The 67,659-nt window shown below is 32.2% G+C and overlaps 2 protein-coding genes across 9 annotated transcripts; one reads left to right on the forward strand and one right to left on the reverse strand.

Annotated features, from left to right (window-relative positions):
• Window positions 1-4,238: 4,238 nt before the first annotated feature.
• Window positions 4,239-17,871, forward strand: LOC134715760 (amiloride-sensitive sodium channel subunit alpha-like). The gene is made up of 9 exons (XM_063578184.1): window positions 4,239-5,445; window positions 10,112-10,176; window positions 11,066-11,229; window positions 14,142-14,198; window positions 15,022-15,124; window positions 15,403-15,475; window positions 15,644-15,830; window positions 16,353-16,477; window positions 17,099-17,871. Exons 1-9 carry the CDS (start codon window positions 4,655-4,657, stop codon window positions 17,646-17,648), a joined length of 2,115 nt encoding a protein of 704 aa, XP_063434254.1. The 5' UTR covers window positions 4,239-4,654; the 3' UTR covers window positions 17,649-17,871.
• Window positions 17,872-20,742: 2,871 nt separating this feature from the next.
• On the reverse strand, window positions 20,743-54,903 carry LOC134715757 (ubiquitin-associated protein 2-like). 8 transcript variants are annotated; one of them, XM_063578177.1, is made up of 26 exons: window positions 54,775-54,903; window positions 49,710-49,865; window positions 49,315-49,401; window positions 48,559-48,672; window positions 47,482-47,824; window positions 47,153-47,177; window positions 46,568-46,689; window positions 45,970-46,022; window positions 45,211-45,237; window positions 43,488-43,573; window positions 42,436-42,541; window positions 38,115-38,540; window positions 37,310-37,464; window positions 36,100-36,301; window positions 35,747-35,852; window positions 33,033-34,420; window positions 32,193-32,361; window positions 31,494-31,579; window positions 31,070-31,135; window positions 30,376-30,490; window positions 27,626-27,810; window positions 26,906-27,008; window positions 26,200-26,289; window positions 24,553-24,632; window positions 23,526-23,654; window positions 20,743-22,208 (listed from the first exon to the last, which is right to left on the reverse strand). In XM_063578177.1, the coding sequence occupies exons 2-26, from the start codon at window positions 49,821-49,823 to the stop codon at window positions 22,101-22,103; spliced, it is 4,485 nt and encodes a 1,494-aa protein (XP_063434247.1). In that variant the 5' UTR covers window positions 49,824-49,865; window positions 54,775-54,903; the 3' UTR covers window positions 20,743-22,100. The 8 variants fall into 8 exon arrangements, with proteins under 8 accessions (XP_063434247.1, XP_063434246.1, XP_063434249.1 ...); XM_063578176.1 differs by having other exon boundaries at window positions 32,199-32,361; window positions 36,091-36,301; XM_063578179.1 differs by having other exon boundaries at window positions 23,526-23,651; window positions 26,212-26,289; window positions 36,091-36,301.
• Between the last annotated feature and the right edge of the window lie 12,756 nt (window positions 54,904-67,659).

Genomic DNA, 67,659 nt, shown 5'->3' on the forward strand with positions numbered 1-67,659 from the left:
TATAGAAATTTGGCCACCTTCTTCAGTGCTGTAGAACAACCCTTGCAACAGTTTTTGCTGTGTCGGATGAATAAATTCGCAACTACTCCATTAGATAATGGACCTGGGACGTTGATTCCTGTGCCTCATGTAAAGAGAATGCTATTTTACTTGTAGGTAATTAAGAACCATTGCAACACCTCTTTGATGGATCTGTAGGTGACCTGTCGGTGCCAGGCTAAACTTCAGTCCCGATTCAATATATTCCCATTTTGTTTTCTGGTGGCAATCCAGTCTGATTAAATTCAAACCTCTCAGCGCTCCCGTTTTCGGATATGTCGCGTGCCCCACGGGAGCGCTGAGAGGTTTGATTTTAATCAGACTGATGTCAATCCAAATCATCATCCTGTCAACCCGGTCAGAATCTGTTTTAGTGCATATCTATTTTATAACTAAAATAATTTTCAATTTGTTCTCGTCAAGAACATATATGGAATATTTGCCACTGGGCTTAAGCAAACAGCACTCATTCCACCAGTTTAAGTGAAAGTGAAGGCTATTGAATGAAATCAGTATTTCTTTTCGTTCGAAATTGTCAATTTCATGTGAGCATTCAAGTCGAAATACATTTTAGTTAATCCTTCACCTGTTTTTGGCTTAATCTTTATCAGATAGGCTCGAAACCAAAAGTTTGAAATGTTGAATATTACAATTAAAACTGCTTATCATTGCTTTTCACATTATTTCAGTTCTACAAGACACCTAAACAATGCTATAATTGTTCTTTATGAACTCTCTCGTCCACGAGAAGACAAAACTGTCATGTTAAAAAAATGCTTTACGATTATAATCTTTTGTTTTCACTTTTAGTCTTTTCATAGTCTATAGATGTTTTGTATTTAAGAAATTTGAAACTCTCATTATGTCCTATTAGTGAATGGTATTCAATTTCAGATATTCTGCCAAGCGATTTCATGATAAACTTTATTGTTATGGTGTATATACAATTTAGGGATCGACCCGTTTTTCCTGATAATTCTATATAAATACACTCAGAAACAAAAGAAATAATGCACCTTAATTTTAATGGATATACCTCAAGAAGACGAATACGAAGTGTATACTATGAATGCCATTATGGCTATGAAATGTAAAACTGATAGGGGTCAGAATGTCTTTCCAAGTCAAGTTTATTCATAAAAAGATGCTGAAACATTTCATTCGTCTTCAATTTAATGCTTGATCTTTTGATCACAAGCCCAGTAGTCAGCACTTTTTGTGCTGACATGAATTGTCATATGTGATATGGTTATATCTACATTTAGTATACATGTCTCTGGTTATATTTATAAATTTACTGTTTACAATTTTTTTGAAATACTAAGGCTTTTCTACCTCAGACATAGATTACCTTAGCTGTATTTGGCTAAACTTTTAGGAATTTTGGTTCTCAATGTTCTTCAACTTCGTACCTTATTTGGCATTTTTAACTTTTTTGGATTCGAGCGTCACTGATGAGTAGACGAAACGCGCGTCTGGCGTATATATTAAATTTAGTCCTGGTATCTGTGATGAGTTTATTGAATACATAAACAAAACAATTGTTTCATATTAGAAAAAAAATGTTTTCGTTTACAAACACAAACAAGAAATGAAAAGTTTTAATTGATTAGTTGTTGAAAGTTTCCTCAGCGGAAGCCATTACGTCACGGATAAAAACTGAAAGGTGACAATTTGAATTGAATAAATTGTGCAACAGACTGACAGACCAACAACTGACTGCCAACTTCTCTCAAATGATAGATTTGCCAAAAAAGGCAAAACAACATATGGGCCAGACATGGTACCTGTTTAAAATTTGTTACAACATTATAAGAGGGGGCAAGGGGTTTAACTGTTATGCTGTTATGAGGCAATTTAATTCTTTGTTATCTGTTATTGAAAAGATATTTGCTGTTAGCTGTTATTGTCTTATTCTTTGTTAGCTGTTATTGGGCTATTGTTTTTTTTTTGTTATCTGTTATTGTGATAATGTATTTGCTGTTAACTGTTATTGAAAATTGGAATGTTAGCCTTTTTTTTTGACAGTCAATATTCGTTATAAATTAAAGATCATTAGACATTGGGGTCTACCACTACTAATATGTTTGTCCCGTATTCAGAGAAGTATTCCATTAACACACACACCCATCACAGAAGTGAGGTCCAGGACAATTCAAGTATATCTTATGATTATCCTTTGTAATAAATTCCAATTTTTTAAGAATGTGTATTTAGAATTCTCTTATTTTTTTGTATTAGAATAATGTTCCTTGTTTCCCGTACGAACATATTAAACTAAAACAATTCTAGTTAATTGACAAAAAGGAAAACATATGGCAAGGAATTTCCGACAAGGATCTCAATTAAGGACTAGGTCCTAACAACCACTTAACCTTTTATATAATATAGTACATAGACTCAGCTCTGTGATTCTTTTCAAAGCAGAACCAAATGCATTGTACAATGAAAGTCCCAACCATGTACATTGTACTTGGGTCCGAAGCTGCACATAACTCATTACAAACAAAGATTTATTTCGTTTCAAGCAATTGTTTCCCTACTAAACTATGTATTCTACTTACTAGTACACTTGGTTCAATCAAAACCTCAGCTGATAAAAAATTGTTCAAATAAAGCCTTTGAAAATAGTGGAATAAATTTCTTTTGGAGTGTCAAAATTCGTTCGAAGTACTTGATGCCTTGCATGCTTATAATTGTTGCTTTTGATTTTCTACCCTATATACATGTACCACTTTGCCTCATAGTCTTATTAAGAAAAGTTCACACACCTCATTAAACATGTTAAATGATCATTTAGAAAAAGTCAGAATATTCAAACTCTTGAAGGGAGCATCAGTCGATATATATAAACAATACACCAACGTTTCATGAGAACTGCTGAAAGCATTTTTGAGTTATTTTTGAAAACTAGAAAATACCACCTTTTTCTAATGAATAAAATTCCTTAACTCAATAACATAAAATCTAAAATTAATAAAAATCGAAAGGGAGTTTACAACAATAGATATAAACATTTCAGCAAAGTTTCATGAAAACTGCTGAAAACATTTTTGTGTTAATGTCTGAAAACAAAACTGGAAATGCCCCCTTTTTAATTAATAAAACCCGTTAACTCGGAAACGTAAAATCTAAAATTTATAAACACTGAAAATGACCTCATGTTAATAGATCAGATATAAACAATTCACCTGCTTTGTGAAAGCATTTTTAAGATATTATCAGAAAACTGGGGGAAAAAACCCAATTCTATTGAATAAAAACCGATTACCTAGGAACTTAAAATCTAAAATTTACAAAAAAAAAGGGGGGAGCTCACGTCAATAGATATAAACAATTTCCCAACGTTTAATGGAAATTGGTTAAAGAGTGTTTGAGATAATGTCCGACATGTTGACAACAGACGGACGACAGTATAACATAATACGTTCCGTAAACGAGCGTATAAAAAATATTTTAAAATATTGAGTGGTAATTTAAACACATTCTAGATACATACATTAATACCAAAAACATTGTCATAGAAAATGGAATGCATTACAAAGGATTATATCTGTAATAAGAAATGCTGATTTGTCAAAGACTGAATTATTTTAATATTTCATTAACTGTTATCTGTTTTTGTCCATTTGAATTCCTTGTTATCTGTTATAAGCCAAATCAATTTGCTGTTTTGCTGTTATTGGGACCCCCCTTGCCCCCTCTTATAAATGTAAAACGATGTCTGCTTAATATATTTGACTTTTCTGATTCACAATTCGTTCGAAAAAGAGAGACATTCAACGTCATAACGGTCGAAAATGACAACAAAAAAACGAAAAACGACTAAAGACAAACAACAGTAAACGAATCAAAACATAGAAAAACTACCTAATCTACACGACACGAACTCCACCAAAAAACCGAATATTTTCCTTTTTCAACTACCTTTTCTGTTGGTTTTTATTTTGGAAAAGGATGGGTATATATAACCACCTTGTAACCGATTTTTGTATTTTAAACCTCGTGAAAAAATAACTTTATGTGTCGTTTCTTTTTATGTCTAGTATATCAATAACATTTTGTTTTGTTTTTAACTATTCTATTAGCCATTCACAAATTATCAATAAAATCTTCATGCATATCAACCCATTTAAATTTATGAAATAGTGTGTTGAGAAATGTAAAAATCCGTTAATGAATACTACATCCTCTTTTGTATTGATTTTAGGGTGGAGGTCCTACGTTTTAAAAGTCTAAACTTCAACTGATCTATATTAATTTGAATTCGATTTAATCGGTATGATTGCATAAAAGGATAATGTTTTAACGCACACCTTTAGGGATAACAGTCATATTAATACCTGCGGCCACGTCCAGTTATCTTTTTTAAATATTATATCATTTGATTTATTGAATACATTTGAAACTAACAATCCGTGGAGTATACTAACCAGATTTATTATTCGACTACACAATGCTTCATAATTTCAAAAGCTAACAATTAGTTATGAAGTAATTCCGAGTTCAGTTGGAGTTAAAATCTTAGACGGATTAGTAAAATCCAATATTTGTTCACTTAAACCATTTATTCCGTAATATAAGATTTAAAAAAATATCTACAACTTCATAAAATATGGATGAAGAAGGCAGCAATTGGCAGGATAGATGTGAAAGATACTTCACTTCTTTAACGGACAGTGACAAACAAAGACAACGGGACAAGGAAAGGAAAGACAAAATGGATGAAGACTGTTGGAAAAAATTAACTGATAAGACGGATAAAAGTAAGAGAAAAAAGAAAGTTCAGTATTGGTTCCGTGCTTTGGATATTCATGGATTACATTTTGCTGGTTCTGTTCGGAACAGTTTAGAATGTGTTGTGTGGGTCTTATTGACAATAATTGCATGTGGTGCACTCTCGTTTCTTCTTTATTTGACTGTGAACGGTTATTTGAACCAAAATAATTATTTGGAACTAAAAATGTCTTCAATGACTTATAAAAAGCATCCGCCTACATTTGTAACTGTGTGTAATTTGAATTTATTTAGAAAATCTAGTCTGTTAGCGAATCAAGACAGATTTTCAAAACTTGTTAATATTAATTCAGGGGTTTTTAGTCCCAAACCCGTAACCTCTACGGAGCAGCTGATGAAAAACTCCGATATTTGGTCCATACTGAAAAACTCGTTAGGGTCTGGAGTCCTTTCCTATTCATCACAGTTAGACCAAGATTTTCTTCCATACTCAGGGATGATAACATCTGATGACTGGGAAAGTTTATATGGAGCTAGTATGAAATATGGCTTTGAAGTATGGGCAGAAGCTGTAAGACCCACGATGTCAGAATTAAAACTTCTAGGACACAAACAATCTGATATGATAGTAGAATGTTTTACAGGTACCGGTGGACTTTGTCAACTAAGGTAATTTCATCTTTAAAAAAAAATATATGTACACTTTTTTAAGAGTTTATTTAATCATCGAAACATGTATTTACAGTTTTTTTTAATACATGCACATTTGTACCCCGATGGGGTTGAAGGCATACATAATAAAGCAACACAATACATCATACAAAAATAACAAAAAAACAAAACATTATATACTAAGTACATATATGTAACTGTCATGCAGTTGCTGAGTCCACCCTCTTCAGTGACTATGACTTTTTAACAAATGGAGCAGCATACTGCATAATTGACTGACACGAAAGAAATAAAACCAATATATTCAGAAAATTAGTTGGGGATATATTTTCCTTCTCGTTATTTACACGAAAATTAAAATTTCTCACTTAACGAACCATGAATAAGAAGCTGCTGTATGATTGCCAACGAAACAACTTCCATGTGTTCTAACGTTTTGGCAATTGAAAGTCGAAATGGTACTTTGCTATTTTGGTCTATTTGCGGTTGCGGATGCAATGACTGAGTTAGCAAGCTTTCTGCTTAATTCTTGCCTTTCGGTCGGTTTTGATAGTAATCAAAATTGAAAATATAGCAGAGCTTTCAATTTTTTTAATATGTTATATCTTGTGTGTCTTATCAAAACAATTATTTAATACCGAGAAACACTTATTCTGCGTCATGTCTTTACCCATATGAGGTGAATAATTACGCAATTTGATAAAAGTTGTTCTAAATTGTGTCAGAAATAATTGAATAGTATTTTTTCTGGATATGTTTATATACTGAAATTCACCTTTCTTATCGATGTTAAAGCAACAGATATTAAAAGATGCCTTGGATATTGATTTCATACTAAAAATCCAATTACTTTAGTTTGTAATTCAATCTTAAGTTACATTTTATGAAGTGTTCAATGAAAAACTTTAAATTTTATCGTCATTTGTTTTACGAGTATGTTCTGGGAGTATGTTACCTCCTACTGCGATTATGGCCCCCTAACTTTCTAAGGTGTTTACAAATGATTCATTATAAAGGTCATTCTTATTCACGACTTTAAAATTTCTTGTTTCCAAGAATCAGCTCAGATCAAGACTTTTGGTAGCTGTTGGGCAATAAATTATTGTACATTGTTAGGTAATATTTGTACGTATTAAAATTACCTGGAGGATGAAAGGATTAAAATATAAAAATTTGTTATATTTATTACAGATATATTTCATTTATCATATCTTGATCATGACTTGTTTGTTATTGCCGACGGGTATTCATGATTATTCTTAACAAATAACTTATTTATAAAACAAGTTTTCTATACTCTTCTTTTATCAACAAAATCATCATTATAAACCAAATTAACATTTCAACAAAGAATGTATATGTCAAATCATTAACAACAAGAATGTGTCCATAGTACACGAATGCCCCACTCGCACTAACATTTTCTATGTTCAGTGGACCGTAAAATTGGGGTCAAAACTTTAATTTGGAATTAAAATTAGAAAGATCATATCATAAGGAACATGTGTACTAAGTTTCAAGTTGATGTAACTTTAACTTCATCAAAAAATACCTTGACCAAAAACTTTAACCTGAACTTTGCACTATCATTTTCTATGTTCAGTGGACCATGTAATTGGGATAAAAACTATAATTTGGCAGTAAAACTAGAAAGATCATATCATGGGGAACATGTGTACTAAGTTTCAAGTTGATTGGACTTCAACTTCTTCAAAAACTACCTTGACCAAAAACTTTAACCTGAAGCGAACGGACGCACAGACGAACGGACACACAGACGAACGGACACACAGACGAACGGACGCACAGACCAGAAAACATAATGCCCCTCTACTATCGTAGGTGGGGCATAAAAATGTTCTGGTTCCTAAATTGATGAAAACCAATATTCTGTTTTTGAAGCAGGGAACAACAAAAAAATATTCTGAATCCAGATTTTTCCCGAAACCTTATCATTGCTTATAGGTTTAAATTTTGATTGTTAGCGTTTGTTTTTAAGCAACTAAAAAATATAACTCGGTTCACTATCTTCGAGCAGATCTCTTTGTTGTTTCCAGTTCATTGTTGAAATTGGTTCTGTCAAAATAAATGTGAAGAAATGAACAGATGTAAATATTTTATTAGTTTTAACTGAGACTATCTTTGTTTAAATTTAATGCACATTTATAATAATACGCTCATATCGAATTTCACTGATATGCATACCTCATACTTAAGCAAAAAGTGGTGTATTGCATGAATGCCACCTTTTTAATTATAACGCAAGAGAACCTTTAGATTTTAAAGTTCCCACGAATTATTTGAAATTTATAGATAAATAGTATACAGTTTAAGAAAAACCTGATCAACATCATTAAGTGATTTCTTTGTATGCAAATACAATGACATTAATTCTATTTAGTATTTACATGTGGACAACTCTTTTATCGATGAATTTGCATTTCTAGTCTAAAGTTCTAAAGAGAAAAAGTCTGTAAGTCATTTGATTACTCTTGCAACTCAGATACGATGTTTAATTCAACCATACACGTTAATAATTCTATCGAATGATGGCCACTTAGAGGTCATTACACTATGAATGTTGACGCTACGATGATCACGTATATTCTGGTGTACTCTGTTAACGGTAAACGGATATTTTCGACCATCATATCAACATTCATACCCCGTGACAAATTTTCAGATACAATACCGTTACCTCTATTCTTATTCAACCCAAAGTAACCACAGGTGAATCTAACCCAAATAAGTCAGCTGTTATAATTCGCATTGGCGGATCCAGGGGTGGGGGGTGGGGGGGGGGGGGGTCCGGGGGATAGAACCCCCTTTTTTTGGCCGATCAATGCATTTAAATGGGGACATATAGTTGGAACCCCCCTTTTTCCTGGGTTGGGACCCCCTCCCCTTTTTTTAAATGGCTGGCTCCGCCCGTGATTCGCTAATCTACGCTAATTTCTGCATTAGCGAGAAGTAGAGTAGACCAAGGGGAGGGACTGGATTATTCGGATAACTACAATTAATGGTACTATTTCTAATTATCATCTAACGCCTTCCTAGTATACCATTGTAACACATTACAAAGCAGAACGTCTTGTAGACAAGTGTCCTTTGTGCTTTTATTTGAAAGGGTGAAATTAAATCACGATTGTGTTCAAATTAATGACATATTAAATTTTAAGTACAACATGCACTTATGTACTCAGTAATTCAAGATCTGTAATATTATTAATCGCCAACCGTTTAAATGATAGTTATATAACTGTTTGAAGTTAATCTGTCTGATATCGCCTTGACGCATTTCTATTGAAAATGCATACTGCGATTTCACCACCATTCAGTGAAATATTAAACTATCTGCATATTACATATTTTATCAAAAGGTTGAGTTACATCAATTTAACAATAATGGTTTGTTTTGTAAATTTATCTATTTAAATCAATCAATTTTCACATTTATTTTCAATCGTGCATAGTCATTGTTCAAAGAGCATTTGCTTTCTTTTTTTAAATTGCATTGTCAATTTAAATATAAAATATAGCGAACAAATCTTCAGTTCAGTGCCTTTATTGTCTTCAGAAATATATCCCATGATCAGAATGGTGAAAATTTAACACAACATTGCATTTCACTTTACATGTTTGTCAAACAATCATCAAAGTTATTAATATTGGAATGCTTTGTGAAAATATCAATTAGATCAATTTCAATATCATACTTTTTAAACATTAAGCACTCCATTTAATTTTCATTTGATATTGTCGTAAAAAACATTATTCTTAATAGAGTGGTAAAGGGTTATTTTCGTGCAATGTGTTTTGCCACTTTTATTTCACGTGCAGCCGTGAAAAGGGCTCGTTATTCACTGTGTTTCGTGAAATCGGTACAAAGATCAACGTACAAGAAATTTTTAATTGTCGCTCATCGTGAAATGGCAATTTTATTTCGCGTTCTTCTGTGCAGATACAAATGTACTACCACCACCCCTTTGCGCCCCTCTTAATAAGCAACATTAATGAAAATTATCAAGGGTCTGGATGTAGGGTACAGAATAGAGAATAATGGGACATACCACTGAAATATGGCCAAACAATAATGAATGGTGAAAAACACTTACAGGAACAAAATAAAGAATAGAGAATAATGGTGTGCTCTAAAAATAGATGAATAGATCATAATAATGAGTAGAAATAGAAAATATTCAGAAAATGATATACACATTCGAGGGGGACTCATTTTTTAGGGGGGGGGGCTGATCCCGGATCCCGCTTATTATTAGCGATAACCCCGCTTCTTGTTGCCATCATAGCGTATGTAATTTCCCGTGTCCTGCCGGACTTCGTTTCCCGTTTTCACGTGTCACGTTTAAAAAATCGTCCAATCCCGCGTCGATCTTAGACCCCAATGAGACCCACATTCGAGAATACAGATATAGGGACCTTGTCCTGAACCTCGTAAATTATAGACCCATACAAGGTAAACTAAGTGCAGTCATTGTTTTTCATTAATTCCCTGCTTGCAATGTGAAGATTTTTTGTACGAAAGTATTGTATGAAATTCACGGCTCAAAGAGTAAGCGATGTTACACTGTTGCGTTACATCTACCGCATGTTTCACCGTTAACATTCTTATTCTTCTTGACCATTGAACTCTTGTTTCTTTCAGTGTAACAGAGGACACTCGAACAAACCTTGGGAACTGTGCTACCTTTAATGTTTCTGATAACATAGGTATGAACATTGTTTATTCCTTAGAAACAATCTCTTACATTACTTCAATATTTATAAGAAAGCTTTTATTGATATTGATTATTTTAAATGCTTAATGGATATTTATAAGGATGAAAGAATAAAATTAAACTAGTGCATTTAGGTGTTATAGGAACGCCTAACAAGTAGCCTTCTCTATGAGGCTGTGTAAAATTATAAGTTTATTTTGAATTCATATAAATTTGGAGATTTTAGATAAGAATTGTTTAGATATCACATTTTGGCATGTGAATACAATGATGTGAAATTTATCGTAGCCAAAATGTTGTTCTTCATTCTCTTATATGACATATTACCGGAGTTTTACTTGGTGCCACTATATACCTGTGCTTTAATTGCTAAGGCTAATGTTACTAAACCGTTGTGTTATGTGGACTGTTGTACGGAAGCCGCTTATTAGCACACACCTTTTTTCCTTTTTTGCGGTATTTTACAAACTTTTCATAATTTTACATTGGTAAACTTCGTGATATTATTAACAAACTGCATATTAATTTCTCGAACAAAGATTTCGCATTATCATCTTCGCTAGTTCCCTCAACTCATTATCAAACTGGTTGGATATATCTGGTTGAAAACAACGTCGCCTTCCTAAGATTTTAATTACCCCATTCCGACCGTTTCCCTTCTATCCAAAATTTAACCTCGTGTTAGGCTATTTTAAATCCCCACAAAAAACTGAATCTAAGAAGAAACATCGATAAACAGTTTCCTTTCACACAAATATATATCTCTGGTATCGTTAGACAAATTGGTCATCTGACAAAGGGACAGTCGGGGTAATAATCTGCAAGAATATGGAAGAAATGTACCAACTAATTTCATAAAAAAAGTTTTAAATCTTTTACAGATAAAATATCATTGATTTTGAACTCAGAACCATCAGAGTCGATCCCAGTTCTCACTGCTAATCACGGGCTCAGTGTACAAGTGTTTTCTATGGATTCATATTCTCGTAAAAACAAACAACATATTGTTTCTCCTGGAAATCATCTAACTATTGAAAACAAGAAGGTTAGTATTGCAATTGTTCTAAACAGTTATTACACTAAGAAATAAAAAAAAAATAAAAAAAAATTCTTCAGAGAACAATTGAAGGTCTTTCCAAATCGATAATAAGAAAGAAATTAAAGAAAACGATGTTAGAAAATGTCACTCCGCGTTGATGTAATGTGGTAAATCAAACTGATATAAAAAAAATCAGATTAAGAGGTTTATGCAAAAGACTTAATTGTTTTATAATGAACCAGAAAGATTTTTTAGCAAAGGTCAAAATCTTGAACCTCAAATTGATCTTTGACCTTGACCTCAATTTTTAGGTCATAGGTCAGTGATCTCAACTCTTCGACATGAATAGGTTGAAGTTGCGCCTTATTGTTAACAGTTATTAGGCAAACACATCATATCATTGACTTTAACAGTTTCTTTTGAATAACGACAAGCAAAATTCAAAATTTATAACATGAACTTCACCTTTGACCTTGACCTCAATTTCCTTCAAATGGACCAAGGACTTCATATCAAAAGACTGTATCGTCGCTGGGCTTCTAAAATGTCGTATATGACTTTTTTGGCTAAAAATACTTTTTGACACAAATGGTCTGGGCGGGAGGAAATCTATGGTATTAAAAAATTGCATACAGTTAGACCAATCAAAATGTGTGAAATAAGACATATTACAAAATTGCCAATGTCAGTTGTTTGTACAGTTTGCTTCCAAAATGTTGTATGAAAACTTATAAATCGTTGTAGAAAGGCTTTGGTAAAAAATGATTGTACATTTTTTTATTTCTGTGAAAATGATTTATTAAGTTCTTGGATAATCCAGAAATGTCAAAGTTTTTATTTCACTGCTATTTACAAAAATGTTCAAGTTCACATACGACATTTTGGAAGCATGCATTTTGCCAAAATTTTCAAAGCCTGTTTGTGAGATATTTTTTTCTAGAAAAATTTGTGATATACAACATTTTAGAAGCCCAGCGACGGTATGCCTCTACGACTTATAACGTATGAAATTATCCAACATATCACCTATCTTAAATTTTCAAAGGGTAATAACTCCCATAAGAAGTCTTTTGATCACTCCAGTCAAATAAACCAAATCATTCTTAAGAGTAGACGAACAATTTGGTGAAAACAGTTTGTTAAAATATTTTATGGTTTGAGAGATATAGCGATAACAAGAAAAAGGGGACGGCGGGGAGATAACTCCTATAAGAATAAGAGTTCGGTCACACAGGGTGAGTTTTGAAACCCCCATTACTGTACAACATCATTGGTCAAAAATCCATTCGATATGTTGTAAGACAAAAAAGCATCTCAGACGACAGAAGAAACACAAATAATCAGAAGAAAAACAAAAGGTCTTTCCACGAAAAGTGAAAGACCTAAATATTATTATAATGTGCATTGAAGACATTCTTATGTTGGTAAATAAGCAAAACTGTTCAGATATTCAAGGGGCATCAATCCTGTGTTGTACTCTTGCTTTAAAGAATAAAATGCCTACACACAATGATCAAGCTTTTCTTTTAAAGCCATCTACATTTCGAGCAATAGGAAAAGTTTACTCAACTACATTTATAAGCATATTATTTCTAGTATATTCTACGTTTCATGTTTTAAACGGTATGGAAGCAATACCAGACTGAAATTATGTTTAGATTGAGAAAACAGCACAAACGTTGAAATGTTTTGCATACTTTACTGATCATGATTTAGTTTATGCTGAAAGTCTTTAAGATAGAGGTTTGAAGTATCACATAAACTTAACATTATCAAAGATCTATGTAAATGAGGGCACGATCAAAAGAACACTGTCAGACGGACATTTACACTTTGAAATTTTTTAAACACCAACATAAAATTGAACTACTGCATACATAGTACCAAAGAAATAGACTAAACCATGAAAAATTAACATTGACCAAAGAACCCAGAAAGTGAGATCAAGGTAAGACTAACCCTGCCAGACAGACATTTGCATCTTAAAATCATTCCATACACCAAACCATGAAATTGAGGTCAAGGTTAGACGATGTTTGTTAGACAGACAATACCCCTCACATTTATTTCATGCACCTTATATAGTTGACCTATAGTATTGCGTATAGTATCTAAGAAACATACTTAACTAGAAAACTCGACATTACCTAAGTTAGGAACCATGAAAATAAGGTCAAGATCAGATGATACTTTCTAGACAGATAAGAACACCTTAACTCTTTCCAGGAACAAAATGACAAATGAACTATGAAAATGAGGTCACGGTCAGATGATACTTGTCACACAGACATATATATACATTAAAATCACCCCATGCACCAACATAACCTACAGCTTATATTATCTGAAAATAAACTAAATTTTAAAACTCATCGTCAGGTGCGCAATGAAAATGAGGTAAAGGCCATATGAAACCAACAAGACGCACATATTAACCTTACAACCATTCCGTTCTCCAATATAAAGTTGACTCATTGCTTATAGTACCTTAATATCTGACTTTTTACGTAGTGTTCGTTAACCTTTATCCCTGGTCTATGAAATGAAGTCGATGTCAGGCCCAGTGTACCCTGCCTGACGGACATGTAAACCTTGCAAGGGTCCAATTTACCAAATAGTTTTTTCATATTACCAATAATAAGCTAGAGAGAAAAATCACATAACAAAAACTAAATAGTTTTTTAAAGCATCTGTTGAACCATTAAAATGTCAAAGACAATGAAAATATTACAGACGGAAACTTTGTAACATAAGGCATTTATATACAAGGTATGATACATCTAGGTCTGTTTAAAAATAGGATATACCACCGCGGAATTAGCATAACTATCTGTATGTGTCGCATTCGGGGAGTTTTGTCACTGGCGAGGCAAAAAAAATGAACAACCAATAAAATACATATTATATCCTCTTTACAGATTACATCAATTTCAAGGGAAAAAGACTGTATCGAGTCGACAGGGAGACTTAACCAGGTGAGGTTTGTGTTCAGTCTGACAGCAAACCTGCTAGACAAGGCTGTATAGGGAAAATAATACAAGTTGGCAATTTTGTATTCAAATTCGGACTTTGTCTGACTTTTTGTATCATGTTATATGCTCCAAATCTGTAAAACTTTTACCATTTTATTTGAAAGATACCACGTATAATTTGATTCCAATTGCATTACCTTTTTGTCCCTTCTAAACAAAATGGGTACCCAAAATTTGATTCCCAAAAAGAAAGGATTATCAGCAAGGAGGAGATAACAGTAGAACTGTAAAACTGTGAAGAACTTTTTAAAACTTCTTACCAGTATTTGCATCTTCTTTTGAGTTCAAAATTGTGAAGGAACGACCATATTGGACATTGGATATACCCGGATGAAACTACATTTAAGCGTTTATGCGTTTAAAATTAGATGATGTGATTTCTGACACTGCCTTGAACAAGAACGTATGTGCCAATGATATCAGATATGTATGAAATTCAGTCAAATTATTTAGAGCCAAATAAAAGATACGGGTTGGATCTCAGGTGATCCTGAAGTGTTTTAAAATGTTCCTTATGCATACATTGTACAATTCGGGCAATTTTCAAAATCACTGAAATCCAGAGATATGAATTTGGGAATTATTAAATTAAATGCACTAAGCATTATAAAAAAAATACTGACTGTTATCTAAATGAAATTGATATTCAAATAAAGTATTTTTCTGAGACCTGTTGTTGGCCACACAACCCTAATCAGAAGTGAAACCATTTCATATTTAAACTCATTTTTGATGTCAACTAATAACCACATTTTTATTTCTGTAGCAATGTGGAGACAATTGTAAGGATATCTTGACTTTCAAGTATTGCCAATGTCATACAGACGGTATCCAGAACACCCAGTGTCGTACCAACGACAAATTCGACTGTAAGTATAGTTACTTTGTGGTAGTAAAAAAAAATCTAAGAAGAAACAGGCCGTTTTATTTTACAATAAATATTTAGATTTGTTTATAACGAGGTATTTTGAGTTTCTATTGTATTTCACAGCGTAATTTGTGATTTTTAACAACCAAGAAAATGTATATCAGAAACATCTTCAATTAATCTCTCATAAATGTATCAAAGACATATATTTTAAGACACATATGCTACTAGTAATAATTTTTACACAATTATAAAATACGTTCTCTCTTTTTATTTCAGATGTTTGTTCCCGAATAGTGGAAAAGCTCTTTAACATGGAACGATTGGATTGCAAATGCAAACCAGAGTGCAGGTAAAGTCGTGCAATTTATGGTTTCTCTGTCAATATAAGCCAAATTGAAATCAAAGTGCTTATTTAATAATATCTAAAATAATTGGTCATACATGTTTTCCTTTATTCGCTAACAAATATGATAATTTACCGTTGATGCTTATAGCCTTTATTTATTTTATTTTTTAGCGAAATGAGATATGAAACTGCGAGTTCAACAATACCTTGGCCATCCAGTCAACATTTAGAACATTTGGAATCCCTTCTTAAACATAAGAATTTCAATAAATCAACTATTTCGTCTTCATTATCTTATGTAACAATAAATTTAGAACCTGAAGTGTTTGAAGAATTGAAGGAAGAACAAGTCATTACCGTAAGTTTTTGTACAACATAAATTGTTTGTCGAATTGACTGAGGTACCATTTTCAAAAGGTTCAAATAAACCCCTTTAGAAACCTTGGAATGAAATAATCCATACACATGATGGTTTGGATAAAGCTGATTTCATTCGCGATTTTGAAAACAAAGCTGATTAAATCTAATCACCATATTCGTTTCTTCATGACGGAGATCACTAATTCCCCGCCATATTGATATACATAATGTTAAAACATAAAAATTTTAGAGAACTGTAGTAAAAGTGAAAGACTGGTCACCTTAGAGCCATAAACATGTGTCATTAAATTCAGAATATGAAAGTATTCATGCAACTCTCCATCAGTGACCAAGTAACATAGAAGTTTACAACTAAAGGCCATTGTACGGCCATTAACACTGAGCAAAACATATATATTACTGTTAAAAATATCATTCAGAAACAAAAAGAAAGAAGTGAATTTCTATGAAGTAACAATTTATCCACCATTGTTATTGACCATGTGTTCTTGTTTTGCAGTTGTTAGACCTGCTGTCTAGAGTTGGCGGTTTATCAGCCTTTGTTGTGGGTATTTCTATCCTTTCCGTATTCCAATGTTTTTGGCTTCTCATAAAGCTCTGTTTCCATGCAGTTAATTCAAGAAGGTATGAGTCAAACTACATAAAATTAGTTTTCTTATATAAAGCAAAAGAAATTAAGTTTAAACTTACTCTTTTACTGTGATTTACATCTGTGTAGTTACTTTTTATATTGACTTACTTGCATAAAACTTGCACTTTTAATAGTTAAAAATATTTGATAATGTTAATTCAAGATATTACACCGTTTAGGTTTAGATGCATTGGAGTGTGAAGTGGAGGAAATGGAACCATATGTTTCAACATGCTTCTTTGATAATTACTGTAATGAAATGAGGGTTTCAAAGAAGATCCATCTATCGATATAGAGGTTTCCAACTGTCTTTTATTTTAAGATCATACACCCTCCTAAATCTGCATGCATTATTTACCACTAAACGTAAAGCTAACGACAATCAGTCACTAATAACCAATGATCACTAGTGATCAATCATAAAATCAAAAATAAATCAATCTCTTGTAACCTAGTATTAGATGCATTTTTATGAATAAAAATGTCTTCCCGATTCATATCAACTAGTTACATAGTAAACGTCACAAAATTAATTCTTTGTATTTACGCTAAATAAAGCACGACATAAATTTCTAAAGTAAATAGCTGATCAAACCGAATATCTTGTATTATAGGTCAGATTCAAGAGGAGAGATAGAAAATCTTGCCAATTCAGACATAACATCAATAACATGGCAAGCTTATAAAGATAAGAATAACCAACATCCAAGACAGCCAAGATTTGCATTCCAGCAAGACTTTGGAAATGGTCTCCAAAGAAATGGTAGCCGGAGGTCATATCTAGAGCCTATTGAAGAGGAGAGAAAACGTGACTACACAGGTGCCGATCTTAATCGGGATCACGTATTGGAGGATCAGTTATTTTCACATCCTTGGGAAAGGACAGGTCATCGTAGACCTTATAGCACTGTAATAAATTCTAACAGGACTACTGGAGGGGAATTCCCTTTATTTAACTATGTGGACAATAGGTCCACTAGTCCCCTGCCAAGATGTTCCACACCTGACAATTCAGACTATCGTAGTACCGCCAGACTTGTACCAGCTGATGGAGATGTTACCCTTTATCCGCCAAAACATAAAATGATGTCACCCGGCGATGCCATTAAATCATTTGGATCATCTTCATCTAAATATCAGTATAGTGGCCCATTCTATTTGTAAATATCAGATGTGCTTCTTGTATTGTATATGATATACTACGAGTTGCAGGCAATAAACTAATGTGGTATTGGGTACTAGAAATGTAATATTTATTTTAAAACGAATGTGTCATTGTGTTCTTTTTATGCAATGTAAAACTGTTGCACTTATATATACATTGTGCACATGGTAGACAGTTTCTGGCAATTTGAGCAATGTAAATGCCAATGCCTCCAATGGTTGGCTTCTATGGTGTTTTTTTGATGGAACACATTAATATAATGATATGCCAAGAAGTTTGAATATTGGTATCAGTAAAACAATAAAGATGTGTTCAGATAAGCGTTAATTATCTCTAACTTCACACAGCTTTTCAATTTCAACAGAATTCAGGATTTTTATACTAATTTTGTACAGCAAATTGTTGAAGAACAAGTCAATATTCCTCCGACTTGACATTCTTTATTGCTGAAATAAACCTACATGAAACTGACCCAATCATAAAAACCCAGATTGATCAATGATCATGAAAACTATGATTTCAGATATATCCCTCAGACTGAAAAAAAGGATTGTTAACCAAATACAGCTGACCAACTAAAAAGATCACTGTATTATAAAAACTGAATATAAATCTGAAAAGAATTCCAGTGCTAGGGTCAGTATTACACTAGCAGTTAGGTGAATTTGTTTGGCTCAGTGTTTGAAGCCCTTACTGTAATTTTGGAATGAAAAAAATTTGTAAGGGTTCCGCGGAACCCAGTGTCTCACCTACTATTGCTGTAAATCGCAGGCTCAACAAAAATGAGGAAAAAAATCAATAAAAATATTCCTCTTGATACTATCTTTTGATTGTAAGAAGCTTCTGTCCAAATTTGGTAAAAATCTAGGATAGTTATTGAATCTAATAAATGTTTTGAAAACTTTAACTGCAGACTGTATGTAATGTTAACCGGAAGAAAATCTAAGTCCATTTAAAAGTAAAATATAGAAAAAATGGAATTTTATTTTTACAAAATTTACTTCTGGATACTATCTTATGATCATAAACAAGCTTCTGTCTAAGTTTGGTACAAACCTAGGATAGTTTAAGAAAGTTATTAAAATTCTAAAAACTTTAACCACAGAGTGAATGTAATGTTTCTCGCAGAAAAACTAAGTCAATTTAAAAGTAAAATACGGAAAAAATGGAATTTTATTTTTACAAAATTTACTTCAGGATACTATCTTATGATCATAAACAAGCTTCTGTCCAAGTTTGGTACTAACAAAGGATAGTTTAAGAAAGTTATTAAAATTCTAAAAAACTTTAACCACAGAGTGAATGTTATGTTTCCCCCCAGAAAAAACTAAGTCCATTTATAAGTAAAATATAGAAAAAATGGAATTTTTTTTTTACAAAATTTACTTCTGGATACTATCTTATTATCATAAACAAGCTTCTGTCTAAGTTTGGTACAAACCAAGGATAGTTTAAGAAAGTTATTAAAATTCTAAAAACTTTAACCACAGAGTGAATGTAATGTTTCCCCGCAGAAAAACTAAGTCCATTTATAAGTAAAATACGGAAAAAATGGAATTTTATTTTTACAAAATTTACTTCTGGATACTATCATATGATCATAAACAAGCTTCTGTCCAAGTTTGGAAGAAATTCAGTATAGTTTAAGAAAGTTATTAAAATTTCAAAAACTTTAACCACAGAGTGAATATTTGTGGACGCCGCCGACGACGGAAAGTAGGATCGCTTAGTCTCGCTTTTTCGACAAAAGTCGAAGGCTCGACAAAAAGCAATGAAAGTGCTGTCGGATTGTTTTTTTTATGTTGGCTGTGCATGTACTGATTTTGTGTTATGGTTGGATGCCCCCTTTGACTCTTTTTATGCCCCACATACGATAGTAGAGGGGCATTATGTTATCTGCTCTGTCCGTTCCTTCATCCTGCTTCAGGTTAAAGATTTTGGTGAAGGTTTTTGAATGAAGCTGAAGTCCAATCAACTTGAAACTTAGTATACATATTCTTTATGATATGATATTTCTAATTTTAATGCCAAATTATATTTTTTACCCAAACTTACGATCCATTGAATATTGAAAATGATAGTGCGAGTGAGGCATCCATGTACTTTGGACACATTCTTGTTTTTTCATATTTATCAAAATCTGCAAGGAATTGGCTGAACATTTTGCAAGAGTTGAGGCATGGACACAGCATAAGGAACCATTCATCCAATGAAAATATTGAAATCCTACAATGCAAAAGCAGTGGCCGATCCAGAAATTTTCAAAAGGGCACTCTGACTGCCTGAGAGGGGGCCACTCGAGTCATGCTTCAGTGATTCCCTAAATAACAAATCAAATTTGTCTCACAATGGAGTAGTCTGCCATCTTGGTTGGAAGCCAGGGTCATCAAACACAATTCATGAACATACCCCAATGATGATTGTGGCCAAGTTTGGTAAAATTTGGCACAGCAGTTTAAGAGAAGATTTTTGTAAAAGTAAACAAAGTCAGACAACAAGTGATTATAAAAGCTCACTGGCACTGGCGAGCTAAAAATTACCCAAAAATGTTTGTGCTTGTATCAATCTGATGAGTAACGCCCTTTTCAATTGATTGTTATACCTTGTTCTTATGGTGTGCTGTTAATACACAACTGTCCCAAATTAGGGGAGGGTTGGTCACTAGAGGACATGCTTTACCCCATCCAATTATTATGTATGTGCCTGCAATTTAGTGGTTGTTATTTTTTTCCCCTGTTTAGTGTCTTGTACATAAACCATGTGGTTATTAATGAATCCTGAATACCACCAAGCTGTAATTTATGAACTTAACATGTATCCATGTTAACACCACTGGTCAGACATGTCTGTGTAACATTGATTGTATTGGCTATATACCCTAAATTCAGAAATTATTGAGGTTTTTATTATTGCAAAATAATTTAAACTCACATTTTAAAATATCTATAAGTATGAATAAAACAGGCTTTTTCTCAAAATTGTAAAAATTAAAATCGCATTAAAGTCTAAAATGACAAAATTGCAATAATAAATGCTTGCACTAATTTCTGAATTTACAGTATGCAGTTGAAGTGACAAATAAGCAAAATCTGATTTCAATTATTTTTTCTTTATTATGAGCACAATAGGAAATGTACGTTACGCAATGCTCCAATTTAAAAGGCAAAAATTTGTTGTTTAACATACTTGATCATATATATTTATATATTTACAAAAATTTCTCCTACAATATAACTGTTAGCCAATGACAATATAGATGATTTTTTTCTATGTATTACAATGAAATTTATATACATGCACACTAGTTTAATAAGGTATACATCGAACATCAAATAAGTAATCTGCACACAAATAACAAAGGAAAAACTATATCTGCTGTTCATTCAAATATTTTGTACCTTTTTTTAACTTTTCTTAGAATGCCTTTAACTACTATTATACAAATATATTTCAGCAAATCTTTTAACGCAAGCTAAGTTATATAAAATAGATTATCTTTTTATTATTTCATTGACTATCTCAAATATAAAATTTAACATAAAACTGTACAAATCAGATACAAAATAAATCAATAAACAGCAGCTAGGAAAAATTGACTCCAAAAATATGAAACAGTAATCAAGCTTACTCCTCGTCTGATATTCTCTCAGAAGTGTCATGTGACACGGTGTATTTATGATTTTTTTTCAATCTTACAAAAAAATATTTACAAACAAATGAAATCTGTCATGAGTGAAGGGGGCATATATCACCAGAAACGTGATAATAAAATTCATCAACAAAGTGCAACCTTTTTCATCAGTACAACCCTCAATCTAACTACAGTCTATAAAACATAGGGCTTTGCCTAGCTTTTTCATCTTTCTGATCCAATGGAAAATATAGGGTTCTACCCAACTTCTTTACCCTCTTGCTTCAATAGAAAATATAGGGTTCTACCTAGCTTCTTTGCCCTCTTGCTTCAAAGGAAAATATAGGGTTCTACCTAGCTACTCTATCCTCCTGCTCCAATCAATTCTCCATTCAAACCAAAAAGGTGACACATCTGTTAATCTGACAAATCTGAGAGAAATCGTTTAAAACCATTCACCACAGGGATTCATAAGGCACCCACAATATACATCGTGAACAACAGCACACACACTAGCTTGATCTCTATGGAATAATACTATACAATGATGTTACACATCAAATGAAGACCATTTCCAATATTAAATAACAATATTAATAAGCAAAAAAATTCTCATAAACTACAATTAATTCACAGCATCTTCAAGACTTACGAAAATCTACTAACGACCATTTAAAGGGGGGAACTTCTCACAGAAACCACTTAATATTAAACCCCAGCAGTGTGACACAGAACACCAACACAAAATATTTTAAAATACAACAAAATTTAAGAGGCCATTTTCATCAATTCTGTCCTCAGTTGTCATCTTTTTCCATGTTTAACTGGTTCCCCAATATGTATTGGTGTAACCTTTGGGAGTTACAGCCTTGGCCTGTGAACTAGTCTGTTGGGAGTGAATGCGTGCACTGGATCCAGTACTTGTATCCTACAATGGACAAAAAATAATGCTGTTTATAGCAACTTATGAATATGCATACTAGAAATTGCAAAAATGAGTAAAAATAAGGACCAGTTTAAGCTTTATCACTAACTTATAATTAAATCTAACACTGTATGGAGTGGAGAAACAGAATCAAACTTAGAGATGTTCAGAATCCTCTGGTTATTATATCCATGTATTGCTTTTAAAAATTTTGCCCACTAAATCTTACATTTTTTTTCCGTCATCTTGTAACATATAGTTTCAAAAGCAATATTTGAAAATCTGATAAAATCCTATTATTTTTGAGAGAAAAAATGTAAAAAAAAGTCAAGAGAGAATCTTATTTCACAAAATTTTCAATGGCTTATATCTCAAACACTAGCACAAGGACCCATCATTTCTTTCTTTCTTATGAGTTCCTTTATTTATTTACTATCGGTCCATTCAAGTGGTCTTTAGGCTTGTTATTATTAACTGAGAAGTAGACATCTTTAAGGTGGTGTTTAGTAGAACATTCTTGTTCTGTTATTAATTTTTACAACTGTCCAATACCCAAATGCCCATACTTAAGAGTTCACAATTGACTATTGTGATCAGTATAGATTTTTTTATATCATTCTTTTAGAGATCTGGAAAATAGTGTGCTAACGAATGTCTGAACTAGCATTTACAATAAAACAAGTGAAACTGCGAGCTACTGCTCACTGATGATACCCCCGACGCAAGTGGATAATATTAATAGTGTAAAAATATGCAAGTGTTTGGTAAACAGGAAGTTGTCTTGTGATGAATCTGAAAACCCATCACACGGTATAGCTGACTTATATAAATCCTGAAACCAAATTTCAGAAATCCTTGTATTGTAGTTCCTGAGAAAAATGTGACGAAATTTTCAACTTAGCTATCATGTGTAAAATTATACAAGTGTTCGGTAAACAGGAAGTTGTCAAGTAATCAATCTGAAAACGCATCACAGGGTATAGCTGACTTAGATAAACCCTAAAACCAAATTTCAGAAATCCTTGTATTGTAGTTTCTGAGAAAAATATTCATGGGACGGACGGACAGACAGAGGTAAAACAGTATACCCCCCCCCCCCCCCCCCCTTTTTTAAAGCGGGGGTATAATTATCATAAAGCAGCAAAACAATCATATCTAAATTTCAACGACAGGCAATATGTAAAACAATCACACCACAGATGTTTTTTTTATTTGTAAAATTTTCAGAAAAATGTTATTTCATTGACAAATACAAGATAAACAGGCGACACAGCAGTTGACCAAAAAAGTATTCTTATGTTCCTTATAAAAATTATTTACCTGCTGCAATCCCTGCATATGGAGCTGGGATGGAGGCTGATGAGTCATCAATGGAATAAACTGAGCAGCTCCATATGGATTTGTTGGTGCACCAATATGACTTCCTGCTTGGGTTCCTGTCGCAAACTGCTGTAAATTAAATAAGAGAAGTTCTAGCATGAATACCTTGTTTATCAAATTCCTGTGTTCCAATCGTGAAGATGGAACAAGTTAACCTTTCTAGTAGAATACATTGTTTATCAAATCCCTGTCCCAATCATGATTTTGACTGTAGATAATGGTGAAAATCGATTCCATAAGCAAGGGGTACAATCAAAAGCACGTGATGGATATACACACACCGGATGTTACAGTCGAACTTGCCTCATGAAAGGTTAGTAGTTGCATTTTTTTGTTTATATCAATTACATTTTGATTAATAAGTTGGCACACCGAATGTCGGATAGTATGTAGTTTTAAGATACACAATTGTTTTTGCTAGAAAGCGTGCAGTTATTGCAAACACTTTGACACAGTTCCAAATTTTCGAAATTTATCTATGTCGAAGTGTTAGCATTAACTGCACGCTTTCCAGCAAGGAAAATTGTGTATTTCAAAATTAGATAGTATCTGACATTCGGTGCACTACCTTATTTATTAAATTTTATTGATATAAACAAGTAAATACGACTACTTACCTTTCAAGCGGTCTGCTCGACTGTTACTTCCGGTGTGTGTATATCCATCACATGATTTTGATTGTACCCCTTGATAAGACTCACTTAAAACACAATTTCCAACTTGGTATATATTCATGCAAGTTAAAAAAAAAATCTATATTGTGTCTAGAAATGTATCTAACTTCATAAAAATTTCAGTTCAGGCACACCAAAGTTTTTAACAACCTTGACTGGCTATACAGCCCTTGCACAGTCAGCTGTTCCCTTAAAGAAACCAACATTGAGAATTCTAGTAATTTTCCTTTGAAAATAATAAAAACATTGGACAAAGGAATAAAGCAAATTCTGTATTGATCTTTTCAAATTACCTGTGAATGTGTTTTGCCATAGCCTGACACACCTGGCAGTCCTGTTCCGGCCAAATCAGCTGTTACTGTGGTAGCAGATCCTATAATTAATGATAAGTGTCATTTTTCAAAGAGTAATACACTCAATTTTGTGTATTGTTTAGGTTTTAGATGTTTATTTCACCTAGTGAAGTTTGTATGAAGAAAAATTACCAAAATAAAGTACAGCACAAATACAAGTATCAATAAGGTAAGTAAATAAAGTCAAATTTGAGTAATCCATCAACATAAGTAATTTTTTGGGGGAATTACTGTATGATGGGCTATTCTATATTGACTGCTGTTCCTGGGTGTTACAATTGTATTGAAGCTGAGGATTTAAAAGCTGTCATTATGATCTGAACAAATATCAGTAAAACATTTACAATAAACAGCTGCGCCATGAGGGCATGATACACCCGTCATGTTTTCAGAGAATAAAGGTTAATCACCTCTCAATGTCAGATCAGAACCTTAAAAAAACCAAAGGGAGGTTACCTAATAGATATAAATCAGTCACCAAAGTTTAATGAAAACTGCTCAAAGAAATTTAAGGATATTGTTCGAAAACTAGAAATTCCCCCCCTTGTTATGCAAAAAATCCAATGTATAAATTTATAAAAATAGAATGGGAGCTTACAACAATATATATAAACAATTTACCAAAATTTCATGAAAACTATTTTCTTAATGTCCGAAAACGTGATAATTCCCCATTTATTAAAACCCTTTTACAAGTATATCAGAAATTTATGAAAATTCGAATGGGAGCTTATAACTATAGAAAAAAAACAATTTACCAAAATTTCTGGAAAACTGTTGAAAGCATTTTGAGATATTGTCTGAATCCCCTTTTTTGAAATGAATATAACCCCACAATTCAGTAAAAATATATCTAAAATGTATAAAAATTGAAATGAAGCTTGTGTCAACAGATATGAACAATTCTGCAAAGTTTCTTGCAAATTGGTGAAATCGTTTGTGAGTAATAGTCCAAAAACTGGACAATCCATCCCCCTTAAAGTAATGAATAAAACCTTAAAAGCTAAAAAAACATGAAATCTTATCTTTATGAAAAAAACGAAAGGCAGCTCACATAAATAGATATAAACAATTCATCAAAGTTTCATGCAAATTGGTTAAAGCATTTTTGAGTTTATGTCCTATAGTTAACAACAGTATACCATAAAATGTCCCGTAAACGGGCGTATAAAAAGAAGTATCATAGTTCGTTCTTATGTTGTATTGCTTCACCACTGTCCTAGGTTAAGGAGATAGTTGGGACCTAACATGTTTTGAGCCTGTAATTCAGTGGTTGTTGTTTGTTGCTGAGTTACATATTTGTTTTTCATTCATTTTTTTGTACATTAATTAGGCAGTTAAGTTTTCTTGTTTTCCATTTGTGATTTCCTGGTCTTTTAAAGCTGACTATGTGGTATGGACTTTGATCATTATTGAAGGCCGTACAGTGACCTATAGCTGTTGATTTCTGTGCCATCTGGTCTCTTGTTGAGAGATGTTTCATTGGCAGTCATACCACATCTTCTTTTTAATAATTAGTATTTACACTTCTAAACTATGTTAGTAAAATAAATAGTATTATTAGTTTATACTACACATGATGCTAACCGTTTAACAAACCTGAAACTCCTGTTACTTTGTTCTGGGACTGATTGATGTAGGTAGACTTGGTGAAGTCCTGTGCCAATTCCTCATAAGCTGCAATACATTTAAATTTATATATACACAATAAAAATAAATAGTGTGTGACACAAAGGAATACAATAACAAATAAATCTATAAATTAGGTTTGACTCATCCCCCTGGATGTGATTATCTATAATAAAATTGAGAATGGAAATGGGGAATGTGTTAAAGAGACAACAACCTGACCATAGAAAAAACAACAGCAGAAGGTCACCAACAGGTCTTCAATATAGCGAGAAATTCCCGCACCTGTAGGTGTCCTTCAGCTGGCCCCTAAACAAATATATACTAGTTCAGTGATAATGAACGCCATCTGTTTAGATTAAGAAATTCAAACTATCTCTGGTCAGGAAGAGAATGTCAATTACTATGTGACAGCACCATCAGAAACTACAGAACCACACATATTCTGGAATGCTATTAAATAACTGCTGCATGTACATTAACTAGACAAAAATTCAATGGATCAAGGAGAATTATTTTAATATTTTCAAGTAACTTGAAATATTTACTTTGAAATATTCAAAATAATGAAAGATCAAAGATTTACATATTTGCGACAATTTACATTTTCGCATCATTTTTCTGTTTGCTAAAGTTACTTGGTTTACAGTTTTGTGATTCTTACCTTTATTACTACCATAAGTGTGAGATCCATAAGTCTGTTTTTGGAACTGTGCATTTGCTGTGGTACCAGCATGGGGAGCTCCTGTGTTAGTCACTGGTGGTACCTATAAAATAATCGTCATCTTTAGGATTGACATAAAAAGTTCAAAAACTTTAATTATCTAATATAAAAGAAGTAATATAATGATCAAATAATCATGCAACAAAGATTTTGGTTTTAATTGGAAATTATGGTATAAGAAAAATCTTACAATTCTCAAATGCTTTTTTCTGGTCAGCTGAAGTCACTTGCTATATTTACATTGAAATTATATGTACCATAACAGGTTGAATTGTGCATTTCAGTACTGTTCACAGATGACTGTGAAATAATGGCTATGTCAAAGAAATGTTTCTTTTTATATTAAAGTGATTTCAAACAGTATTAATGCACAAGATTGCAATAAAAAAACACCTACTATTTAACACATTATCACGCCTAAACATTTTCATATTACTGTTATGACAATTAATACTGTGGATTCATTTATTTTCGTGGATTAAGTAAAACTTGCATTTTTGTGGATATTTAATTTCTTGGTTTTGATGATTTCTGTGTACAAAGCCTACAGAAAATTTGTTATTTGTTGAAATTTGAATTCCTGATGCACCTGTTCCCACGAAACTGGTATCAAACGAACAATAACGAATCTACAGTAGGTCATTGTAAATGAAAACTTACTGGGAACATTTGTGGTGGGTACTGGAACCCCATGGCAGTGGGAGCACCTGGCAAAACAGTTCCTGGGTAACAGTATCCATATGGTAAGTTAATAAAATGCTGCTGCTGGTGTGATTGTGTTGACTGTTGTTGGGTAGAAGGAATCGGTGACTGTGCTTCTACTCTATTCAACTTGTTTTCTGTACCTGAAATGTCAAAAATAATGTAAATATTTTGCACCAAGTGAATATCTATTAAATTTATTTCTATTAATTGTAAGACCATTTAAATATATTTCAATTATCTACTCCAAAAAATATTGCAGCATGAAAGAATTGAACTTGTTCTTATTGTGTGCTCAACATTATATCTATACTACTGAAGAGACCAATTTCATTATGTGAAAACACAAACACCTGACATCTGGACCTCTCTCCCTTTTTAAGTATAAACCCCCTGCCTTATTGTACACCTATTTCACAGGCATCTTCTAGTTATTACTAATGCTATAGAGAATTCATATTCTTATATTCCAATTTTCAGCTGCTATTTGGTCAAACTAGATATCATTGAGATGGAAGCCATCTCTGTGGGCCCCGCTGTCAATAACGTTGGGTAAATAAATATAGTGTGAATCAAAATTGTAAGCGATGGACAGACCAACAGACAGACAGACCTTTGACCTAGGAAGTTGTACATACATCATGACACACCCTCTGGTGTTGGTTAAAATGGATGTCAAGTATAATATTTGAAATCAAAACGGTTCCCAAGATATAGAGCGGACACAATCTTTAACTCAGGACACATGGTTGTCAACTAAAACCAAAGTTTTTTTTACCTTGACCTTTGACCTAGGAAGTTGTACATACATCATGACACGCCCTCTGATGGTGGTTAAAATGGATGTCAAGTATAAACTTTGAAATCATAAAGGTTATCCAGATATGGAGCAGACAACGATCTTTACCACAGGACACAGGGTTGTCAACTGAAACCAAAGTTTTTGACCTTGACCTTTGACCTAGGCAGTTGTACATACATCATGACACACTCTCTGGTGTTGGTTAATAAACTTGTTAAGTATTAAGTATAAAATCAGAACGGTTATCTAGATATGTAGCGGACACGATCTTCATCACAGGACACAGGGTTGTCAACTGAAACCAAAGTTTGTGACCTTGACCTTTGACCTAGGAAGTTGTACATACATCATGACACACCCTCTGGTGTTGGTTAAAATGAATGTCAAGTATAAACTTTGAAATCATAAGGGTTCTCAAGATAAAGAGCGGACATGATCATCACCACAGGACACAGGGTTGTCAACTGAAACCAAAGTTTTTTTACCTTGACCTTTGACCTAGAAAGTTGTACATACATCATGACACCCCCTCTAGTGGTGGTTAATAAACATGTAAAGTATAAAGTATGAAATCATAATGGTTTTCTAGATATGCAGGGTTTTAGCTAGGATTTTGAGGTCTTTAGTCACTTTTGCGCGTGATAAAAATCAGCCTTAATTTTTTATAAAGCAAGGGATCTAAGATGTTTATCAAACTAGCTATACATATATGTCCAAGTCCTTCAAGGACTAGTCTAGGATCTTTGAAGACTTTAGGATTGCTAATGTAGGCAGTTATTGACAATATTGAATGAATTGACTGACGTGATGCTAAGATATGAAGATAAGAACAGGGATCTGGTAATATGGTCAAAACATCACTTCAGTTATTTTCAGGGCACACCCCTTATCAACAAAAGTTGGGTGCCTCTATTTTTTAACCACTGCACAAATGAACTTGTAACGACTTTTTCACTTCACAATCATGTATATCCTTGAAAATACGTTTTAATATCTATTTGGAATCAATTTCTTTAATATTGGATAGAAGGATCTGCATCCGTACTTAATGTGACGATTCTAATGACTGTAGACTGTAGATCATGTTTACTTTCGATTTTTAAACGAAAGAAATGAAAACGGGAAGTGACAATTGAATTATAATTTCAGAATAAAACCGGATTCATCTACGATCTTTTATGCATGCGCAATACATAGAACAGGAAGCACCTGTTTGCAAGTGAAAATATTTACGTTTTGAAAAAAGTTCATTCTTTTTAATCGAAGTTGTCGAAAGTTTTTGATGAATATTTATATAAAGTATGACGAAAATACGTTGAAATGACGAAACTACGACAAGCAAACTGCAAATTATGATCGTAAGGGAAATATTGAAATTAAAATAAAGTTGAAATGTCCGGGAAGTTTATCAATTTTGTTCAAATGACGAAAATACGACTGAACTGTGAGAAATGATTAAAATGAAATGCTGACTGACTGATTTAACCTAAATAGATTATTATGATGGTCATTTATGAGGTTTTATAATGATAATTAAGGGATTAGCAACCCATCTGATTGGCGATAGGCGGATTACTTGTCATCACAACTTTTAACACATTGGTAAACGTTAATTACCTGAGGGTCATAAACTTGTCAGAAACATAAAGACAGGTAGAATTCAAGTAATTTGATGTGTAAATATTTTTACACTTTCCAAATTTAAGTGACGAAATTGATATGAAATATTTTCGTCAAGTCGAAAACCTTTTCGTAAAATACGAAAGTGACGAGCGCTAGCTAAATCACTGTAGATATGGAGCGGACACAAAGTTAAAGTGTTACGGACGGACGGACAGACGGACGGACAGACTGATCACTTTAGGGCGACCCGACTTTTAGTCGGAGCCCTAATTAATATACAAACCTGAATAAGGTACATTTCCAGCCAGGGATGTCTGTTCTCGTCCAGTATTTAGTGTTGTAGGTACATTACCAAATGCAGTCATATCATAGTTATAATTCTGCAAGTTTTGTAAGTTCTGAAATACAACAAAAAATAATGCAATCAAACATAACGCATTGATTATAAAAACTATTCATATCTTTGAAAATTGGAAACAATGAATGATAAAAAAAACTGGCAATTTTTTCAGGTCAGAGATATCATTTTCTTGGTTAATTAAAAAAAAATCCATGGAGGTTTGACAAGTTATTGATGACTGAAAAAATAAATACAGACACAAAATACATGCAGGTTTTGCTCATTGTTGAAGGCTGCACGGTGACCTATACATGTTAATTTCTGTGTAATTTAAGTCTCATTGGCAATCATACCACATCTTCTTCTTTAATATATGTACATGTAAGTGTTGGCACAGTAATTGTTGGAATGTATAATTGCTATGTCTAGCTTCTGTGACATATATGGGGCGTCTAGTAATGTTTCAAAATAATTAAAACCATATCTAACCGTGAAACTGATCTTGAGGGGTAATGACCAAAATTCAGTATCAAGTGGACAAACGTAACAATTTTATTTTGACATTTTTTTTTTTACAATTATGGAAAAGTAGTAATAATTGTTATCTATGGTACATATGCAACAAGACATTACTCACCATTGGGGGTATTCTCTGTTGAAGCAACTGAATATCTTCATAACCATATAAAGGCTGTTGTAATCCCTGAAGGTAGAAAACAAATACATGACAATTATTTCAAACTGAGAGTTTATCTATATAACTTTCAACAAAACTAGTGTTCTATTTATAGCAAATAAAGCCATGTTATTTTATTTCCTAGAACATCATTAGAAGGGTGATAGTGTTCATGTTTAGAACTATTTGGAGCATTCAAGTCATATTCCAGATCCTACTTAAAAACAAGATTTAACCCAGGTGTCCACATTGGATATTTTAAGACAACTATCCAATGTACATATTTAAATTTTTTAATCAAAATCAATCCAGATAGATACAATGAGATATAAAGTTCAATTTATTCTAAGGGTAAAGTCACAAATACTAAGTATTACTGACTTACAGCAAAGTATGGCAAGTTCTGTCCCATTATATACTGATGGCTCAGTAATGGTACACCTGGTGGCAAATTTGGTGGTGCTTTACTGGCTGTAAAAAGAAAGCATACATAATTGTTTAAGATAAAAGCAATTTCTCAATTGCAAGTTTGAGCAGATTTTTTTTTGTGAAGAGTATGAATAAAACCAATAATATATAGGAATAAAATAATTTATATTGTAGACATCAATGAGATCAAGCCAACAAGTACTCTATGACCATCAACAGTGCAAACAAAGATGTCTTGTATGCTTCACTGATTATAGTAGAATTTGATTAGATCAAGATCTTACCACATAAACATGATACACAGACAGAAGGACATGTACACCTTATAATCTATCTATATACAGACTTGTACACCTTATAATATATCTAAACACCAATAATATGTGATATTAAATAAATCTCTATTGTTCTCAATGTCACATTCAATCACACATTATAATAATATTTTATAAAACAAAACAATGAACAACCACAGTTAATGTTACACATATTCAGTAGTATTTCCTAAAATCCAAATAAAAGAATTTGTTTGTCACCATTTCTATCTTTCAGTTTGTATACATAGTCAAAACTAAATATTTACAATTCTGACATTGCAAGAGTGATATAATAATGCCCTGTCACAATAATCAGTAGATTTTTAACATATGCTTACACTTACTGGTACCAGCGGAACTGGAAACTTTAGCTGATGTTGTTGACTGTACTGTTGATGTTACTGCCGATGATGATGAAACTGATGGAGTCGTCACCGTCGAGATTAGGGAAGTTGAATTTGTTGTAGATGTTAAACTTGCTGTTGTTGACGATGAGGAATTTTCATACTGAAAAAGACAATTAGCACTTATATGTCTCTTGCATAAAATGAAAGATAATTGTGATAGCTGTAGCTGTAAAATAATTTTATTAAAAGGTTATAATATAGTTTATATCAAATCTACCAGCTTACAAATTCACTTGATGATAAAATCTTGGTTGGAAGGCAATTTTAATTATTTGTGTATAAGTTCGTGGGCTTGTCAAGAACTTCAAAATTTTGCGGTTATGTATGCAACATAAAATGCAATAGTATGGTTGATGGCTATGAAAGTGCTTTCCAAGCCACAAGCCGTATTGTTTTTAAATTGAATAGCCCTAAAGAAACTTGGCTATTAACATGTTCATAAATATTTACATAAAAAGACTAAGGAAACACATGGTAATTACATATCTACAACAGATTGTTTTTTATAACAATACATCCTGATATTACAAAATTATAAATATCTAAAAACTATCATCATCATCTCTTCAGCATAGTTTACATCATTCTATCTTTACAGAAAAAAAGTTTTTGTTTTTTGTTGAATGATTGCAAAGGTCATCGTTATTTTATGCAATTACTGTCAATATTGTTTTCAAATCCCATGTCATTTTAACTGTTTCACTAGTTCAAAACTGTTATTTGACAATCATTGAAAAAACAAATATCCCCATAGATAAAAATAAAACATACCTGTGATGGAGATTGTCTCGAATCTAAGTTGTTTTCTTTCACTGTCATTTTAGATAATGTTTCACCGAGTTTATTACCAGAAAGAGCAGAGGTCTGCAGGTTGGATTGTAGGCTGCTCTGGTGGGGGTTCCCTCCAAATGTTTGTGATGTATATGATGACTGAGTCCCTGAAGAGCTACCATCACGCTGGTAGCTGCTACTTGACTGAGAAACATTTGTTGAGAATGTTCCTGACTGAGAATCTCTACCATAACTAGTTGAAACTTGTGGCTGATAAGAAGATGTCACCTGTGTTGAGCCACCTTGATGATAAATAGAACCAGACGGACTTTGTCCTTGATAGGCATTGGACACAGCTGCTTGATACAAGGAGCTCTGTCCACTTTGGTTAGCACTATAATTCTGGGCAGCCTGTGTTACACTACTGAATGAACTTCCACCTGTATATGAATTGGGTTGATTCTGGCGATCTGAATATGATCCAGCTTGATTTGTTCTTTCAGATCCGTATGAACCTGCTGACTGACTTTGTCTATCACTAAAAGAATTAGACTGACTTGGTCTTTCTGAGTAAGAACTACCACTCTGAGTTTGTCTATCATTGTATGAACCTCTTTGACTTGATGGATCACTATATGAACCACCCTGGCTTTTCATATCATTGTATGCACTTCCTTGATTTTGATTTCCAGCCAAATTAAATGTTTCCGACGTAGTTTGTGATCCTGGATATGCACCAGGGGGATTCTGACTTCCAGATATTGAGTTGCCACTCTGGCTACCAGGGAATGAACTGCCCCTACTACCAGAAAATGAGCCAGTTTGACTTTGTGTACTTGGATAAGAACTAGGACCATTCTGATTATTCTGATAGCTTGCAGTCTGATTCTGATTCCCTGAAAAAGAACCTGGTTGGCTTTGGAATGTTGACCCAGACTGTCCATAGTTTTGATACTGGTTCGGGGATGAACCATATTGTGACTGTCCACTATGAAACTGGTTTTGACCAGCAGGAAATTGGTTCTGTCCAGTTTGAAACTGGTTTTGACTAGACTGATACTGGTTTCCTCCAGATTGATATTGAGTTTGGTAAGAACTTTGCGGAGAAGAGGAGTTGAAATCTGATTTATTTGGTAACCCAGCTGAATTTGACAGTCTATTTGTAGCACTATCTGAAGAATTTGAAAGCCCTCTTGCATTTGAAAGTCCTGATGAGTTCGTTAATCCTGCTGAATTAGACAGTCCAGCTGAGTTGGACTGACCAGCTGTTCCACTCAGTCCTGCAGCATTGGACATGGCTGACTTCTGTGACTGGTATGGACTTGTTCCATAACCACCTTGTGAAAAAGAACCCATATTGGATTCTGGATTACTTGTTGACAGTGAATCTACAAAATAAACGATACTATTTAATGTAGTGAAACTAAGATTTACATGTACCTTACAACATTACATGTCAAATTGTTTTTTTCTTTTAAATAATAATTACAAAAAAAAATAATGAATCGATGTTTAACAAGAGGCTCTCAAGAGCCTGAATCGCTCACCTTAATTCTTTTGGTTAAATCTCTCATCAATGATTATTTTGGCTTTTCAATTTATTTAAATGTTTTTTGGATCGTCCTATTTTCTTCAAAAGCAAAAAAAAAATCTTTTTCTCCGATGTTCTATTTTAGCCATAGAAGCTATGTTTCTTGACATACAAGGAAATAAAATATAAAATTTATACTAGATACTATGAAACTCATTTAGCCTAAGTTTGGCTGAAATTGATACAGCAGTTTCAAAGGAGAAGATTTTTTAAAGTAAGTCAAAAAGATGAACAAATTGTGAAAAAAATCTTTAAAGGGCAATAACTCCTTAAGGGGTCAATTGACAATTTTGGTCAGATAGACTTATTTGTAGAACTTACTTTGCTGAACATTATTGCTCACTTTAAAGTTTATCTCTATCTATAATAATATTCAAGATAATAACCAAAAACAGCAAAATTTCCTTAAAATTATCAATTCAGGGGCAGCAACCCAACAACAGGTTATCTGATTCATCTGAAAATTTCAGGGCAGATAGATCTTGACCTGATAAACAATATTACCCCATGTCAGATTTGCTTTAAATGCTTTGGTTTTTGAGTTATAAGCCAAAAACTGCATTTGACCCCTATGTTCTATTTTTAGTAATGGCGACCATGTTTGTTGATAGATCAAAACTTCGGATACAATTTATAAACTAGATACCCTAAGGAACATTCAGTTAAAGTTTGGAAGTATTTGGCCCAGTAGTTTCAGAGGAGAAGATTCTTGAAATAGTTTAGACGACAGACAACGACGACAGACGACGACGGACGCCAAGTGATGGCATAAGCTCACTTGGCCCTTCGGGCCAGAAACTGTTACTTTGAGAAAATAGGAACTATGTACTAATCTACACTAAGTAAGCCTTTTAAATTCTTCTTAACTTAGTGACAGTCCACAAGTTAGCAATAATACATCTCTTTTTTCCCCCATATATTTATAACCTATCAGTCTTTGCTCGTACACATAAATGGTGCTTGCTTTGTTGATAAGCATCAAATATCAATGTGTTAGTCTTTGTGACCTTCATATACACTATATATATATACATAATCAGTCATGTCAGTATAATATTACAATCATCAATTAACAAAGGTAAATATTGTATAATTTAGAAATTATGTTGTAAATAAAACTTACTCTGAGATAACCCTGGCGTTGATCCTGGTCTCTGAGGGGCCATCATTGGACTAGATTTTCTGTCTGTTTGAGAGGTTGGGAATGGTATGGGCTCTGGAGGACTCATCTGAAATTTGGAAATCGCCATTCTTAAATATATATATTAGATTAATGTTACAGGTCTTATTATTTATATAAAAGTCAAGTTTAAAAATAGAATGTGTTCAGAAATCACCATGACACCTCACTCTGACTTTTGAATTTCCATATTCGAAAAACAAAGATATTTGGGTGAAATTAAAATAGTCAAATACTAAAATAATTTCCGTTTTCATAACTAAAACACATGTAATAATGAAACTTACACTACTAACTTGATTCTGTGACATTGGATCTTTCTTTGTTGGAGTGGTGTACGGAGAGTTATGGAACATGTTGTTCCTTGGTGACTCCTGACCAGATATCACAGAGGTTCCAGCACTAGGTGGCGGTGTCATCATTGACGACGTTATCACAGACTCGTTTTGTTGTTGACTCACTTTTGGTAAATGATTGCTTAAAACAGATTGCTGTGTACTGAAATGGAAACAATAACAAATTCCTTACATAAACTGTTCATTCACAAAGATATGTTGGTTCCATCTTAATGTTTAACAAACTGGTTATTCATGTTAGAAATTAAGGAAAAATTCCAAATCAAGTCATAGGTATTTGGGCACTTTTTTTTTTTTTTTTTTTTTTTTTAGAGTGGCCGCGCACATATTCTCTGAGGACACAATTTTGCCGTTTTATGATTTTGAGGTGTAAAAACTTCAAAGGATGGCTGAAATGGAAGAAATATACCGGTAAATCATAATTTTATAACAAATACGATTATTTTTTTAAACTGAGACAAAATTGTGGCACCTACCGAAAAAGACTGAAAAACGGACAACGATTTTCGGCAAATTTCCTGAATAAAAAACACGATTTCAAAGAAGTGTTTCTAAGTGATTCTTTGACTGAATGCCCTTAAGTTCAGTTCTTTACACCTTTGAAATGTCTGCTATTCATCTATAATGAAATTGATTTGATAAATAGTGTTTAAAGCTGCAACATGGTTATTTGGTTTTAAATAGATGTGTAAAAACGGTGAATATGTGTCCCCCATTGACAAAACATCAGGAAATTTCAAACACCCTTTAATCTTACTTTTCAGATGATTATTTTCAATCAAACACGTTTTCAAGCTTAAAAATATTTTGCATTTGAAGTTATCTTCATATAGAAATATCAATATACTTCAAAAACATTGATACCTGAACATAAACTTTAGAAAACTTGGAAAGATGTGGCGAAAATGAGCACCCCACTCTAAATATATCGAACAATGATTAATATAGATTCAAACAAAAAATCCCCCTGGACTAGTGATATAGAAAATGGAATGCAGTATAACCATAAATTAAATTTGATTACCAAAGTGCAATGTTTTAGATAGATTGTGCAGAATTTATAAAGAGGATGGCTTCAAAAATACATGCTCTTATTTCATAACAGGCCTGATTCTATATATGTTTCACAGGATACAACCCTATTCTTTACCTGTTATTGGCAGAACTTGTCAGATTGGATACTACAGTCTCTCCATTCCCGAATCCAAACATTGAAGAAGCATCCATACTACCAAGACTTCCAAACTGTACATCTACTTTATTTGTGTTACGGTGTCCTGGCATCTCTACTGCAGAAGCTGGTATCTGTAAGTTAGAAATAAGTTGTTACTCTTCAGGAGCACCTGAGATCACCCCCAGTTTTTGGTGGGGTTTGTGTTGCTCAGTCTTTAGTTTTCTATGTTGTTTCTCGTATACTATAATTTGTCTGTCTTTTTTTTAAATTTTAAGCCATGTTGTTGTCAGCTTGTTTTGGATTTATGAATTTGACTGTTTCTCTGGTATCTTTCGCCTCTCTTCTCTTTTTGTTGCATTAAGAAAACTTATTAAACAAAGCATCAGAAAATAGGGAGGTGTTCGACCGATCCAAAATTCATCTGCATCAAGTTTTTAATTATTTTGAAAAATTTTGTTACGCTGAAATTGTAATTAGAGGTTACACTTTGACCTTTTACCTAAATTAAGAAGCAAGCAGCTAAAGTCTATGTTTTATTTACTAGCTTTTAAGCATGCCTTCATTTACTTTGGGGTCAAAACCATCAAAATTATCATTTTCTATATTAACATATATGTACAAAATTGACCCTAACCTATACATCACCTTAATCCTAAACCTAACCATAAGTTACAAGGAACACTAACCTTATTCCAAATCTAAAATACAAAGACCTTAGTTTTATGATAGAAAATATTCATTTACCTTCAAAGAGGTGGTTGCTATTTACATAATTTCTTACCTTTGAGGGAGGTGGCAACTTTGATCTTTGAGGTTTAGGCCTCTGCTGTGACGAAGATAAAGAATCTGTCTGTGAATTCATCGACATGGGAACACTCTGCCGACTTTGAGATAGTGAATTCAAATCCAGTGGCATATTCTGTCGACTTTGTGCCAGTGAAGTTAAGTCAATATTGCCCCTACTAGAATTCTGTGTTAATGCTGTCAAATCAATTCCTCCATCTACCCCTGTACTTAAATTGGAATTCTGGGTAAAAGATGACACCAATGCATCAACTGCCGCTGACGATGCTGACGAAACAGACATGGAATTAGATAAGGATGACGAGACCATCTGATGGCCTCCTAATGGTCCTGATGATAAATGATTGGTTAAAGAGGATGCACCCATCTGACTGGATAAGGATTGTCTGGATGCTGAACCAATCTAAAATAAAGAGGGAATATAACAATGAAACTGGTAATTTCTAAGTCTTATTAAACTGATAGAATGTACTTTTGTCCTGGAAACTTTTGTGAAAGTATTTCACATATTTAGAATTAAGAACCAAATCGTGGATACTGTATGTACCATAAACAATGTGCTCATAGTTAAGAAATAATCAAAGAGCAGAATGCTCTGAGCGATACGATTGCCATAGTTTTCATTGACACATGTATAGCAGTTCTGCCAAATTTTCATTAAACAAATGCATGAGATTTGGCCAAAATTCAAAAGATCAAAGAGGAAAGAAATAGATCCAAGAATACTGTTGCAAAAAAAGCATGAACATGCGCGAGTCTCAAGCATTTTTGGCAGGTAACCCTGGTACAGCTGGATAGTATTATTCTCTAAACTAATTCAACTGCACATGCAAAATGTAACAATCTGAATAGTCACTCAATTTAAAGAATAGCCAATCCCCGTTACAAGTGTAAGAGCCATGTACTTATTGTGTTTTATCGAATTATAGTTATCCTGTACCATTGTAAACTTGTACCATTAAAAAAAAAAAAAAAACTCGTACCATTGCTAACTCGTACCAACTTATTTAAATGCATTTAAATGGTGTTAAATGATGAATATACATGATATACGTTACTTTCACCCAATACCTCTTAAGTCTGTAAAATGTATATAATTTGAAAGTACAATGACCAATTTGTAGCTTATGTTCCTTGTATATTGGATAGAAAATACTGTGGCAGATGTAGATAATTAAGGTTTATACAGTTTCACCCGAAGAAAATTTTTCATGAATAATAAAATCTTAGCAGTTAGTCAAAATGATTGCCAAAATTATTTTTACTGTCTATAAATAAATGTAACAATGAAATTTAACTGATTCCTGTTAAGGGGGTCCGCATTTCCCCCGCAAAAAAAGCACATGGCTTTCAACAATTGTAAACATAGCATTCAATTTGTGATCATGGATTACAGCTTTAATTAACTTAAATTGGATATATACATATTCAACATGTTCAATTTTAATAAGGTACAGTTAAAGCAATGTTTTAACTTTCCTCTGGATTAAGTTCTACAGTGGCGGATCCAGAACTTTTCCTAAGGGGGAGCCCGCTGACTGACCTAAGAGGGGGCCTGCTCCAGTCATGCCTCAATGATTCCCTTTATTATCAACCAAATTTTTTCCACAAAAAAAAGGGGGGGGGGGGGCTGGATCCGCCTATGTTCTAGTTTGAAAAATCAGTTAAAACATTAATGCTTTAAAACATTCTTTATTTTTGTCTAAGTTTTCATTTAACTCCTGTATTAATTCAAGTAATTCAACTTTATTTCTATTAAGTTTACAAACAGAAACCCATAAAACATCATATTTTTTATATATTTTTCTGAATGTTACGACTTCCCAGTAGTACAAGTTAACTTTTTTGGTTCCAATGCCGTGGTACGAGTTAACTTGCTTCCGTATCTTATCACCGTAATTCTAGGAGGAACCCTAAACTGGACCCCTATCATATTGTGTTCACTTATCGCTACACTGACCTTCGGTGCGAAGCTATATATAGAACGGCGGACCAGTTTAGGAGGAACCCCATTTCTTACTCTTTAATTATTGAAGTTCCTTTGGGTCAGAGGGCATGACTCCTTTCCGTACACACTCCTCTGTTTACATTGAGATCGTTCTTAATATAATACGACGTTTACCGGCATTAACGAGTTAATTCTTCTTGACGAATACTTCGAAAAGGGAGACAACTCGAAAAGATAACATGGAAGATTCCAATTCTGCTGAAGGGGTGTTACAGGTAATTTTTACGATGAAACATTTATTTTAATTTAAATTATGCATGTGATTTAAAATTATGCAACAACAATAGCCCTCCATATGCAGACAGACATAGAAAGAATCCCATGAGTTTCAAATTAATCAATGAAGCGGGGAATCACTCAATCTGATACCCCTTGAAATCAGGAAAACTACTAGCATGTGGGGTCTCACTAATTAGCGACAAAAAGCGTCAAGAAGCGACAAGAAGAAAAATAATAAGTGACAAAAAGCAACAAGAAGCTATTTAGCGACAAGAATACATTTTGTTATGACATACATTAAAATATTTTTTAGGATTATATTGAAAGATGAAGAAATAAAAAAAAAATCGATGAAGAGATTGTGTACTTTTTATTATCATATTGATAGATGTAGAAATTAAACATGTGTAAGAGCAAAGGAAATGTAAACGCTATAAAATGAAAATAAAAACAAAAATGTGTCACCTTCCTTTTGAAGGATTTAATAAAACAAAAACATGAAATATTATTTCCTTCCTAACTGTACAATTAATTTTTCCTGATAGGACCAACATTAGCTGTGGCTTCACTCTAAGGTAATACATAATTAAGAGCAGCAAATGAGATTAACTAGGTGTGTGTCCTTTGTTTTATTGCAACAATAACATCCATTAACACCTTCATCAATTACACGCACCAGAATATAAAATTATTGTACCGAATAGTGAACACCTGTTGAAAACTCAAGATTGTCATCAGTTTCCTTTAATCTTCAATCTATATGCATAAACATGATAAATATCGTTAAATGAGACAATACACTAAATAAAATGATGAAAAATATTCACATTTTAATTATGTTTTCCTCTTGTTTGATTTCAGTTCTTAATTTGTATTTCACAATTTGTGTATGAATTTTCTGGACAATTATGCACAAATAATGCATTTTGCAAGTTAATTATATATTGTACAAAAATGGTTTTAAAAACAAATAAAAAGACAAAATATACTTCCTGTGATACCTTATAAAATATCATGTAAATAAATGTAGCAACTGAATTAGATTTACAAGTTTCATTTTTCCCCCTATCAAAATTAACTTTCCTGTCGTTGAAATTGTTTTCTTTTGCATATTTTTTAAATATTTATTTCGAATAAGTAATATAAATAAAAAATGTTTTCTTGTCGCTAAATAGTTTCTTGTTGCTAATATTATTCTTCTTGTCGCTTCTTGACGCTTTTTGTCTCTACAATTCTTTTTGTCTCTAATTAGTGAGACCACGCATGGACATTAATACATAAACAAACCGCGACTTGCGATTTGGAACAAGAACGTTTATTAAATGATATGATGAATGGTTCTCAATTTCTTTATGAGAGTACAGTATCAAATATCAGTTTCATAACGGTAAAATATAGAAATACTCCACTTCAGTTCTTGTGACAGAAATAGAATTATCGATCGGCTTTCAGAGAACTCTCGCAAGTTATCAAAATTTGGGAATTCCCTCTGACGTGTTTCTAAATTTATAAAAACACTAAATATAAATACTGTTTAATTCTGATTTTCCGTATTGTTAAAAACACGCATATAAGTCAAGGAAAATATCATACATGAAGATTATGAGTAAAACATTACAGGAAAGTTGTTTATGTTCAATTGTTTTGCTTGTTTTTACCTTTTAAAGCAAGACAATCATAAGAATCTGAGATGTTGCCGAATGTTTAGAATAAAACGAATGACGTGAGGGAGTGTGTCATAGGGTCAATGGTAAAAGTCTACAGATTGCTTGACAGCAATCGTATCCCAAAAAAAAAACAATTAGCAACAAAACATAGGCATACATTTTGTTCACATTTTGCTGTTGTGTTGAGAATAGAATTATTAATTATTTTGGTTTCAAATCTATTCAGTTTTTAAAATATTTAATAAATATCCTATTTCTGTATCCTAATTTTACCCTGCTAAGCTACTGAGAAAATAATGTACAGCATCTTTTTTGTAAAATTTTGAAAACATATGAAAAGACAGCCATTTTTTTTTTATTTGAATGCTGTCACTTAAGTTAAAAATCACAAAATAAATATTCACCCCAATTGTATTTTTGATGGACTCTGTTGCTTGCTGATTATACTGTGTCAAATATGACTCGGGAGATTCATTTGTTGTCTTCTGAAGAAGTACTCCAATGTCTATCCTAAGAAAAGTAAACAAATTTGGTATCAGTGTTATGTATGACACATGAAATTATTGTAAGGGCTGTTCCATTAAAACATACATGGTACCCAGGGAAGGCACTTTGAAAACAGTGACCACCCATAGAACTATTTAGAGTCCTGCATAATTTTTAAACTGTTCAACAGAATATTTTGCAAATTAAAGTAACCTTCCCTGGGTCCCATGTATGTTTTTATGGAACAGCCCTAAGAAATATATGCTAAATTATTTTTCAGTTAATCTGGAAAATTTGATGGATTCTTAAATTTAGAGGAAAATACTCAATTTTCTTAAAAGGACTACTAAGTTTTAAACAAAGGTCACTTTGACCTTGTTTACACCTTCCTTGATTACTCATATCTGCACCAGAGCAAAATTGCATAATCTTAGTATTTCTTCAAATATTAAAACAAGTAGTTACAATGATATTCAAATACTCATCATTTCACTGGACATATTTCTGTGGATTTGTTTAAGAAATGAGTAATATTTTTTTTGTCTATGAAGAAATAAGATAAACAAAATTGGTGCACACTGAATAACGTGCATAGCGGGTTTAAAATTTAACAGTGTGCACCATATTTTATATGTTATTTCGAAGACACAGAAAATATTACAGTCATTTCTTATAATTTAATTCTAAATTCAATTTTAAACCGTAGAAAACCATAAAATAATGTTGATGACGTCACAGTCACATGACTAAATTTATGTCTATGGGCTGATAACAAAATAACATCAGCCAATCAGAAGACGCGTTACATCCAACATTAAATAATTGCCATATAAAGTTTAAGATAAAGAGAGCATTCCCCTTAAAATAATAATTCAGGTGAAACTAAAGTTGCCCGTAGAAGGCTATGTAAATACATAAGAATATTGAACTTGTATTTTAACAATTGCATTGACTGTCTGAATGTGACTACCTTTGTCCTAGTGTGTTGGATGAGTCAGTCATTGGCTCTGGGTCTCTGTTCTGTATTGAAGATTCAAACACCTTTGTTTCGGTCAACTGAAAAGGACAACAAAACTTATGATGTAAAATATATAAAGAATGAACAGGGATGTAAATTATCAGTCTCTTTATAGCTATCACAGTTCCATTTTTAATAAAATGGGAATATACTGCAAGTTGTGACTACTAGATGTATTATATTGAAATACTGCTGTTTTCAGGGGCTAATTGAGAAATGTATGGTTTTTTTTTTTGTCATATACAAATATTGACAATCTAGCCCATGCAATTTTAATGTAAATTCTTCCATATAACAGGTTTCTAAATAATAGACAAGTAAGTCAGTCTTAAGGCCACAATCATTAAACTCCTTTTTTAATCAGTACAAAAATGTTAAATACATAACAAAATCAAATACTTATATTAACTGTGCAGTAGTACTTTTTAGTCTACACACATCAATATATATCAACAATATATATTGCATTCACCAACATCAATATAGTAAATTTTTTTTTTAAAGACATTATTGAGTATATAGGCTACCCTCCCCTCCCCCCAGCAATGTTGTCAGAATGCTATGAATTTGGATACAGATTTTTGTGTTTACATTATACATGTGACCTTTTAGTCATTGTCTTATACAAACTAGATTTTACTTGTTCCAATTTAATGACATGTTAAGAAAAGAAATTAGCATGTACAGTTTTTAAAATATCATATTGATTTTTGATAATTTTTAGTTGATTTCCATTATTTTACTGTTTCTGATTTCTTTTTGGTTTCCTGGCATCAGAAAATAATGACAATATTTAAGTTTTTAATAGGAAGATGTCGATCACTTGAACTTGTTGGATATTGTGTAAAAAGGCAAACATATGACTTGGTTTTGAAATTAATTGTGTAAATTCAAAACTGGCAATTTATGAAATTTCTTCATGGATTTGTTACCTTTATTTGTCAATCATTTTTCAAAATAAAAGACATATATTCTAAAAATTCCTACAAAATCAAGCCAATTCAAACACAGATTTTTCATACACAAACCAATTGCTCTCCAACTAGATAAACTTTATATCAAATACTGATCATAAGTCTCCTGAAAATGAAACCCTAATGGTTTGATTAATTGACAGATGGTGTTTTACATCACTTTCAGCATTATTTCCTATATCACATCCTTTTTAGTATTTAATGTTACATAAAACACATTTAAATACCCTTAAAATTTATATCATACCTCCCCCCCCCCCCCAAAAAAAAAAAAATCTTTATTCTGAAAACATTTAAATGAACAAACAATGTGCAGATAATATCAAAATGATGTGTAAAAAAAAATCATATACTGTGAAAATACTTTTGACAGTTTGTATTCTATCAATAAACATGCAGTAGATGACCAAATTAAAAGTGAAAAAAAAGGCAACAGAAAATATTTAAATGATGGATCTAAAAACAAACACTTCTTGTAGTAGTAATACATGCTTATCAAGAGCATATGTACCAATAGAGAAATATTTCAATAATTCAAATTATTTGTAAAATCATATGTATGGGAGGCAAGGAAAAGATATAAAATGTTCAAACATAAGACACAAAAGAAAGCTAGGACTAGCTAATAAAAGCAGGCTCCCCACCACAACCTTCACATAATAAGCTCCATTTAAGTGTTTATACAAAATGTGTAATCCTACCTTTATTTGATTCGGGGATTTCTGTGTCTGAAATTATTAATATCATGTTTACATATTTCATGTAGACAAGGGACTGACATGCAATCATTTATTACTGATCATATTAAAAAATAATTTAGTTATTACATGTTTTAAAAGATGAATTCAAAGTCCTTGCCTCCATACAGATACCTCTTTAAAAGTTTCAGATGCTTTTTTTTTGTATAAATAGATCAAAATACCAATATTTCCTCAACTTTGAAACACATTCTTTTAACATTCACAAATCATCAGGTAATTTGCAGTTTACTGTTACTAATATCATGAAACATACTAAATTTACTCATACTAATGATTTCACTCTGCAAAATAAAAATGGGAAACTTTCTCCAGAACTTTTTATGTAAAATTTGATTGTTGTGATTTTTTTTTTAATTTGCCTTAATAATTATATACACATGTATGAATTTTATAAAACAAGTATACACAATATCAACAGCTTTAAATACAGATATGATTTAATTTCACCAAAACCAATAGCTGCAGAAAGCATTTTAACATGTATAATAGTGTTGCTTTCGTCCTATTTTATATAAAATGATACTAGATGGGATAAATTCACTAAAAGTTTACACTTCCAAAAGCGTCAAATTTGAGTAAAACCCTGATGATATACAAAAGAATGCAATAAATTCTGAGCAAGCAGACAGTTAGCTAAAAGGAGGGTAAAATTAAGCATCACTGACTGCCATCCAATGAACTGAACAATTCAATACTTACATTGCCTTGCCATGTATCCTCACTCCAATCTTCTATTCCATCTCCCCAGGGACCTTTAAATATAGAAATTACTTTTTTTAACCCTGCCCAATTGTTTGCCACTGTTCCAAGCCAAGAGCCTCTGTTCTTTATAATTCTTGTTTCATTTTTCATTTTAGTCATTTATATGTTTTAGAGTTTGGTATGACATTCATTTTCACTGTACTAGTACACATTTTTATGTAGGGGCCAGCTGAGGCCCACCCCAGATGCTGCATATTCTCGCTGGCTGTTATCTTCTTTTTTGTAGGGTTGTTTTCTTTTTGACACATTTTATGTATAAAGACTAAAGCTGTCTGCAGTGCTGGACTCAGAACAATTTCAGAACAGATTCAGAAACTACCAACAATTTTCTTTTGTTTTGAAAAATAATAAATTCGAAACAATTTATTCATTATTTGAAACTGTATATTTTAAAGAGAAAACAATCCCTCTGTTAACAGGGAACAGTATTAATTTTGTTGATGCAATTAAATGTTCTACATTAGAAATATCTGAACAAGTTAATCAAACTAAATGTTCTCCATTAGAAATATCTTAAAAAGTTGATCAAACTAACCAGTGGCATTTTCTTTTTCTGCAATAGCAGCTGTCTCATTGGTCCATGTATCTATTTGTGGTCCCTTGTCAAATTTAGCTGGCTGTCTTTCTCTTTCTCTAGGGGGTTGTGCATTAAAACTCCTGCAAACAGATAATATCATACATACCCTAACACATAGTATAAAACAACCATTTATGGGAACTGTTTTAGAGAACTAACGGCATTGTATAAGTCGATCTTTTTCACGAAAACCCTATATACAAGAACACAATGTATAAACTGCAGAATTTAACCATGTAGCTTGTTTCTGAGAAAGCCAGTTGTAAATCAAATATAATAATAAGAAACTCCTTTTAGACATCTACTGATGATTTCTGTTGCAATATATTATTTGTAGATCTTGTCCTAATAATCATTTTTGCTACTCCAAAAAAAGATACTCTTTGTCTAGTACCTCTTTCAAGATTTCATAGGTTTTATGTACACAAACTTTTTTGTCTATTTGCATGTCATATATAAATGAATAATAGACAGCAAAATTTGGTATCATGTCCCCCCTCCACCTTTTGTACTTTTATCATATTTTAAATTTGATAAGCATACCTTCCTCTTCCTCTTCTTGAACCACCTACAAAAGAAAAATATGTCTCTAAGACTGATTGATTGAAAACTGCTTAACAACATACAGCAAATCCTACATGCTTTTCTAAGTGAAATACACATAAATATGACATATTAATAAAGAATATGCATTTTTTTTAACCAGTCCAGTGTTGATAGACAGCTGTGTCAAATTTGTTTAGCAATCTATTTGTATTCTTAGCAAGTATTTTTTTTGGTTTAATTTGTTCACTTTGATGCAAAATATAAATATTTCTTTTCATTGAATAGTTTACAATGTAACAAGAAATAAAATCATAACTTATATTTACCTCTCCCACCCCTACCCCTGCCACGTCCTCTTCCATCAAACCCTTTATCTTGTCCAAATGTACCACCAAATTCTCCAGCATCATTGTCATTGTTTTCTCTGTTCGGTCGATCTCTCCCTCTACCTCTGGCTGCTAAACGTGGTGGTCTGCTATCATATCTGTTGTCAAACCGCCTCCCTCGTCGGGAAATATTCTCTGATCGATCTTTGTCTGGGACTTTTTCTCTCTCACTGTTCTGTTCTGGTTCTTCTGTTTTTTCCTCCACATGATTTGTTGTAGGTTCTGATTTAGCAGGAGCAGGTGTTGGCTTCTTCTTTTTCTTTCCAGGTTCTTTCCATTCTCCCTATTCAATCATACAATATTTTTTATCAAATAGAGCATAAACAGGCTAATCCATGTTAAATATAGGAAATGCATTGATAAGGAAACACTTGAACCTTCTAAATTTTGGATATCAATCTTTTAAGACAAACCAATCATGTCTTTGGCATGCAAATTTACTCTACTCTTGTATATCCTTACATAAAGAGATAGGTTTTTTTTCTTTACTGATAACTGAAAATGCTATCTAAAACATTTGTTCCCACACTTAAAATCTATTATGTATGTACTGTTTTGTCTTTATCACCTGGTTTTCTACAAATGGGAGGAACTTTTTACTTCTATTTTCATGTACTGTAAATTCAGAAATTATTGTGTGCATTTCTTGGTAAAATTTTAGAAGAATTTAGGAAAATGCGTGATTAATAATAGTGATTTCAGAGATATCTGCATACAGGTGTATGAATTAGATATCAGAATGCGAGTTATAAATAAATATTGCTATACTTACCTAGTTTAAGTTTTTGCCTTAATCAAAACCTCTCAACATTTTCTGAATTTACAGTAACCAGGAAAGATAACACCAGCTTTCCATAATTTATTTTGAAAAAATATAAAACTAGGACAAAAATTTTCAACAAGATTTACATACTTGCATAGAATTTAAAGAAATCAGAAAAAAAAATATTATCATCATCCAGTGTTTCAGTCCTTTTATAAGTTGCAATAGTTAATGCCTAATAATGAGTAAATTACCTGTACTGTATTACCCTCTAACAACATATTAATGGCTCTCTCTGTATCATTGCCACAGTCTTGTAAAGCTATTTCTACTTCTATTTGATCTGTAATACCTGTTACATCGATCACCTGTAAAATGGAGATCACATATATAAATCCACACTATCACGACAAAAAAGTTGTGATGAAAATTATTGCTTTATCATGGTTCCTTTATAAACACACAGCAGGTGATAAAACAAGACCAACCAATGTGACAACCTTATAATATCTGAAAGTTCAAACTATCAGAAAACCACTAAGTTTAATCTAAAAGATGCAAATTTATGTAAACAAAGACATTTTTTTCTGTCTATCTTTTGCTTTGAGTGGAATAAACTGACCTTTGACCTTTTATCAAAGATTGATAGCTATTTTTGAGGATATTATACAAACAGAGATAGGGGGAAAAAAATTCATTTGAGTTACAAAGATTACAACTTAAAAGTGATAACCTTTTACATGCAGACAGAATTTTCAGAGTCGAAATCTCAACTAATATCAACTCAACATATTGGTACAAGTTTTATTCTTTGGTCATTCAGTTGCCTTTAATTTTTTACATCCACTTCATTTGAACTTTGGTAGATAGTTGTCACACCAAATCTCTTTCTTTTAATATCAATCATTTCAATGTTCTTGTCCCTTTGCAGTATTCTGCAAGTACTTGTCATATACTCTTTAAAAAGACAACTTTTTGAAACTAAGGTTAACAAATGATATAAAACATACCTGTTTCACCTTCTGTCTGAATGCGGATTCATCTAATGAATTTGCATCATTTGTCAACTGTGCCAACCTTATCTGTTCTGGAGTAGCCTAAATTGTTATCAAAATATAAAGCATTATCAACAAAATGTTGTGTACACTGCAAAATTTTCTATTTTTATGAGAAAGGACTAAAAGAATTAAATCATACGTTTTTAAGACCGTGATATAAATAGAGTTAAAGATATTTTTTTTTAAATTAAACATTTCTGAAACTAAATCTTTTGACGTTCTAACAAATGTTACCATATTTCACTGCAAGTACTATATTTTTTTTGGTTCTTGACTTGAATATATTTACAAAGTACTACAAAGTATTTTTTCATTTGACCCTTGTCTGTATCTGGAGAAACACTTGCCTGTACTTTCTGAGGAGGTCCTTCTGATTTTGTTTGTGTCTGTGGGGTGGATTTTCCATGTTTTTCTTTCATGGGTCTTGTGTTCCCACGCGATGAAGCCACCGCAGCACTCATCCTGTACACTTATTTACACAACACTATATACAAATTTAGATACTGAAAATAAATAAAATATAAATAAAAGATGGGCTGCTTTATGTGAAGAACCATCAATTATAACAAGTCTATAGCCTATAGCCAATCAGGAAAATGTAAATATATGTTGTATGAAACATAAGAATAATCAATCAAGATAGACCTTTATTAACTGACATCTAAGATAAGCATATAGCTTATAATTGTCCAAAAGAAGATCTTGGAAAATTCCTTAAATTGGACAAATGTAATATCTTGAAAAATTCCTTCTGCCCTATGATGACATGACTTCAATCTACACTAAAAAAAACTCTGGGACCATTTTATGCAGATTTTTTTTTGGTGGTTTTCCATAGAAGTAAGGTTGTGCTCATATGACGTAATAAATCACTGCAAACTATTTAGAATTCTTATAAATACAGTATATCATGGTACATAACCATCAACAACAAATATTTGTAAGACAGAATTCACTCAAAATTGTTCAAAATCTGCACTTTGGGTCTTAGAAGAAACAAACTTCTCCATAAATATAGCGATTTAGGAAGATGTGGTACGAGTGCCAATCTGCCAATGAGAACTCTTCATCCAAATAACAATTATCAATATGTCCACATTCACATTGAAATCCCGATAAATATGCATTGATCAAAGTATCTACAGAAGGATACAGCACTAGGCTTACTGAACCAAGTGTCTCACACAGCAAAGTTGGCATCTGATTGGACAACCTGACGATTGATGTAAATCATATGTTTTATACATGAAACCAAACTAAGACAATAAATAAAAGAAGGACTAGGACGCTCCTGCCGACATAACTAAAAAAACATACATTGGATCTGGCTTCAAATGCAGCTTGATCGGTGTTTAATAGAATGGTTTGGTTGAGGCAAACCGAAGTAACAGTGAGAAAAAAGCATATCAAGAAAAATGCCATTAAAACAAATGGTCATCCTAAAAAAAGAATAATATAACACTTAAAAGTTCACAGACAGTTTGACGAACGACTGTTGTTAAGCAAAAAATGTTTAGTGATGACAAATAGGTTAGACTAGCATCACTCAATTGATTAAATAGAATCTATTTTGATATATGAACTCTTTTTATACAGAATGCTGAAAATCGTAAATATTTTTTAGTTGTTCAGTATGCCGATGTGCAACCACATGCATATCGGGTATAGGGAGCTATGTGTCTGTCTTCAATGATTTTTTTGGGGCTATATTGGGTCACAAAGTTGAGCAAAATTCTCTCTCAAAACTAAACCAAGAAAGAGTAAGGCGTCAATGCAAAATGTATAAAAGCCTTTCAAGATGTCATAAATATTAGTGGACTAGATGGCGACTATACATGTACAGTACAGTTCAAGAGTACCAACTCTCCCACACCCTACACCGAGGAAAATGTCGGAGCCACTCCGACAAACTCCGATATTCCTCCCAAAATGTTGGGAGGAATTTGGGAGTAATCTCTCCCAAAATCAGGTAAATGTTTATTGTGATAACGAGCTCACTCTCTACACCGAGGAATTAATTGCCCTTATCCTACTTTGATCTATACCGGCACAAGACTTAAAGGGTAATTGGATTACCTGACAGGTAAAGGTTGAAGTAATAAAGAGTTATATTTCCGGTCTACTGTACCAGTTTAAGTGTCAAACAGGTGTATAATTTTAAATGTCATTTATACTAATTAAATTTCATTTGTGGTAATAAAAACTAAAGTCAAAATATTTTCGTATTTTTTGTTAGCCCATCTAAAAATATCTTAACCTTAATGTACTTGCTTTAAAAAAAAAACGATTATAAAATATAGCGGAATATGTGAAAAACAAAATATTCTACTTCAAAGTTAAAGTCTTTATTTAAAAATTATAAGTCTAAAAGTTTTATATATATGCAAGTAAAAAGGAAAATTTATTCACCATTCATTAGACAAAATGATTGCCCCGTATTAATTGTGTAAATCTACGGCATTTTCTTTTTACGATTATCTAATTGCTGGAATGAATAAAAGATGTAAAAGCAAAATGTTGTTGTTAATTCTTTCAATTGTATTTAAGTTTTATAAAAAATGAAAACTACTTAATTTTGACCTCGATGTCTTCACCAGTAAATTAATATTTTATTTACGAAATTAGCATACTTGTGTAAAAATAACCGGAAACTTTCGCTAAATTAATTTGAGCAGTTAAATAAAATTACGTGTTTGAAAGTTTTGTATATTCAAGTAAAAAGGAAAATATTATTCACCATTCGTTATGATTAACAATTACGGCATTTTCGTTTTACGATTTGTTGGCAGTACAGCAGAATAATAATACATTTCCGTTACAACAGGAATACTTCCAGCTGCATTAATTCGTCTTTGTTTCATATTAACTTTCGCACAATGAATGTAAATTTGTGTATTTTCAACAAAAGATTTTAAAAACAATTATTTGCCGTGCGAAGACAATTCCACGATACACATCTCAGTTATCAACAGTTTGGGTTAAACTTGAACTTGACTTACTTAACAATGTTAAATGCTAAAAATAGTTAACATCAATGTTATCCACAGCACGAGTTTTTTAAAGGGCGGGAAAAAATATCGCGTACTAGTAAACTCAGGTGACCTTTCTGGCCGACCGTGGGAAAGTCCATTCAAGGTTTCTAAAGTTGCAGAACGACATTTTTGTGCAATCGTATTGAGGCTCCAGAAGGTCCTTTTACAATTGTTTTATCAGGAAAATATAATTCTTATCCGAATAAACGTGAACACATTTTTAACTATTTGAATTTTAATGTTTTATCTTTCAAAAAAGAAAGTACATTAGTTATATGTCCATGGTCAATAATATAGATTTACAGTTGGTGATGTATTAATTGAAATTATGATTGAAATTGTCCGGGGTGACTGATTGTATTCAAATGACAATAATCATGATAATGCCAATTGTAGGCGGTTGGGAAATTTTGAAAATAAAATGATGACTGATTTAACTGGAATAGAATGTTATGATGGGCAATTATGAGGTTTGATAAATTTTATTAATAATTAAAGGATTAGTGACCTATCGGATAGCGATAAGCGGATTACTTATCATCACAACTTTTAACATCTTTTGTAAACGTAAAATGATTGAGCGTCATAAACTTGTCAAACACCGGTAGAATTATAGTACATTTATAATATAATTAATGTGAAAATATTTTTCACTTTCCAAATTCAAATGACGAAATTGATATAAATACTTTCGTCAACCGTAAAATGCGAAAATGACGAGCACTATCAATATCACTTGAAATTATTTCCTTTGTCAACAGAGTTGTCATTTAACAGTTTCTGTTCGTAATTTGAATTATTTAAGAGGTGGTGAAACATCATATTTTACATTGCTCAATAAATTAAGTTTACTTGATGATCCGATGAATCGGGTTACCGAAAAAAAAAAATGATTTTATTAGCCAGTTGATTTTTAATAATGAACAATTAATGCGCTGATATTGCTTATTGAATAAGTTATAAAAGAAACTAATTGTGGCAAAATCGTCCTTGCTGAAAGAACACAATGTATGACCTGACCGGACTGTAATAGAAACACAAAATAACAATTTTCTTCATACTGTTTCGTATGTACATTCTATTTTAAAGATAACGGAATAAGACACAAATATAAAAGATAATAATTATCTTATTCTAAATGATATTGTCACATCTTTATCTGTCAAAGAAAGGAAAACATTTGTTCAATTTATAATACCGTGATTTTAAAGCACACCTGTGCAACCAAGATCGCTTAAATGTTCAAAGGTAAATTATCTGGGTAATCCAATTATGTTGTCACGCGTCGTTAATTTGAAGTACATCCGATGGACAATAAACCAATTAACAGCCACGCGGTGTTGGGAGAGAATCTTTGGAGGATTTTAGGAGTGAAATCCGCGGTACTCGGTGTGATTCCGAGAAACACGGAAATCGGAGAAAAAAGTTATCGAATCGATATTTTTGAAGAGTACTGTAGTTGTACAAGTACAACCATTAGCAATATTTTTATATTATGATAATTCTGATATTCAACTTATTATGTAACATTTTATTTATGAAATAGTTTTGTTTGTTTTGTTATAAAATAAAATGTTTTGTTTGCTTGTCATGTTTATTAGGGTAAAGTACATACGTATGCAAATGAAACTATTACTGTTTAATTTAATAACTTTAATCTGTAATCAATTTAAGGGTGACAGATAAAAGCCTGAAGCTACTATACAAAATACAGCGTGATTTTCAGACAAACAATTTGACTGTTAATGACCATGATAGCTTAAAAACACAGCAACTTTACCATGTATGTAAATGATGCATTGTTCAGAGTGAAATGTAATCTGGGAATTCCAAAATTTCAATTTAACAAAATGATATATCCAAAAGTTAGGCCATAAATTAAAGTCAACAGTTAATAAAAGCATTATCTTTGACATCTTCTGTATCTTAATTTTACATTCAACAGTTTGAAAGGCAACAAGTCGAACTCTACGTCTCTGACTAGATCGTCTGGTCGCGTACAAATTATTCAGTTCGTGTTGACATCCGAAACGGGGAAGTATTTTCAATGTCATTTCAACCAGAATTCAATAATATTTTCAATAAGCATAACAGAATCTGGGGGGACAATTCTCGTTCACTGATCCAAAGATTTCATTTTCGGTAAATAAATGATTTACAAGTAGATTTGATTAGTAACCAAAGAGGAAACCATGTGACGCCATGCTGGATTTCCTTCGTCATTCGCACACGCAAAATAAATTAGACAATGAAAAATCGAGCAAATGTCATTCCCTAGAATAAAAGACTTAGCGATACATTGTCATGGGAATTGATATTTGTTCTTAGTTGTCAAAGAAACGAATAAAGGGTCAGTTTTTATCGGGAGCCCCAATTTTACCTGGAAATGGTCTCACAATATCATTTGATCACGTGACTTAAATAGAATTCGCGCCGCCATATATAAATTTTCCGTCAATACGTCATCTGGGGATTCCCCGCTCTGTATTACATTATATGATGAGGTTTTTGTAATATTATCTTTGTATATGATCAAACCCCTCTTTTGAAAGCCGATTTTATACATTTTGTAGATGACAACGCTTTCAATATGTAAGGGAACACGGAATTCCCAATTATTTCCGGTCAGTCGTACGGAAACGAACGAACATTCTACACTAAGGGCACATAACTCCGGAGCAAGTGCGAGCATGTTTTTCTCTCCAATTATTCATTTTTAAAGAAAGAAAAAATTTACTTTGTATCATATTTTATTTTCCACAAAAACAAGATAATACATGATTTTATATTTGTCTTGTATTGGATTTGTATAGTTTAAACATTCAAATATGGTTATAAATTGTCCATTTAAAAAAGTGTTGTTTTTTTTAACTAAAAAGCATATTTTTCTTCAATTTATAGATTAATACCAGATATACTATATCATAAGAACAATCAGTAATTTTAAGTATATACGTCTCTTTATACTCACATATCATGTCTCTGTTTTTACTTATGACATTATATAAATATGCGGCCAAATACAAATTTCTGAAATACATATAGTTTAAATCTTTATCATCTGACTGTGACATTAATATCATCGGAAGCCACAACCACGCATTTTTTTATTTGACGAAAGCCCAGAAGTATTCGACTTTAAACGGAACTAGTCTACAACTATACTGATAGTTATATTCGGGACGTTTTACTTTAGTTAAACTATTATTTTAATTTAAGTATTTCTGAATGCTGGCTGTTTGTTTATGAATCGAAAATGTGTATGTGGTCAGGGTTTTTACTTTTATTGATATTTATTGCTCTTTTGGGAGATAGTTGACTTTTTTTTTAGCATATACATAAACTTGAATAACTTGGAGGTGCATATGTATTCCTGAAACTCATCCATCCCTTTCATACAGAATGAAAGTGCTACAAAGTTTTTTATTTTGAAAATGTTATGCTGGCTGTTTGTATACATGGTATATAAATTGAAGGTGCGCATGTGGTCATGGTTTAGATTTTTATTGTATTTGCTCTTTTGAGAGATAGCTAAACTTTGTCATGTTCGTAGGTACCGCATATGATCGCATATAGTTCGCACTGTACTGTTTCAATTGGTGCTAGTTTTTGGTAACGTTAATTTGACGTTATTTTTCATGCATTGTATAAATAACATCATACTTATTTCATTTCGTGCAGCTGACAGCATAATTCATATGAGCGGTTTGCTTGATTTGATACGTATACATAGAAAATAATGAAAAGCTTATTTTTCTAATTAACGTGAAACTCGACTATAGAGCGAACTAACCTATCTTTAGTAAACATGCATATTTAGAGTCAAAATATGGTATATTGGTATATGGTATATATTATAAGTGATACAGATGGACAAATCTTGGATTTATGATAATAAGGGGGAGGGCGGACTATGGGGGCCTCATAACATGATCCTATCCACAAGCACCTATGGCAATAACTAGTGGAATAACTCATGGTATTCTAATATACTGGTTTAAAGTGAAAACTTGATATTACGTGACATATCTAACAGAAAAAAAAATATTAAAAAAAAATCAAATTACATTTGAAATAATGTCTCCAGAACAACTATCTTCACACATAGCTATACAAAAGAAATAATTATTCAAAAGATACTGGAAAACTCAGCACATTGAATTCAAATTGGCGGTTTTCAATTACGAAAGTTACCTTGATATGAATATTTTTAACAGTAGAAGAACTATAAAAAAAATAATAGACTGAGTAATAACAGTTTAGGAATAGAAACTGGTAGACATGAACGAAAACTTTTTTTCTTTCTCCAGATAACACTGTTCACTTAACCCGATAGAAACCTAGCTGCATTTTGTTTGAGTGCCCTCTAAATTAACTAAATAGCTCTCCAAGAGTGCATTTCTTTCTAATTAAAGTTTGATAAACGCTGTGTGCCGTTTGTTATAGTTTCTTAAAAGTTACAAAAGTAGAAAGAAATGCATCGTTTAAATCCTGATTGAAATGTCAAACACGCATGTACATGTTGTTGGTATTTGACTTATTACGTAGGCCGGGAAATAGCCTCCGTAGAAGATGTTATAGACACATGCAGAAGACACAGCTCCTCTATGCATATTTAATTTTATTGGCAGTTCTTCATCTTCATCAGATGTCATGAATGTATGAAGATAGTGATGATAAAGCCTTTTTTAAATGCATGTAACAACTATGAAAGGAAGGAGAGTATTACCTGAATTTGAGTTATTTTAGACATTGTTGTGTGTAAGCAAGAACAGACATCTTTTTTTGTGCGAAAGATATGTTTATATCATTGATATAAAGTTAAAGCCGGTTTATAGAAAGAAATGCTTCGTTTATACTAATAAACGACGAATGACAACTTGACTGTAGACGCATTCGCAGCGAGTGTATAGTTTGTCAAAGTTTATGCAAACTTTGCAAACGTATGTTACGGAAACAAATGATCTTAAGGTGTGCTCGCTGAATCATTTGTATTGTTTGTGTAGAGAGAAATGAGCCCCAAGATAAAAATTCTTACAAAATTTATTACAAAGTTTAGAAAATATCTTTATCTGGATAATGACATCTGTAGATTTAGTTTTTAATACAGATTTTAGTTTGTACAGTACTACCTACATAAACATTTCTAGATCAGACAGGGGAAAAAAAGAGACAAAAGTTAAGATAAACAAATAGAAAAAAGTAAAATCACAAAAATACTGAACTCAGAGGAAAATCAATTTGGAAAGTCCATAATCACATGGCAAAATCAAAAAACAAAACGCATCAAAAACGAATGGACAAGAACTGTCATATTCCTGACTTGGTACAGGCATTTTCAAATGTAGAAAATGGTGGATTAAACCTGGTTCTATAGCGCTAACCCTCTCACTTTAATAATAGAGTTATTCCTCTTTGCACGGGCTCTCTCTCCCATAATAAAATTGAGAATGGAAATGGGGAATGTGTCAAAGAGACCCGACTATAGAAAAAACAACAACAGAAGGTCGTCAACAGGTCCTCAATGTAGCGAGAAATTCCCGCACCCGGAGGCGTCCTTCAGCTGGCCCCTAAACAAATATATACTAGTTCAGTGATAATGAACGCCATACTAATTTACAAATTGTACACAAGAAACTAAAATTAAAAAAATACAAGACTAACAAAGACCAGAGGCTCCTGACTTGGGACAGGCTCAAACATGTGGCGGGGTTAAACATGTTGTATACATATTTCCATATTTCAGTAAAATCATGGAGTAACCAAGTCAACACATTTTCAAGTTATATGGACCACCATACCTGCAGGCTAAATCATGACTTTTTTGGATGGAGAAATGTTTATTTTCGTGAATTTTTGCCTAAATACGGTGCATTTTTTTTTAAATCAGGGCGAAGGTTTGTGATTGATACTTTATTTCAAAAGAGGTTATAAAAATATCTCCATATAATATCCAAATAGTTACTAAACAAGAAATTAATTATGATATATACTGAAACAATTCATTTTCAACTAAATTTAAAAACATTAAACCGCAAAATCATTTTAAGGGGAATTCAGACTAGCAACAATAAGAAAATAGAAGAGGGAACAACAACCGTCTTTCAGTTCATTTTTGTTTTACATATTAATTTGGTTTCTGCTTTGATTTATATATTAATTGTCAGTCGCAAATACTTCACAAGGCAATTAAATCAAAATAAGTAAAATGAAGGACTGAAGGTTTAGCGTATATTCTAGCTCTATGAGCTGTTTAGGTTTTAACGGGATTGTGCTTTACAAAAGCACACATGGACCGCTCAGAAAGAGTGGTTGTAGGGGTGTTTTAGGAAACAAAGGGAAAGACAACTTTACAAAATCTGACATCAGTCATCGTTTTCATCGTCGTATTCTTTCAACATTGCTAGGTGAGTTAAATAATTTTTACAAGCATCTAACCCTACACATGAACAAATATTGGCACGCGAAATTATATTTGTTGCATACACAGTTTTTATTGGCAGCTGTTTTTCCCTTCCACATACAAACAAATGTTTGTTGCATACACAGTTTTTAAGAAAATCTGCTGACATAAGTCCCTCGGGATTCTATCTACTTGAATTTCAAAATTTGCTAAACTGGTCAGATATCTACGTACTTTAGAGTACTATAAGATGCACAAAAAGATATGGACATTTAGATTTTCTATCAGATTTTTAGAGCCAAACTCATGGTGTAATTGTAATGCCAAACCTATGATAAAATGAGGTAAACAGCAAGAATGTAAATCTGCTATTGCCAGGACCTTTCGTAGTTTGTCGGCAGGAAGTTCAGAATCTTTACCGAAATCTTTTTATAAGCATTAGAATAACGAAGAGGTCCATATCATATTCACGAAACTATAATGCTAAGTTAAAAATCCTCATAAAAGTTCATTTATTAGAAATACTGATTTGGAGTGGTTTCAAAATTTACAAAGGGAAGTTTTATAACATTTTTATTCGGAAAATCATGAAATTATCGATAAAATCTAAATTTAAACATGTTTTAACCACTTCGTATTCATTAAATTTAGTGAAAATGGCTGACAAAATTAAGGGAATTTCAAAGAAATTCTAGTTTTACAATATGAGTAAACACTTAAACTCTGTTTAAAATGCAAAATCATATGTCAAAATTCTTAAGACCCCCAAAAAGTAACAACATTCAAATCGTTTCTCATGTTGGAATTTTCTAAAAAAAATCGTACCGCAGAAAAGTCTACGCCGGATAGTTAGCTTTATGTATTGGCTTTATCAAAAAATAGTTGTTAGCATGCAGCTATGCCGCTCCATTAAAGTAGTAAAACACGCATTTTTTTTTCTTGATTTGTCACTCCACTGGTATGCATTGCATGGGGTGTTTGTGCGGATATTGTATAATAATAATAATAATAATAATAATAATAATAATAATAATAATAATAATAATAATAATAATAATAATAATAATAATAATAATAGCTTTATTTAAAGAGAGTAACTTATTTTGATTAAACCAATTTTCAATAAGGCTCTCTATAATATACATACAATGTTAACAATATGAATAAAACATAATTAATCTACTATTACACACATGTTAAGAATAGACGTATAGAAAGTAAAATAACAACAACAACAACAAAAACACCTATGGTATACATTGTGGTTTAACTTGAAAATTTAACACTTTTCAAAATAAAATGACTTGTAAGAGTTTTTAAATGCAGATATACTTTTTGATTTTTTAATTTCACTGGACAATGAATTCCACACTTTTGGACCACTAAAAGAAAAACTTGATTTGTATAATTCTGTATTTGATTTAGGGACAATAAAATTATCGGATGATGAAAGTCGAGTATTGTATGATTGTTTACTACTTGTAGGCACAATAAGATTTGATAAATATGTTGGTGCCAGTTGGTGTTTTGATTTAAACATTAATAATGATTTGTGGTAAGATATTCTCTTAGTAACAGGAATAATTCCAGATTCCTTAAATAGTTCACTGGATGGTTTACGAATATCGTGTTCGTTTAAAATAATTCTAGCTGCCCTTTTTTTGCAATTTTAGTAAACTGTCAACTAAAAACTTGTTACAGTTTCCCCATACTGAACAACAGTAATCCAAATGTGAAAGAATATACGCATTGTAAAATAGAATTCGTGCATTGTGATTCAAGAATTTCTTGATTCTTTTTAATAAAGCTAATGAAGAATTAACTTTTTTGATTATATGATTAATTTGATCATACCAAGAAAGAGTTTTGTCAACAAAAATACCTAGGACTTTCTCACAGTGACTTTCATTAATCTTTTGGCCATTAATGGATACATTTAATGTGTCATTACACATCACAGACAGTTTTTGTTTTGAACCTATACACATTGTCTTAGTTTTTGACACATTAACTAACATTTTGTTTTCATCAACCCATTGACAAATATTTTCTAATACAACATTAAGTGTCTGACTTATATACCTTTTATCTTTTCCAATTACAGAAATAGTGCTATCATCAGCAAAAAGATCAAGATTATGATTAGGATTACACAAATGCAAATCATTAATAAATATCAAGAATAATATAGGACCTAAAACGGACCCTTGAGGTACACCTGCTTTTAATGTAGATACATCTGAAAAAGTATTTGAAATTGATACGACTTGATGTCTATCAGCTAAATACGAAGTAAACCAATGAATAGAATTATAAGAACATTTATATTTTTGTAATTTTTGAAGGAGCAGTTTGTGATTTAGAAGATCAAACGCTTTACACAGATCTAAAAATACTGCTCCTACTAAATTTCCTTCATCAATGGCTTTTAACCATTTATCTAACAAAGAAGTCATAGCAGTTTGACAGGAATGGTTTGCACGAAAGCCTGATTGCATGACATACAATAGATTATATTTGTTTAGAAAATTCATCAAATGAGTTTTTACGTGTCGCTCAAGGATCTTAGATAGTAATGGTAAAATTGCAATAGGTCTGTAGTTAAAAACATCATTTTTTGAACCTTTATTTTTAAATACTGGTAGAACTTTAGCCAGTTTGAATAACGATGGATATACTGATTTTCTGATGCTTAAATTAAAAATGTGGCATAATGGAACTGAAATTAGGTGTGATGACATTTTTAAAAACTTTGCACTGATATTATCAAGACCTGTTGCTTTTTTCTCATCAAGTGTGATTAATTGTTGGAGAACAAATTCACTAGTTATTTGTGGTATGGTAAAAAAGACATTTTCTGGTACACGACATGAAATATAATTATCAAGTTTTCCAGAACAACTGGTGCTTGAGTTTGAATTAAGATTAACATTTTCAGTAATATTTGTAAAATAATTATTGAAAGTATCAGCAATGCTTTTAGGGTCTGTAATTGGTTTATTGCTACAGTCATTTAAGATTGCATGGTCATGATGATTTTCACTACCATTTACATTATGCAAGTGCTTCCATAATTTGCTGCTATTTCCTTTTTCTTGTTCTAATACTTCAGTATAAAAGTTTTGTTTTGAATTTTCTATGAGGTATTTAACCTTGTTTCGTACCTTGTTTCTCCAAAATTTATAGTTATATGTGTCTTTTTTCTTATGATAATAATCACGTTTTTTCATGCCCTCCATAATTTCATCATTTATCCACTGATTTTGATAAACATGCTTAACTCGCTTTTTAATGAGAGGAGCATGATGATTTAACACTTCAGTAAAAATATTTATAAAACTTAGTAGCGCTTCATCAGGGTCATCAATTTCTAGTATACTGTCAAAGGGACACTGAGATAAATGGTGAATAAAATCAGTCTCGTTGAAATATTTTTTAGATCTATAAGTTATATAATCATGGATTTGCTTTTTCGTTTTAAACCCTCTTTTATGAGAAATACATACTGGATAGTGATCACTGATTGAATATTTTGGAACTGCAATATAATTAATATTTTCTGGCAGATTACAATACACATGGTCAATTAAAGTAGATGAAGTTTTAGTTACTCTGGTAGGTTCTGTAACCATTTGACTCATGTTGAAAATATTTTTGATGTGTGACCACTTAGCATGGTTTTTACTTGACATTATATCAATATTAAAATCTCCCATAACAATAGTTTCCTTTTCTTCAGTGTCAACTTTTAACATCATAGTTTCAAACATAGTAACCCAGTTAACATAACTGTTAGGTGGTCTATATACATAACCTAGTAAAATAGGCTTTTGATGAATATTAATAATTTCTATCCACATTGACTCAATTTCTTGCATTTCCAAATCGTCCCTTCTAAGCGTATTTATTTGTTTTGAAGTATAAAGTAAAAGCCCACCCCCAGATTTGTCAATTCTGTCTTTTCTATGTAAATTATACCCTAGAATATTGATCTCTTTATTTTTGACACTGTTTGACAAAAAAGTTTCACTCAAACACAAAATATGCGTGTTTGATTTTGATTCCGAAATTAAGTATTGTATTTCGGCAAATTTTGGTAAAACATGGTTTATATTTAAGTGACAAATGTTAAGGTATTTGTGTGGGAATATAAAAGGATTTATCTGGGTATATTTGGAGCATTCTGATTTTTGCTCAAGAAGAAAAATAGCAATACACACATATACAATGAGAATAACTATAGAATGATATAAAATACAATCGTTTGCTTGACTTGAGCAGATTTTAAAAGTTTCTTCTAATTCCAGACGTTTGGACGAAATGAATGTGGATGTCGATAATCTTGATTGGTTGTCTCTAACGGCGCATATCTCCTCCCTGTTATCCTCTCCGAATAAAAATTTTGTTCAAATTGTGAATTTGAATTGTACAATCTAAGCATTGTGTTAACACAAGAAATAATGTTATGGCTTAGAACTTTAGCACCGTCTACGTTGGTATGTACATGGTCCTGAAAAAGCAATTGATTAGGACGATTGCCGTACAAAAAGTCTAACGTGTTATCCGGTATTTTCACTTGATTGTCTTCAACTGTTAGTAGCTGCTGGTTGACTTCAGAAATAATTTGGTTTGACTTGTAATCTGTAGGCCTTGGTAGAATTGATGAAATAATTATTTGCGTTTCCGGTAAGCTCTGTTTTACCGTGTGAATAAGATTTTTATAATCATTAATTATAGTACGAACAGAATCTCTATCAGACACATTGTTGGTTCCAACATGCACAGCTATGACATCAACAGAGTTGAGTTTGCCTTCAGATATATATTCTATAAGGCAATTCTCAATATCCCTTATTCTTCCTCCCCGGATTGTCTTTACTTTTGTTGTGATGCTATTTGTTGTCATTTTTCTAGCCGACATTCGTTTTAGTGTAGAACTTCCTATTAGAAATAAGTTTTTCTTGTTATTGTTTTTCTCAAATAATGCATATTTGGGACGTTCCAATTCTGTTACATGATACTGAACGTTTGGTATTTGTTCATACCTTTGCCTCAAAAACGGCTCTGGTGTGTTTGGAGTAGTTGGTTGGCTTGTTCTATACTGTAATCCACTTTTTACTGCATTACTGTATGTTCCAGGTGTCATTTTTGTTGTGGTTACATTTTTGTTTTCACTTTTGCTGTTTGGGGTTCTGGTATGTATTTGGGAAACTTTTTCTTGCATAGCGATATTTTCGTTTAGTGAGAGAACATCATCTATACAGCGGAAAGTAAAGTTGGACTATTTAGTTAACTATTTAGTTTAATAGTTTAGTTATCATAGTTTAGTCTTTATAGTCCTTAGTTCTATTTGTATGTATCTTTGTATTTACAGTGTTTGGTGGGTTTAGATTAAAGTTGTATAAAGAACACTTCAGTCATTCATAGCCAACTAACGTTTTTTGGAGAAAAAAAGATCTCCAACATAACAAATATGTTGTCAATCAAGAAATAAAGCACCTTGATAATGTCAGTTCCAGAGAATATTTGTTTGTATCAGTGATTTTTTACAAAGAAGGATTTATGCTGAATCTAATCATGTATTTAGATTTTTAATTTTTGTTCCCGTTTTCAAATTGGTCTACATTAAGGTCAAAAGGGTCCAAAATTAAACTTAGTTTGATGTTAACAAATTTGAATTCTTGTGGTTCTTTTATATGCATAATCTTGTATTTAGATTTTTGATTATGGGTCCAGTTTTCAAGTTAGCCCAGATCAGGGTCAAAAATTAGACTTTGTTTGAATTCAACAAAAATTGAATATATGGGGTTCTTTGATATGCTGAATCTTAACATGAATTTGGATTTTTTATTTTTGGGCTCTGTTATCAAATTGGTCCACATTGAGGTACATAGGGTCCAACATTAAACTTTGTTTGATTTTAATTTTTGTTCCCGTTTTCAAATTGGTTCAAATTAAGGTCCATGGGGTCAAAAATTAAACTTAGTTTGATTAAAACAAAAATTAAATTCTTGGGATTCTTTGATATGCTAAATCTAAACATGTATTTAGATATTTGATTATAGGCCCATTTTTCAAATTGGTCCAAAATTAAACTTCATTTCATTTAATCATAAATTGAATATATGGAGTTCTTTGATATGATGAATCTAAACATGTATTAGATTTTTGATTTTGGGGCCTTTTTATCAAATTGGTCCATATTGATGTCAAAAGGGTCCAAAATTAAACTTTGTTCCATTTCATAAAAAAAATGAATTCTTGGGGTTCTTTAATATGCTGAATCTGACCATGTATTTATATTTTGAATATTGGACCATAAAAGGCAAATGTCCAATTATTTTTTTTTAAGTTCTTAGACCACATTCATTCTGTGTCAGAAACCTATGCTGTATCAAATATTTATTAATATCCAAAATCAGAGCTGTATCAAGCTAGAATGTTGTGTCCATACTTGCACAAACTGTTCAGTGGTTGACCTCTGCAGTCATAACAAGCTGTGCCCTGCCGAGCATTTTATTTTGACATTCAGAAAGTACCTTTACCAAGTCAGGAATATGTTGTTGTTTTCCATTCATTTGATGGGTTTGGGTTTTTGATTTTGCCTTTGATAAGGAACTTTCCGTTTTGAATTTTCTTTCAGATTCTTTTTTTTCTTGTTATTATAATTTTTAAATTAACTTATTATGTATTGATGTAAAGTTTGTGACACTAAATGTTCTGCAACCTGTCAATACTTGTATTTTTGCAATGAACAAGGTCATGTTTTCCTAGGCTGTTTATGTCGTCTTTTTGAGAGTTTAAGCTAGCTTCAAAACAAGGTTCAATCCACAGTATTCTACATTAGAAAATTACCAAGTCAATAACATGACAGTTGCTATCCATTTGTTAAATATGTTTTGAGTTTTTGATTTTGTAAGTTGATTAGGGACTTTCCATTTTGAATTTAGGTATTTTTGTGATTTTACCTTTTATTCTAAGTTAAGCAAACTCACATAGGTTCATTCTTTATAGTGGCAAATAACTGTTTGGCCTTTTAGCCTGGTAATTTTTATTTAGAAAAATACAAAAAATTGGAAAAGGTTCAAGCACAAGTATTTTGTTTGGTTCATGATGTTAATATCTCTGACATTGAAACTTATGGAGGCTAGGGTATTAGATGGTTCCTGTGAAACATAACTAAACTAGATAACAAATACTTAGATGGCAGAGGTAATCTTTGATTTTTTTTGGCAAATATTCGAAAAACCTTCTTTTTTGAAACAACTAAGGCAAAATTAAATTTAGAGTTACATGATTCATGACTTGAAGACAATTATAATGTAATGCTGATCACATAATAATAAAATCTCAAATGAGAAAGTAAAGGTTGATGCTTGCGACAAACTAATACCACCAGACAGATCATCAAGACATACATGTACACTCTCTCTTTCCAAATACTATCATACAAGACCAATACCAGGAGTCCTTCTATCCAAGAACAATAAGAGATTGGAACAACTTACCTGCCTCTGTGACCGCTACAGAAAGTCTTGATTGTTCAAGAGCCTACTTCATGCACATTAAATTTCATATCCCATGTTTTTATTTGCACAATGTAAAAATGTTATATATTGCACATTTTTTTTTTAATTCGTTTAAATTATTTTTGGACTTGTTAAGTTTGCAAGCCCATACCAATCAGTGTGACAGGATAGTCAACCTAATGACTGTGGTCACTTAGTGGTAGAAGAAGAAGATGGTAAACATGAGTGGGAACAGTTACCTATGAAAACTATGAAAGATCTTATATTCATCTTCTCTGAAAACTACCTAGCCAGTTGTAACAATACTTAACATAAGTGTTGTATTTTGAAAAAGGGAGGTAAGAGATAGCAAATGTATATTCAAACTCATAATTTGAAATGCCATGACAATTAATGCCATGGCAAAAATGGAAACAGTATATAGACAACCAAGAGAACACATAGAAAACAAGAGTGTAAAATGAGTCTCACCAAAAACCAGGTGATCTTTGGGGCATTTGAAGAGTTACATCAAGGACTTTATTTCAATTTTTTCATTCAGAAATAATTAGTAAAGTTTCTGAAAGTAGGATGAATGTTGAAGGAAGAGTCCTGACATATTCTGGTCTATATTATATTTATTTATGAAAGTCTTGAGATATCCTGAGAATTCTCCTAGTTTAAAGCTGCTTGATTTGAAAGTCCTGACATTTCCTGAAATTCTCCCATCAACTTTTTCCCTAAAAAAAGGGCTAAATGCTTTACAGAATATTTTCAGGATTTCCCAGGTTAATCTTGAGATATCCTGATTAAAAAATTGCCAGGATTTATTTCTGCAAGGGTAAGTAGATCCTGCTCTATATATAGATGGTACCATTGTGTTGCTTATTTCAGTAAAATCTGGTGATAAATCTTATTTTTCAGGTCAATTTTCTTGGAAAAGATGTTGGGATTGTGGTTACAATTGGAACATATTCGTTGTCATCTGTGAAACTGAAACTTCATAGATTTCTTGTATGCTCAACTCTCTATCAAGGAAATAATGATAGTATATGTATGCAACCCCAACTTTACACAAGAGTGCACACACTGAAATGTCTCGCCTTCTTTACTAATCCTTGATACTAACTTGATAGACCTAAATATAAAGCTTTATTACAACTGTCACAAAAAATCAACATTAACCAAGAAAATGAAACATTGATAATTGAACCATGAAAATGAGGTCAAGGTCAGATGAACCATGCCAGGCAGACATGTACAGCTAACAATTCTTCAATACAACAAATAAAGTTGACTTATTGCTTTTTAATATAGAAAAAGAGACCAAAACACAAACACTTAAAACTTAGCA

The sequence above is a fragment of the Mytilus trossulus genome, chromosome 4 (genome assembly GCF_036588685.1).
Source record: "Mytilus trossulus isolate FHL-02 chromosome 4, PNRI_Mtr1.1.1.hap1, whole genome shotgun sequence".
Classification (NCBI taxonomy): Eukaryota; Metazoa; Mollusca; class Bivalvia; order Mytilida; family Mytilidae; genus Mytilus; species Mytilus trossulus.

Excerpts from the sequence above, each read along its gene's own strand:
- LOC134715760 (XM_063578184.1), top strand. The coding sequence starts at position 4,655 with ATGGATGAAGAAGGCAGCAATTGGCAGGATAGATGTGAAAGATACTTC. Across the intron at positions 15,831-16,352 it reads AGGAAGAACAAGTCATTACC|TTGTTAGACCTGCTGTCTAG; the intron begins GTAAGTTTTTGT and ends CTTGTTTTGCAG. Across the intron at positions 16,478-17,098 it reads CATGCAGTTAATTCAAGAAG|GTCAGATTCAAGAGGAGAGA; the intron begins GTATGAGTCAAA and ends CTTGTATTATAG.
- LOC134715757 (XM_063578172.1), bottom strand. The coding sequence starts at position 49,823 with ATGAGTGCTGCGGTGGCTTCATCGCGTGGGAACACAAGACCCATGAAA. Across the intron at positions 48,673-49,314 it reads TCAGACAGAAGGTGAAACAG|GTGATCGATGTAACAGGTAT; the intron begins GTATGTTTTATA and ends TCCATTTTACAG. Across the intron at positions 30,491-31,069 it reads AACAGAGAATACCCCCAATG|AACTTACAAAACTTGCAGAA; the intron begins GTGAGTAATGTC and ends GTTGTATTTCAG.